Source organism: Mauremys reevesii, linkage group 3 (genome assembly GCF_016161935.1).
Source record: "Mauremys reevesii isolate NIE-2019 linkage group 3, ASM1616193v1, whole genome shotgun sequence".
NCBI lineage: Eukaryota > Metazoa > Chordata > Testudines > Geoemydidae > Mauremys > Mauremys reevesii.
Window position 1 is genome coordinate 42,552,556 of NC_052625.1, and position 72,089 is coordinate 42,624,644.

The 72,089-nt window shown below is 44.1% G+C and overlaps 1 protein-coding gene across 1 annotated transcript; it reads left to right on the forward strand.

The window, feature by feature from the left end:
- Window positions 1-8,027: 8,027 nt before the first annotated feature.
- Window positions 8,028-35,387, forward strand: UTP25 (UTP25 small subunit processor component). Its single transcript, XM_039531423.1, has 12 exons — window positions 8,028-8,726; window positions 13,590-13,629; window positions 15,399-15,654; window positions 16,433-16,639; window positions 18,762-18,850; window positions 21,776-22,186; window positions 23,876-24,095; window positions 25,768-25,970; window positions 27,279-27,461; window positions 29,328-29,440; window positions 29,982-30,227; window positions 33,691-35,387. Exons 1-12 carry the CDS (start codon window positions 8,623-8,625, stop codon window positions 33,935-33,937), a joined length of 2,319 nt encoding a protein of 772 aa, XP_039387357.1. The 5' UTR covers window positions 8,028-8,622; the 3' UTR covers window positions 33,938-35,387.
- The last annotated feature ends 36,702 nt before the right edge of the window (window positions 35,388-72,089 follow it).

A 72,089-nucleotide genomic window follows, 5' to 3' on the forward strand; every position in this document is an offset into this window, starting at 1 on the left:
AACTCCAGACTTCATGCAACTGCTTTTCATTAAGGGTGAAGGACTAGCCTTTCAGACAGGAAGTGCCCCTGCACTTGAAGGGGAATAAAGGAAGTGCCCCCCCAAGAGATGGGGCTATTTTGGCAGTCAGGCCTTTTCCTGTTACACTGAAACAACTCTGTCGATGGTGATGTATTTTTGTGAAACAACCAAATTTCCCCACAGGTATGTTCTTGTCATATCTATATTTAGATTGGCTAAAGCTCTTTGTAGTAGGAATATGTTGTTTGTTTATCATGTAACTTTGACTCCTTCACCTGCACTCTTCCCAACCATCCATCTCTGCTGAACCTACTTTTAGCATATCCCACCTTTTGAGCAGCTTTCAGCAGACACTGTATATGATTGATTTTGCCATTCTGCCAGTAATATGTCCCCTCACTCTCTCTGTAATTAACATGTAATAGACAAGTTTTGGCAACACTTTCCTGTACTGTTTTACTTCCCTGTGTTGCACACTTTAGAACTTCTGAGTTTGTGCAGATTCTCCTTTTAGATTCTCCTGTTGTAACCCCTCCTATTATTTAATCCTGTCCATGCTGGGTGGTGGTATGTTTTGTCAGAAGTGAGCTGCATTCGAGTGTGTTTGTTCAGTAAAGTTCAGAACTGCTACAATCCTGACACTTCAAACTGTTCAAATGTCAGCTTCAATTCTGAGGGAAAAATGATCACACACAATATTCAAACAGTGTGTGTGCAGGTTACAACAAATGCATAGGAGGTCATGACTCTACAGAATAGATGCAGGAGCTCTAGAAGGCCTCAAGAAAAGGAGTTCCTCTACACAACAATTTTTGTTGTACCCCACCAACGGAAACGTTGTTCTTTCTGGATTTTAAATGTAAGCAGAGTCAGGAAGAGATCTACCCTGACATCTGGTGGTACATTATGAGGAGTGGGCAAAGGAATTTTAGGAATGTGCATTTGCATTGGTAAACCCACTCCACTTAGCATAACACACAGCAGCATGGGATAGTTATTTTCACACTGTGGAATCCCCAATTTCTTTGTTATTGGGGCAGGAAGGAAAAAAAAGGGCTGTTACCTTAATTATGTGAATGAGGAACTATGAGACTGCTTTATGACAGAAATGACTCAACCTACATTAAATAGTACTTGCTAGACAAGGGACATGGGTTCCAAAACCCAGTGAAGGAAGAGAGGCTGGGGACTGGTGTGTGTACCTGATGGTATGGGCCCTTTTGAGGGCCTGGAACACCAATTGCACATCCTCTTCTCTCCACTGTTAAAGAGCAGAGCTAATTTTGAATCCTTTAGGAGTCCATCTGGAGGCTGCTGACCTGAATTCATGTTGGCCCAAGGTGGCACTGGGGCTCCTCTACTACAAGCTGAAATCACTAAAAGAGCTAAGCTTACTGAGCTGAGATCACTGAGTGGGGGAGCCTGAAGATTGATCGCTAAGCAGCTGGCAGAGCGGAGCAGTCTGCAGCACGTTGGTGCAGCCCATGGAACAGTGAGCAGTGTGGAGCAGTTCGCGTGGATGGCTGATGCGGTTCACGGGTTGGCTGGAGGAGCGGCACAGCTGATGGAGTGGAGCCAGTCGTGGTGAAGGCTGCAGCAGAACTCCACGGAGAAGTGGGGCAGTCGGCCCTGGCCCACGTAAGGTGTCCCTTAACACCCTGTGTGTGCCCCCCCCATTTCCACCCAGGCTGGGGGGGTTAAAACTCTGCAGATAAACTTTTGAACTCTGGGGTGGCACTGACCAGAGACGGAGACTCTCTTGGATTGTTGGACTTTGGGGTGATTGGACTTAAGACCCTAAGGGGGAGAGGACAGTGCCAAATGTACTTGGAGGTGGGTTTTTTTTGCTTATGGTTTGTGTATAGTCCTGTTTGTGGTGTCTCTCCAACGTGATGCCGCATTGTTTCCCTCCTTTATTAAAAGGATTTTGCTACACTCGGACTCTGTGCTTGCGAGTGGGGAAGTATTGCCTCCTAGAGGCGCCCGGGGGGGTGGTAGGTAATTGTCCCAGGTCACTGGGTGGGGGCTCGAGCCGGTTTTGCATTGTGTTATTGAAACGGAACCCCTGGATACTGAACCCGGCCCTTGTTGCTGCCAACTCAGAGGGGCAGAAGGGTTACATAAAAAGCCTCTCATAAAAATGCCACATCTGGTAGCATTAGCGCTGAGTGCAGAGAAAGTGGGTGCCACGGCACAGCTAGACTCCTTTCTAAGAAAGCAATAGACATCAATCAAGAATGTTACCAGCGATTGCCTCAGGTGGAAAGTGATAGCTAAAAAGTGTATGCAGTTGACAGATTGATATTAATTTCCTAGAGACTGCTTCTCAGGTATCAGATTTGTGGGTACAATACAGTCATTCCTGGAGTGGAGTTTCTTGGGTAATCAAAATAGGTTCTACCTGTTTCACAAAACGTATTGATTTAGGGCCTGATCCAAACCCACTGAAGTCGTTGGAAGGCTCCCACCGATTTAAAATTATGGGCAGTGGATCTGGCCCCATTTGAGCACTTTGTAAGGACTCAGGAAAAGAATCCCATTCAAAATAGTTAGATAACTAAAGAAAGGCATGTGGTACTATTTTCCATATTATTCCTTACTGTCTCAGCACTGTGTGGAAGAAAGTGTTCATGCTCTTTATCCCACAGGGATTGGAAGGAATCCTATGAAATGATTATTTGCCACATGAGAAGAACAGAAAGCATTTGTACAGGCTTAGGGGAGTGGGGAAAAGATGGTGCTGTTTTATGTATGAAATGTTCCACGCGCTAAAGGAAGAGAGCTGGGTCATGTAAATAAGCAGTGACCCCCCAGGCTCTCTGGATTCTCTACTAAAAGGGGACCTGACCCTGCAAACCCTTGCTTTCCTCAGTAGTATTAGAGCCCAATCCTGCAATTGTTTAAGCTAATGAGTCAGTTTACAAAGGTGACAAGTCTGAGTAAAATACTTGCATGAATGAAGTTACTTCCCTGTTTTGTATTGTTTCAGGATTGGGCTCTTAAGGCAAGGAAACGGTACTGTGTGATTTAAGCACAACTTGCAACTGGATTTTTTAGGATTTGGCCCAATGTCTCTTATTACTCAACAACTGTTTTGCTAGGCCACAGTGGTGGCCAGTGAGCTGCAAAGCTCAGACTGAAACAGCAGATGAGATTTACAGTTATACACTGAGTCTTGTAGAGACACAAATGCCCTAGAGAAGACTGGCATGATGGATACTGCTGCAATCAGAGTTCTGGGGAACTCAGCAATGTATCCAGTTGTCCAATTGTATGATGTCACTTTAATAGGGAGAGGCATTAAAATAAGTCAGTTCAGGGACAGTGTTTCTGATTCAAGGAGGATTATGGCCTATGAACTATGGGAGGAATGCCGTACTTCTGCAATTTTAAGGAGACAGTCTTTGGCTTCAAATGTTTGTGACCCAAACCAATTTATTATTCCTGCTTCTTGAATATTTGTATTTGTTCTTTTTTTTGTTTTTTTTGGCCAGGGGAGGAAGGGTCGCAGATGGATGGTACTGTAGCCATACATTTTACCCTGCAGGGGCATCCACCAATTAACCACTTGTGAAAGGGACCCAAGGGTAATGTCACAGGTGACAGATAACCAGGAGACCTCAGATCAGTCTGTGACAAACATAACAATAATCTCGTGCGTCTCAAGGGCTAAAAGCTCAGTGGAAGCGGAGTCTCTCCTTTATAGTGCCGATTTAAAGGGGAAGCAAGCTGAAGCTTGTTCATGGTATGGGAGAGGTACCAAGCGGTGACTCTCTGATCCCAGGTGATAAACTCCTCCCAGCAAAGTACCGACTCGGAGACTACAACGCAGAGCTGCGGAGGAGGAAGAAATAGACGGGGTCCCTGGGATGTGGGAGCTCACTACACTCAAACTTTCCCAAGCCTGGCCTGAGGGCTCTCTGCTCGCTACAGTGATATTTCGTCCCCTTCAAAAGTTTCCTTGGGGAAGCTGTGGGAGGAAGATCCCCTAGGGGCCGTGGCGAAGACCAGGAGCAGGTCTTGTGTCTCGGTGGTGGGGGTGGCTGTTGGCTTTTCCTCCACCCCATTGCACTCCCCCGGGGGCTCCCAAGTCAGCGCCCACCAGTTTGGGATTTATCTTTCCTAGGCGGACCTCTTCCCTTAACCTCCTTCTCCCCGCTTCATCCCTGCAGCATCTGCCTCAGCCTGGTCCTTGCACGGCTGAGCGAAGGGGCCAGGTAGAAATGCCAAGCAGCTCACCGAGATGAGGATGCAGCTGCCCCTGGCACTGGAGCAGGATGGAGGGAGGGGGAGACGCGCCCAGCGGCTGGGGTACACCGGGGGAAAGAGAATGAGGAGAGGAGCGGGTGCCCACACACACAGAGAGAGGCGGAGAGCAAGGACACACACACACACAGTTGCACCCAGAGTCAGGCACCCCATGCCCAGTGCCTGAGACAAAGTGACAGAGCAGGGGGCACAGACACCGTGTGAGAAGCAGGCACCGGGGCTGAGATGCACATGAGAGAAAGACAGAGGGGCCGAGAGAAGACAGGCCCCCGCCCACGCTGACCGAGAGCGGGACGCAGATACACACACACACACAGACCAAAAGAGACAAACACACTGAGATTGTGACAGAGACACTTCAGGGACTGGCAGATACACACACCTGGTGCCTGGGCGAATCACACACACAGCGCGATAACAGACACCCAGTGATCCCACACATGGAGATCTCACGGGGTTACACACACACAGTGATCTCTCACACACACAGACAGAGATCTCACACAGGATGATTATACACAGATGGTGATCTCTCTCTCTCTCTCTCTCTCTCTCTCTCACACACACACACACACACACACACACACACACACTGATCTCACACAGATAGGGTGATCTTACACACGCAGCCAAGGTCATGATCACACACAAGAGACAGGCTGATCGCACACACACAGAGCGATCTCTCTCTTACAGGGTGATCACACACACACGATCGTACACACCTCTCCAGGGACAGGGAGAACACCAGGCTCCGCTCCGCGCGGAATCTGAGCACAGCAGCAGCAAACCCATCCTGGGTCTGGGCCTTTCTTCTCTCTCTTTTTCCATTTAGTCAAACAACACCTCCCCAAGCCCTGAAAAAATGCCTGTCTGTGAAGCGAGGAGAGGGCGCCGGGTCTGTAAATAAGAAGTGAGTACTGGCACAATGGCATGTGTTTCTAGATCGCAGTCTGTCCGAACCCCTCCTGGCCTGACCCCCTTCCCTGAAACCCCTGCCGCACCCTGCAACCCCCTGACGCACCCCTCCTGCATCCCGACCCCCAGCCGCACCTCACACCCTTCCTGGCCCTACCCCCTGCTGCACTCCACACCCTCCTGCACCCCAACCCCTGCCCTGACCCCTGCTGCACCCCGACCTCCTGCCACACCCCGCACCCTCCTGGCCTGATCCCCTGCCCTGAAACCCTGCTGCACCCAGACCCCCTGCCCTGAGACCCGTGCCGCACCCTGCATCCTCTGTCCTGACCCCCTTCCCTGAGCCCCCTGCTTCACCCTGCACCCCGCATCCCTCCTTCACCCCCCACCCTGCCCTGAGCTCCCTGTCACACCCCTCACCCCTCCTGCACCCCTGGGGACAGGGAGGGGCAGAGTTGGGGGATTTGGGGAAGGGGTTGGAATGGGGTGGGGCCAAGGAGGCATGGGGGTGTCAGTAAATGCAGTCCTCAGGACAATGTACTAATCCTCATGGTCATTTGAGTTTGAGACCCCTGATGCAGAACCGTTACTAGGTATTTTTGAGCCCCAGGCAAGAATATAAAATTGCGCCTCCCCAGGGCTGGCTCTTCTGCAGCACCGGCGGCAGGTCCTCAGTCCTCTCGAGGGAAGGGCCTGCCGCCAAGAATGAATGAAGTGGCGGCAGTAAAACCTGTGATTTTGGGGGTCAACTCATGATTTTGACTGCTTGGGCTGGTAATGTTGCTTCCAAGATGGTCTTTGGTTCCAGTCTAGTTCCAATGCAGAGAGGGACTCACAGGTTAAGAGAGGAGGGAGGTGCTGGATATCAGCAGTGGCCACTAGGGATCAGCATGTGTCCTGAGAATGCTGGGAGTTCAGGTTTGCAGCCAGGATCAGGGGTGGCAGGTTTGTAGAAATTTTGGTGGTGCCCAGAACCCGCTCTGCCCAAACTCTGCCCACGGCTCTGGGAGGGAGTTTGGGTGAGGGAGGCGGTCTGGGGTGCAGGCCCTAGGCTGGGGCAGGGGAATGGGGTGCAGGCTCTGGAAGAGAGTTTGGGGTGGGGGTCCGGGGGGGGGGGGTGCAGGTTCTGGGAGGGAGTTTGGGGATGGAAGGGGTGCAGAGGGACGGGGTGCAGGGGTGAGGACTGTGGCTGAAGGTGAGAGGTTTGGAGTGTGGGAGGGGCTCAGGGTGAGGGCTCTGTCTGGGGCTGGGAATGGGAGGTCTGGGGAATGGGAGGGGCTCAGGGCGAGTGTAGGGGGTGAGGGCTCCGTCTGGGGCTGGGAATGGGAGGGGCTCAGGGCTGGGGGAGAGGGGCAGCGTGCAGGGGGATGAGGGCTCTGGTTGGGACTGGAGATGAAGGGTTTGTGGTGGGGGCAGAGGGTGCAGTGGAGGGTGAAAGCTCTGACTGGGGGTGTGGGCTCTGGGGTGGGGCAGGGCTGGGGCTGAGTTTGGGGTGCAGGCAGGCTGCTCCGGGACAGGGGCCAGAGAGGAGGACTTCCCCCAGCCCTTTCCCTGCTGGCAGCAGCAAGCTCTGGGGGAGGAGCCCCCCTTTCCTGCCCCCCCAGCAGCACATTCACCTCCACCACTGTCACTGCATTGGCTCCTAGGGACCCTCTCAGGTCCAGGAATCTCCCTCACTTCCCCTGTGGTGGGTGCCAGGAGGTGCTGCATGCGGCTCTGCCCCTGCTGTTGCCCCTGACTGTAACCTCACTGAGGGCGAGGGATGGGGCTGCCTTCTTGCCCAGCATGGGGCAGGAGCAGTGACTGCGGGCGGAGGGAGAGGGGCTCTGTGCTGCTGGAGGATCTCGTTGGAAAATGAAAAAGTCTGAGGTGGAAGGGCAGGCTCAGGGTCAGTAGTTGGGGGGCGCTAGGACCCTGCGGCAGCAATTGCTGCAGGGAGGCAGCATGGAGCTGCTCTGTCCAGAAGGAGGGGGGTGGGAGGAAGTTGGGGCCGGGGACACTCAGGGAGGCGGGGGCAGCAGGTGGGGCCGGGGACACTCATGGGAGGCGTGGGGGCAGCAGGTGGGGCCAGGAGGGGATCACCTGGGTTATAAATATCTCTGGGCCAGCGGCTTTTTTTTTTCTTTCTCCGCCAGTTTCTGCACCTGAGGCAAGTGCCTCACTCCCCTCGCCCTCGGCCGGGCACTGCCCTGAGGTGAAGTAGGGTGAAGAGCTGGCAGAGCTTTCTGAGCAACTTGTATTGTGGGGATGTTCCCCCCCCCCCCTTGAACTAGGCATTAGAGGAAGGAAAGAAAGGCGTAAGGAAAGGAACAGGCGCAGCTTCTCGCCTGTCTAGCCAAGACCAGCAGGCTTTGTAGGCACCATGCCAGGCAGCTGATCTCTAGGCAAGAGTCCCACTGAGGTAAGTAGGAGCCCAGCTGCAGGGTCAGCCCTGGTGGGGGTGGGGGGGCAGATGTGCACAGTTAGAACAGACGCACCGCTCACTATCCGGCACCAGAACATTTCCACGCTGCCTTTCCCCCGCCCCACAGAACGCAGCCCTGGCTCGCTGAGCGATCTACCTTCCCATTGGCCACACTGGGTGACGTGTTGCTGCCGAACCTCCCTAATAAACAGCCCATTGGTCCATGGTGGCAGCAGGTTCGTCAGTGGCTGCGCTAATGGCCAATCAGCGCTATCCTGGGGTGGGGGTGTGTGTAACTGACCGTGCGGCGCCGGTTGTTCGAACCTGAGCGCTGGGGAAGGGAGCGGGGACCCGGCAGCCCCGGGCGCTCCGGCGAGTGTGGGGCGGGGCGAAGAGCCGGGCACCGCCTCCTGTCGGGGCGGGGGAGGGGTGAAGGAGCGGGCGCTGGTCCCCGCGCAGGCTGGGGGGCGCCTCGGCCCGGTGTACCGACACATTTCAAAACCCTCCCGTTTTGCTACTAGTTGCAGTTTCTGCCGCACAACGTAAGCATCTGGGCTCGGTACACCGGCAGAGCGCCCCCGCCGCTTGCCACCCCAGGCACGCGCTTGGCGTGCTGGGGCCTGGAGCCGCCCCTGGGAAGACAGCACAGGAGCTGCTGTATGGAGCAACTACATTGACTATGTGTTAGCTGCAGGAGAATTACTGAGTCTGAGGAAGAGAGTGTAGAACAGATTAAACATCACGCTGCATGCACCGTGGCTTATACTTAGATACCATGGCGATGGGGCCAGGATGTAAACACCATACAGAGACTCCAGCTGATCTCCAGCTTTCCACGTGCTGCAGCCGAACCTTGCCGGAGGCCCGCCCGGGCAGGGGCCTGAGTCAATCAATCCCCACCCACTTTGGTACCGCCCTTCGGGAGCGATTTGCGCGACAGGGAGGGTTTACGGCTGACCGTAAAGCGCCAGGGAGCGGACCCACGTGGGTGCGGGAAGAACAACATCGCCATGGGGAGAAGGAAGCGCCCCAGGCACCAGCTGGTCGGCAGCTTGAGCAAGAAGCAGAAAAAGCATCTCAAGGAGTTCGGGGAGGCGCATCCGTTCTACGACAAGTGAGCGGGCCCGGGGGCGATGTGAGCTCGTGGCCCCGCTGCCCCCGGGCAGCCCGGCCTGCGCTGGGCTCCTGGCCGCGGGACTCCCCAGAGCCGCCTGTGCGGCTGGGAAACGGCCCCTTCTCCCGTCGGCTTTGCACCCGCTCCGGGAAGAGCCGCGGGCGGGACCTTTAGCCTGATTCTCCCCCGGGCCCGGCGCTGGGCAGCCCATCGCTGGCAGCATAGGGTTTGCCCGGAAAGAGCCGAGGCAGGAATGGGCGGAGGCTGGAAGAGCCGAGCGGCTCCCTCCGCCGAGAAGCGGGAAGTAACGAGGTGTCCGCAGCAGCAGCAGCGATCGCCCCGAGCTTACACTGCACCCGCTGCTCCCGGGAGGGCGGGAGGCGGGCGGAGAGTTGGCAGCCGGGCCCTGGGCTCCCCGGGGACACGGCGGTGCCGGAGGCTGCCGGCCGGCAAGTTGTCGGGGGCGGTGGGGTTGGAAGGGGCCGACTTAAAAAGATCGTGAGTCTCTCTCTGAAAAAAGACTGAAAACCACTGGCCCTGGTTTTTATATGCAGATAAACTGTTGTTGTGGCACAGCTGAGTCGTGGAGTTGTTATAGCACGTGGGGGGTGGGAGGTTCAGAAAGAAAAAGGTTGAGAACCCCTGGTTTAGATCTTCACCTGACAAGTGCCTGTCTATCCAGATGCCATATTATTAAAGCTGCCCCCTCCCCCAGGTAGTACTAAACCTAATTTTTGAGTGTCCTGTGCACAGTAAGAGGCTTGGTGGATTTAATTTAATTTTCTCTTGGGGGGGGACCCCATTCACCCTGGCAGCATCTTAACAAGTGGAAAATTCAAAGTGGGACTTAGCTGCTCAGTGTGAATATTATGAAGTGTCACATGGAGATCAGGAGTCTTAGAAACTTGTGGGGACAGCAGGTTGTGTGGCCAGCTATGCACCTGGGGGATGTGCTGAGGGCTGTTGTTCCCCTAGAACCACCCTTATTCAAGTTAGAGACTGTCCCTTCAAATGTGTGAGACCATGCAAGTCTGACTGGGAGCCCATAATAGATACACCTCTACCCCGATATAACGTGACCTGATATAACACGAATTTGGATATAACGTGGTAAAGCAGCGCTCCGGGGGAGTGGGGCTGCACACTCCGGTGGATCAAAGCAAGTTCGATATAACGCGGTTTCACCTATAACGCAATAAGATTTTTTGGCTCCCAAGGACAGCGTTATATCGGGGTAGAGGTGTATGTTCCTATGATGCTCTACATGCTGTTACTGTCCCATGCAGGGACAGGTATAGTTTGAATGTTTAGTCCAGTTTATGTTGTTACATTGCTGATCAATTAGAAAATGTGCTAGTTTAAAGTTGCGCAATGCTCCCTTATAAGTTTGACAGCTGCCAACTTTGTCCACTGCTTGCAGGAAGAGCAGCCCCTTGGAGCTAGCTGGTAGGGGCTTGGAACCAGGGTGGACTGGCAGCCCCCCTCTCAGCTCCCCTAAGTTTCCAGTGCAGCAGTAGCCCACCAGGCTATCAATTGCTGGGGACTTCAGCTGTCCCTCCCCCCACTGCCCTGTGCTGCTCCTGCCCTCTGCCTTGGAACTGCTCCCAGGAGCCTCCTGCTTGCTGTGCAAAGGGGGAGAAAGAGGGGTGCTAATGTCAGGGTGTCCCTCTCCCGCCGCTCCTGCCCCCCGCTCCTATACCCCCTCTCCACAGAGCAGGGGACACAACAACAGGGCTCAGGACAGACGGAGCTTGCTGGCAGCAGCAGCTGCTGTCTCAACTTGCTGATCTACTTTAAAAGGCAGTGTACTTAGAGTGGGGTCAGTGTACTTAAAGGGGCAATGTAAGTGTCTCTCTGGGCTGGTCTACACTAAGGGGGAAAATCGATATAAGATACTTCGACTTCAGCTACGTTATTCACGTAGCTGAAGTTGCGTATCTTATATCGATCACTTACCCGTCCTCACAGCGCGGGATCGATGTCCGGGGCTCTCCATGTCGACTCCGCCACCGCCGTTCGCGGTGGTGGAGTTCCGGGATCGATAGGAGCGCGTTCGGGGATCGATATATCGCGTCTAGATGAGACGCGATATATCGATCCCTGAAAAATCGATCGCTACCCGCCGATACGGCGGGTAGTGAAGACGTAGCCTCTCTCTCTCAACACAGGGTGTGTGTCTCTGTCTCTCTTGGCCATGCTGTCTCCCCTCCCTCCATTCTTGCTGCCTTGTAGAGTATGAGGTTACATTAACAACGTGTTAACCCTTGAAGGCTCAGCCGAGTGCTAGTTCATCATTTAGCAGCAAGGTGTTCTCTGGGAAATATCCCACCGTCTGACTTCACCACCTCAACCAAGCATCATAGAATATCAGGTTTGGAAGGGACCTCAGGAGGTCAGTTAGTCCAACCCCCTGCTGCTGTGTACAGTATTAAATTGTTTGTTTAAAACTTATACTGTGTATATGTGTGTATATATAATATAGTCTTTTTTGTCTGGCGAAAAAAATTTCCCTGGAACCTCACCCACCCTGTTTACATTAATTCTTATGGGGAAATTGGATTAATAGATTTCATAGAATATCAGGGTTGGAAGGGACCTTAGGAGGTCATCTAGTCCAACCCCCTGCTCAAAGCAGGACCAATCCCCAGACAGATTTTTACCCCAGTTCCCTAAAGGGCCCCTTCAAGGACTGAACTCACAACCCTGGGTTTAGCAGGCCAATGCTCAAACTCTCACCCCAGAGGAGGCTGCATTTAAAAGGTGTTGTGTGTAGTTTGTGGTGGACTTTGAGACTGTGTGGTGAAAAGGGCTCATGCAAATGTAGTATAGTATATTACAGTATTAACTTAGGCTTTGCTTCTTCACAGGTTTGTGAATTGAGCTATCTGGCCAAAGAGTTATGCTTGTGAATTGGAGAAATGAAGCTGCTTTTCCCTTCCTTCCCATATTCATATCCTCCTCCTTCCATTCCCTCTATAATAAGCACTCACTTCTTCCAACTGGCTAGTTAGCATTGAGACAAGAAGGGAAACACTTAACCGCCTCTTAACAGGGCAGGCTGAGGTCGGGCTCAAAGGCTACAGTCCAGAGTCAAATGCATAATGTTGGGGCCTTAGGCTCTTTCAAGTTTTCACAGACTCCTGATGTTAGCTGCACTGTTTTCCTGTCAGCCCATTGTGTTTCCCAGACACTGCTCAGCATTCCATCCCGTTCAAATCCACAAAACCACCTCTTTGAAAGGACTTTACAGATTGGATGGGACATGATTCGCTTAACATCCTTTCACTTAAAGTAGCATTTTTCAGGAACATAACTACAACGTTAAGCGAGGAGTTACTGTACTGTTTGGCTCTCACGTAACCCTACTGATTCATCACATGATTAAATATAAAGATATCCTTCACTGGTATGGAATGGAATTGATAGCCGGTATGTTGTACATTTGGCTTTGTGCTGTACATTAGTTTTTTAAAGAGTAAAAGTGGTTCCCTATTACTTCATTGCTCCTATCTTAGTATTGTAAATGCTAGTTTGCCCCAGTTAACTTTGTTGTATAAACTTGTTTAGCCGAATAATCTTGTAGTAAATTGGTGGCATATTGTTAATGTTTGTTAGGGAATCTGCCTGTCAGAAGCAACAGAGCAGAATGCTTGGTTATTATGGCTTTTATGAGAGACTTAATATAACAGGATCTTACCTCATTCACTGTCAGACTCTGCAACTGCCTCAGATCCTCTCTTTCCCCAGTCAAACCACCACAACAGGTGCTTTGAATTACTTTCCCCTTCTGGGGTCTGGTTCATAAACATCAAATAATAGTTTAACTCCAAGCCAAAATCACCCACATGCATTTTCAAGGCTCAGCAGTCCACTTCAACCCTCCTGGGCTCTTAACTCCCTCAAAGATTTTACTTCTCCCCCTTTTAGATAGATCTAGCCAAATCTTTCTGGCTGGCTGGTATGGAAAGCAGGGTACCCTGTAGATCAGGGATCCCCAGCGTGGTGCCTGCAGGTGGCATGGCGCCCGCCGGGGCATCCAAGTGCGCCTGCGTACTGGCCAGCGGACGAGCATCCGCCGAAATGTCGCCGACAAGCTGCGTCATCCAGAGGTGTCGCCGCTGAAATGCTGCTGATTTTCGGTGGGATTTCGGCGGCGACACCTCTGGATGACGCTACTTATCGATGGCATTTCAGCGGTGACGCCTATTGAGGTTGCCGCTTGTCGGCGGATGCTCATCTGCTTCCACGGTCCTCCATGGCTCGTCGTCTGGTGCCCACCAGACAAAAAAGGTTGGGGACCACTGCTGTAGATGCTTCTCTGCTCCCTTAAAGCATAAATGTGTGTCTTTATCTCTTTTACCCTTGTATCAGGGCACCAGTCCTCAGCTCCCCAGAGCTCTGAGACACTCAGGACTACTCTTAGGTCTTACCTAGCTCCTGGTTGCCCTCCTTCTGAGGGCGGCAGGCTCACTCTTATAGGAAGCCCTACCCCTGGGGTTACCATCAGGGCTTTGGAGCGGAGCGCGGAGCAGTGGAGCTGCAGGTTTTTGCCTGGAGCTAGAGCGGAGCCGGAGCACAGCTCCAAAGCCCTGGTTACCATTATGTGATGTTTGGCACCTGACCCAAACTCATCACCTGGGAGATGGAGTACTAGGCACAGGTGAGGCTGAACCCAGCTCCCCTTAAAGGCTCAGCCCATGCTGTAATATTTAGCTCTTCCTTTAAGTTGGCTTTTAATTACATTAGGACTTATTTTTGGTTCATATTTATTGTTTTCTTTCACTCACCCCACCATTTTGTTATGTTTATGTGGAGAAACTGTCAGATAATTAAGAAAAATAAATGTCAACAATATCTTTTCAGGGTTTCTGGAAGAGAAGAAACAACTGAAATTTGTGAGCTGGTAATACATTATTACTATTTTTATAGCCCTCTTTGTATTGCTGCAGATAGTCATGAAACTAATATGAATTATTAAACAGTATAAAGCTAATTTAGATGCTAAATCTAGATTTTAATTTAAGTAAAAACCTGCTTACAGAATACTGTCAATGAAGTTAAAAAAAATCCATTTGAAAATAGTTTTGTTTGGTTTTAAACATTTCTCTGAAGGGAGAGCCAGGAAGTGAAATTGAATAGAAACTGATGAGTCTCTTTTTGTCACCCGAGCTAAGTGTAGAATTTTTGCATTTCACCTAGCAATAATGGTGAAAAGTAAATTAAACTTTTAAAATGGAGTGTTAATAATAAGTATAATATTAAATCTGAGAGTGTCCCTTGTAACTCTTTATCTTATTAATGCCCATTATGGTGTAGGCAATTTGATTTTCATTCTCCAATTAAACGGTATATTTTCACTGAGTGAAGGAATTTCATTAAAGCTTGTTCCACTTCTCCAGATCTGTCATGCTTTAATGTTGTTTTGGTCTGGAAAAGGGAATCCCCTCCATCATCTCTGTTCAGATGGATGAGGAGGCTTCAAAACTTTAGGGTGGAGATTGGGTTCTTTTGCTAGTTGTTTGTTTCTTCAGTGATGGTTCATATTGTTGTTTACAGTATCTCTGCTGCCCCTCACATAAAGGTGCCAGGAGCTGAAAAGGAAAAATTACTCTCAGCACGAAGCTTGCCAGTGTTCTTGCATAGTAATACTGTGTTTGTAGCGCTGGCTGCAGTGTGAAATTTACTTGCTGTCATAGCTAAACATTGTTGCGCAGAATCATGCTGGGCTGGTATAGCAGACAGCAGCTAGGATGCTGATTGTTGCTTAGAGATTCAGGGTTGGCCTGTCCACCAGGTTCTGTACTCATTATAAGGGACTTTTTGCTGACTTAATCTTTTGGAAACCAAGTTTGCCTTGTTGAAAGACGGATGTTTCTTCAGTGGGAGATGGATCTGAGCGGTGACTTTTTACTGATTACCAAGCGAGCTAAATTGATGCAGATCTCCACTAAGTATCTTCCTATATGGGTTGCTCTCTTGAGTGTCCTGCACCACTTTAATGGAACTCATTGCTTGTGGAGACTACAAACATTCTGACCTCCCTCTGACCATGGTTTGACTGACAGGGTCAAAATCTGTGTTAACTCAATGGGCTTGTCCAGAGTATAGAGTAAGTCAGTACAGAATTAGATGAACTAGATTTCATAGTTAAAAGTCCAGAGATCAAAGTTCTATGTCCTATAAAGCTGAAAACAATATTGCACTGATAAGCTATGCTGTAGATGTCTCTTACTCATAGCAATTTTTGTCTTGAAATTTCTGATGCCAAAACTTTTAACTTCACTTTGAAGTTCTTTTAACCTCAACTGATCACAAGAAGCTGTTCTTGGAGACGGAGGTTTTCAAAACTACCCAGCAGATTTAGCCACACAATTTCTACTGAAATTAACGGGAGTTATGTGGCTAACGCCGCTTTCAGAATCTCAACTGGGAGGCCTAATTTAATTGCGGGCCTTAAGGAGAAGCAATGAAATGATATAGGTCTGTTCAAGAGTAGAATCATGGAATGCAAAACTTAAAATGTGAGACCTTGGGCTGGCCACATGCATTAAATAAAATACTGCTGCTTTATGTATGTATACACACTAATAATTGCTATGCTATTAGGATGAATGCTAATTAACATGCTGAAGGAATAATATGTATGTTCTGGAACGCTATTTTCACATTCAGTCTGAGAATTCTGATCACTCAAGTGCAGAAAGTGATGGAGAGAGTGAAGCAGAACAGGTCTCCGTGTATCACAAGCTACTGGCCACATTCAAGACTGTTCCAGATGCCAACAATGAAGAAGATGACGAAAATGAGTCTGAAGAAGGTGATGAAAGTGATGAGGAAGAAACAGGCAGTGAAGAGTCTCAGGAGGGTGAAGATGGAGATCATACAGCCGGTGGAGAAGATGAGAATGATGTGCAGGACCAGGAAGAAGGTAGTTTTTGTTTGTCAAATGTATGGTAAGAATGGCTGAATCGGCAGGTATAAACAAACTACGACACTCATTAAAGCCTCTGTATCCAAGAGTGGCTGCACTGCGCGCTGGGTTTCTGTTGGCAGGGGTTGAGGGGGGGGCTGCTTTTGTTTTTTGCTGCTCTGGCCCTGAGGCAGTAGGAGCTTCCATGGCTCCTGCAGCTCTATGCTGAAGGGGTAATGGCTAATGGATCTATGTAGCAGGGGATACACCAGCCCTAGGAACCCTCACGCAGCAGGACTCTGCCAAGACAGACAGAGGATGCTCCCCACCTGCACAGCAGGCACAGCTCATTCCCCTCCTCTGCACCTAGTTCTGCTTCTGCCACAGAAGAGAGGGCAGGATTTGCCTCTAGAGGAGAAAATATTTGAAATGGAAGGAAACCTTCTTTACAAGGAGAGAGCCTCGTTTGCAAGGTTGGTTAGCGAAGAATTCTAGTAAAGAGATGGCAGCTTTACAAAATTGTAGCTATTTAAAATAGCATTGTTGTTTGGCAGCTAAAACACCCATCTGCAAAGATATGGTTTATCCCTTGGGCATCAGTGACCATTGTGCAGCAATTGGCATATGAGCCTTTGTTACTGTAAAACACAAACCGGTTCTGGTTTTGGATAGAATATTGGGAAAAATAACCAGTAGCTAAAATAATACCTGGAAGCTAACCAGCAAGAGTCAGGTGTCCATATAGAGTGACTATTTTCGGAGAACGTAATCCATTTCTCTCTTCAATAATTCACAGCTAAAGACACAGCAAAGCAGATGCTTGGCCAGGAGCAGCCCGATGGAGCAGATACCTCTAGTGACCCAAAACATGGAGCAAGTGAAGAGTTCACCGATGTGAAACATGAATCTGAATTTAGCCTGGAAACCAATTTCATGGACGAGGAGAGTGGTGATTACAATGCAGATGAGAGGGAGAGTAGCTCTTCTGTCATGGTTTCAGAAGGTAAAATACACTGTTCGTGTAGTGAGCTCTCTCTAGCGTGGCTTCTGTAGTTTGACAGTTTACACTTGTTTACAATAACCACATGCAGCAAGACTGCAAACTCCTAAAGGCATGCTCTCTAGCCTTTGAATTCTTATGTTACGTTCCCGTTATGAGGACTTGTAAGCCAGTTGTGTCTAGGTAAGCTCACCTGGTAATATGGACAGAGAAATTGTCTTCAGATTCGGGAATCTATTTATTCTCCCATTAACAATGATGTGATTGTGACTCCTGGTAGGAGAGAACAGAGTCTTGAATTTACCCACACGCATACTATGAATGAAAAGCCCATCTCCCAAGCTAACCAAAACAAAACTAGACTGAAGTTTAAGAATATAGACGCTGTCTGTACTCAACTTCTACATTTCAAGAAACGGGCTGAGATTCTTACTCCCGCTGTGGCCCCTCTACACCAAGAAAAAGGGCCAGAATGGTGTAAAGTGCCCTAAAAGCCCTGTATCTAGCTGGAGGAGGATTCACTTGGCACTTGGACTGGCTAAGTTATGACAGGAGCTCTGCAGCCCAGGAATGGTAAGGCACAAAGGTGGCTTCACACCAAAGCCTTCACATCTGTGAGTTCTGTGCTGCGCTTATTAGTGATACAGCTGAGAATCTCTCCCTAAACGTTAAATCAAACTGGGATGTGCCACCCAAACTCCAGTGTTTGAATCACACTGCCGTGCGAAATGCAAATAACGGGGTGCAGTGATGTGTATGGCTTTTCCGTGATAAAGTAACATACTGCACATTGGCATTTGCAGAATTTCTGTTCACGTTTCATGCTATGTGGTTTTGATATTAGATGGCATAATTTAAAAGAGAGAAATTATGTTTGCAGCATCCCTGGTGACACTGGCTTGTCGGCTTACAACAGCAGCTGATATTAAATCTGGGATGCAATTTGGTTATTGTTACATTAGGGTCGATGCATCAAAGGGCTATGCAATGGGAAAAACTGTTCATTCTTGTTACCCTGGGGAATATTGCTTATGTTGTGGGCATTGCATTTTAATAGGAACTACCAGCTTTTCAAATTCATACTTGGCACAGTGGCATTGTTCAGCATATAAACGATGTCTCTTTTCTTTGTGACATTGTGGACTGGAAGCTGCTTTTCAGCCTGTGGTAAAAGAGGCGAACTGGGTCCTCTGGAACGACAGATATGGGTACATCAGTCAGGGAGCAAATTTCTGTCCTTATCCAGCAGTGACTTCCTGAAAATGGTGGTAATCCATTCACTTTCTGTGGGCCAACCAATGCTGGAACCACTATAAAGAGTAACAAATCAGGGAGACTGTCTTACTTTAAAGTAATATTCTCTTCAGTTGCATCACTGGGAAGATATGCACAGCACTGCCACAATTTAGAAAACCCTGTGAGTTTTGAGTGCTGGATAACCTCAAGACATTGGCACTAGGATTCTCTCTACTAGGCATTTTTCCTTATGAAATGAGCAGTCCCATGTGATGCAATTATTATCAGGGCCTGATTTTCAAAAAGCTATGCCTATGATTGTACATGCTGTAGTGTATGGACAGCTACCTGATCTGTTTATGCAATTTCTTGCCTAAATTAATTGAATATCAGGCCTTTAAAGATCTCAGAAGCAGTTTGGGAGCGTGGGAGAGATGAGACTAATCAGAGACTTCACCACCTTTTAGAGAAATAAATAAAAAAATTCTATTTAAAAAAGTTTTTCTCCCATAACTAGAACGGTATTGACATAATTAATCAAAAGCACCCTATCCCAGGCAGAGCTTTCTATGAAAAAGAAAATGGGCTCATTATTTTTCTTGCAAGATGTGAGATACAATGTGATGTGCAACAGTATTGCCCCCTTCACATGTGTCTTGCAGTTGAAGCTTCACGGTTTCCAGCGTGGTGCAATTTTTTAATGTTTTGTTCATATACAGGGTATTTGACATTCTATAGAAGTGAAATGTCTCTTCCCTCCAAGTGCTGTAATATCATTTGCTTTAGCAACTGAGTTACCTGGTTCAAAAATCATGTATGACTCAACTTGCAAATCAGTTCAGAAATTTAATTCCGGTTTTAATAAGAATAGCTTTTGTTTTTTAAATAGATCCATTTAAGCAACATATGAACAAAGAACTGGAAGAAAAAGAAATAGAAAACATTTCAGCACGTTCTAAAAGTACAGTTCAGCTGAAGGTAATGATGTGTTTGTTTCCCTATCATGAGCTTATAAAAGTGCCTGCATTAAATGAAATTGGTGTTTATCTTACATTAGTCCTTTTGTATGCTTTACTATTCCAAAATTCCAGTATCTGCACTGAAATAGATTCTGAATACTTATTACTGTTGGAACTCTTGTCAACATTCAGTCAGACTGCATTGTTGTTTAGATTTTTCTTTTTGCCTAGTTCAAAGCTGGAGTCAAAATTTAAGCTCAGATCTTCAACTGGAGTAATTGGGAGCCACTGAGCATCTGGCCTTTATGATCTAATCTGCACTATTGAAATTAGTAGACATTTTGTTGTTGACGGTTGGTAGGATTAGTCCCGCAAGGCCTGATTCTGAGAGGAGGCAAGCACCTCCTGTGATATGCTGGGCACCTGAACACTTCTTGTTACCACAGGGATCATTCATCCAGTCAGACACCTTGATGTTACTTCATAGATTTAATACCAGAAGGGACCATCTAGTCTGATCTCCTGAAAACTTGGACTTGTTCAGGATTTGAATCTGGGATCTCTTGCATCTAAAGCAAGACTCCTACCCTACACCAACAAGCCACACTTAATAGATCTGCTCTTCAATCTACTTGTTCAAATACAGTCATTTGTCACTAAGGTTCTGTTTTCGGGGGAGGGGGGGGGCGGTGAATTAAAGATGCCCAGCACAAGTAACATCTTGGATAAATTATCCAAGAGGTAACCTGCAGCTGTCAACTCTGTCCTCCCAGTAGTTTTAGAAAACCTGGTAATGAATAGGAATCAAAGCTGGATAGATGGAAAATACTTTTAGAAAATGAATATCATTTTTTATTACTTGGATTGCCATAGCATTCAAAATGTGCTAGATACTTTCCAAACATAGATACAGTCCTTGCCTAGAAGGGTATGCAATCTATTTTAGATTCTAATTTGATGGTCCTTCTCATTTGTCATCTTGCTCAACAATTTACATTAGTTTTGTATTCCTAGTAGTGACTAACTACTAGTCCTAAAATGAACCACATGAGATACGTCTTGATATTCATGTCATAGGACTACTGTATCCTATTACTCATTTCCATGACATGCTACTTCTAGTGGCATGTAGATTACATCACCATGAAAACATATATACACAGAGAGAGAGAGAGCACACAGTTATTCAACACGAGGGTAGATTGATTTTTAAATCACTGATTTTAATCAATAAGCAAGAAATCTTGGTTTGAATAATCAATTTTAATCTTGTTTTGCATTGATTCTCATGAATTGGTATAATTTGATACCTTTTTTTGGTAGTAAAAGAATATACCCTATACACATTTATTTAAGCAATTACATAGCTTAACATATCTGAATAGATTCTTAATTTTTACATTTTTATTATGTTAGAAAGTGGTGAATGATGAATTTCATATTCAGTAGATCAATTTTTTTTATTCATGATTTGTGTCAAGCTGCATTTGAATGGAAATTGGAATTTAGTTTAAAAATCTACAAAACAGTATTTTAAAATTGTTTTTTTAGTTAAGTAATTAAAACTACCTGAAAAGTTCTAGATGCATAAATTAAAAAAACTAAGTTTATCAAAATGTTTTGCATTTTAAAACTACCTGATTTAGTAAACAAAAGAAGTATATCTGTAGTTAATGAATTGAACTGACTATTTCTGGTTACCATATCCTTCACAACTTTAGAATTAATAGATAGCCATTCGCACCTCATTTTTTATTCATATTCTGCTTTTTCTAGTTTAATAAACTGAAATAAAGAAAATATTCTCTCTGCACTTGCAAAAATTGGACTGAGCATTTTGTCAAACTGTCGTTCAGGTGCTTAGACAGGATCACCAGATCAGTGTCTTTTAAACTTTGGCAACAAAAAATATTTGAATATTATTTTTTCTTTAATTTAAATTATTGTAATAGATTATAGTAAATTTAGGTTGTAACATAAATTGTCATAATTTCAAATAGGTTTCTTATACAGAAAAATTACTTAATTTGCATTAAAAATCCAATTTCCTTCTTTGTTTCTTTAAATCGTGTATTTTTATCCACCTAATAACACTGGCTTACCCTCATTTAGGCTGGAGTCTGATGTTTAATTAGAATCTTACAGTAGGCCATGATTTTATTTGTTGAAGGGTGGCCGTAGGTAAAGACAGAGGTGAAATGTAAACTGATGCATGATGTACGTTGGTAAATTGGGTGCACATGAGAACAAAGAAGGGTGTAACTTACATGGTGAGAGGCTAGAAGAAGCTGGTTAACTTGCCCCTGCTAATTGCTTCCTTTATTGCACCCATCACTTCTGGCCTTTCAAAATGTAAATCACACTAGCTTATGCTTCCTGGTTAAACTCTCTAAGACACAGCAACTAACATGTAATTTATATCACCTCTGAATTTGGTCCTTGATCTTAAAAAAGTGCTTACATGAATTATCTTATTTTTCTTATGGTAAAGAAAGTAAATGGTATGTTTACACTATTGAGACTATATCAGCATTGCTGTGTTGGCATAGCCCCATAGTACATGCAGACTACACTGACAGAAGGAGTTTTCTTGCAAATATAGGAACACCACTTCCCCAAGCAAAGTTGGCTGTGTTGATGGAAATCCACTTCCATCAGCATAAGCTACATCTACACAGAGGGTTTTGTTGGCATAGCTACATTGGTCAGAGGTGTGGGTTTTTTCACCCCCAACCCAAGTAGCTTTGCTAATAAAACCTTTTAATGAGACTAAGCCTGAGAGATTGTGCGTGTTGAAGGAAGAATGGTTTTTAATTTGTATCAAGTTTGAGAGGCTAGTGTTTCATATATGTTGTTAAAATAACCGCTATATCAATGTATAATTTTAGCTGTATGGTGCTAAGTAATATCATGTTTGATTTTCTTTTTCTTTCTTTTTTCCCAGTGGCCAACGTTGGGCCAGTTAGTTTTTTCTTCTTCGTTACAGCAGCCGAGAACTTTTAAGCCAGATAAAGAAGCTGATTTGAAACAGCTTCATCTTCACAGGACGTTAGAATCCACCTGGCCAAAAGTGAACAGCCAGTTCTTATCCACACTGACTAAACAGAACAAACACCCGTTTACCCTGTTACAAAAGGAACTCTTTTGTATTATGAATCGGTACAAGGACTTGTTCTACCCGGAAAGAACTGCTTTAGGGAATGGGGAAGAAGTTCGTCATGCTTACTGTCTGCATGCAGTGAATCACGTCCTGAAGGCAAATGCCCAGGTTCTCAGCAATAATGCCAAACGAAGAGATCAGAAGCCAACAGTTGATAATGATGATTTCAGGGACCAAGGACTCACTAGACCTAAGGTGGGAGGACTCCATTAGCATAATCTTTTGCTGGGTAATTGACCCTGCCATGCAATTGTCATAGTAGTTTATCCTGGCATCATCCACTAGCTCTTTATATCTTGTGACACGTTCCCAATTTTTGTCTTTTCACACTGGCTGATCGTGTTGGCTTGAAGCTGTCTGTAAGCAGCAAGGGCAAATAGCCCTTCTCCCAGCCTAACTTCAGTTTGCACGTTTTGCAGGCAGACTAATTCCAGGAGACCTGCTCTGTTGGAAGAGTTTTTCTAGTGCTGTAACAGATTGATGTGTGTCTCCTTCCTTGTTCTTAATCTATTCCTGCTACACTAGCAAATAAAGAGCCTCCATATCTCCTTTTAAAACTTACACTGTTGCTGCAGTTGGAGGTCAACATCTACACAGACTGCCCCAGAAAATCACTTGCTGCCCGTAGGACCAGTGGAGATGGTTCTGTGTAGTCACTACTCTTCAGCCAAAGCCTTGTGAGTTCCCACTCCCTTCCCCCACATTTCTCAAGGGCTGCTGTCATTGTGGGTCACGCTTTGCTTCAGAATTCTTTGTATCTGGTGCAGCATAACTTGGGACCAGAATTCCTCTGCTATTATTACATAACTCTGTTGCTTTGTCAACTAAAAATCAGCTGGGATCTATCTCTATTGGCCCTCGGGGATCCAGTCCCTTCACATTCTGATAAGGCCACTTTTCCCTTTCATTGGTGATGAGGCCCAGATTAGAGCTGTCCTGCAATCAAATTATGTTCTTGATAGGGAACATGTCACTAAGCCACCATAAACTGATTGATGGACAGCTGGATTCAGCTTGCACTGATTTGTCACTAGAAGTGTAAGTGGCCTGGTTTAAAAGTTCCAGTGTTGGATGGTCACGGTACATTGTGGACTGATCACCTTTTAAAAACACCTGGTTTGGGTTTTTTTCTTCTATCAGTTTATTTAGATATTAATATTTAGGTATTTTGAGGGTTTTTTTAACTAGAATCAAACTTAGATCCAAATACAGCACCAAGTCCAAGCTTGTGTAGAGGCTACTCCAGCCATTTGTGTGCGGGGCTTTGCTGGCTTGTGTGGGAAGAATAGAAGGATCTTCAGAGTGGCAAGTCATCTGGTGCCAGTGGCCCTTGTCTTTTCCATGCCCTGCATGCTATTGACCAGAGTGCCCTTTGCAGAGCTGAGCTCCAGGCCACGGTTGGGGGTAAGCACCCGGGCATCCAGCCCCATCCGTTGTACAGCAGAACTTCACAGGTTCCACTTCCAACAGTTCCTCTTTGCCCACAGGAAAGGGGGCTACATTTACTCATTGCATTTCCAGTTCCAGCTGAGTCACTTATAGCTGACTCGCAATAAGGTGTTTGGAAGCCGGCAGCTAAGGCCTGTTTTAGTGGAAGTGCATTTTGAAGCACTTCACTGAGCCAGCTTCAGGACCCAATCATATCTGTTCAGTCAGGCTTTCATCACTCAGGCACAACCCTCTAGCTTGGAATTTGTTTGCAAGGGACCTATATTTCCTTTACTCCAGATGGCACAGTAATGGGTACTATGTGTAATAATAAATAAAATTCAGGCCTCTTTGTATTTTTTGTGCTTCATGGGGTGATGTGCATCCCCTTCTTCTCTAGGGAAGACATTGTTACTGAGCGACGTTATCCTTTTGTAATTGTGTTGGTCCATACAGGTGCTGATAGTGGTGCCCTTCCGTGAATCTGCCTTACGGGTGGTGCAGATTTTCATCAGCCTCCTTGAGTCAGGGAGTAAAAAACAAATAGATGTAAGTAACAAAAAGCGCTTCAAAGGGGAGTTTGGTTCTGATCCAGATGAGAAACCTCCCAACCTGAAAAGACCTGAAGATTATGAAGCTGTGTTTGCAGGCAACATCGATGACCATTTCAGGATAGGTAATAAAATCAATATTTTATCAATATTTTAGTTCTAAAAATTAAAGAGCAAGGATACAGTTTTCCTAAATGACTTAGGAGCCTAATTTCTGTTGACTTCCAATGAAACGTAGGCTTCTAAGTGCCTAAATCACTCTTGAAAATGCAGTTTAGGTACTCTTGAAAATTTCATCCCAGGTCGAGATTCTTTTTTGGTAAAGTAACATTATGAAATCTTTTTCTGCTTCTTGGTTAAGATCAAGTTTAATATAATTTTAAAACCCAGTGTATCTTTTATGAGAGCTGGGGAGAATCCGCATTGCAATTGAGAAAAGATGGACTTGGTTTAATGGCTTCCACCTCGAATGACTGTAGTTTCTCCTGATTATGTTTTTAAAGCAGTTTGTTTGCACTGAAGTTATTAATCAGTAATGGCCTGAGGAAAATTAGAAATTCTGTAATGAGCAAAGCAATTTTTGACTATATTGCATATGTTTTCCAGCAGAGTTTTCATGCATGCAAAGGATGGGCAGTGAGTATGAATACTAGTTGAGCAGAAAATGTCAAGACTGTTTAATAAATTGAAATTTCACACTGGCTTGGTATGCAGAGAATTAGCTTGTAGCTTGATGCCATGAGGAGTAGATGGTTGTTCAAACTTATCTAGACAGAGAAGAAGAGGCTCTTAAAATTATTGTCCCTTGGAAGATAAATTGGCCTTCAAAGATATTTTATAATGTTGTGGGAAATGTAAGCATTTTCCCCCCTTCACCAGTGAATAGCTGTGATTTACTGAGTTACACTGCTTTCTGCAGCAAAATCACTCTCTTCAGCATCCCATCCCATGCAAAAACCTGTCTGATTCACCTACTACTGTGAGGAGAGGAAATCGTCATCTGTCATCTTGCAGCAGCATTATGATGGCATCACCACCATGTTTTCCAGGCACTAAAATGCATTTTAAACTCTACTAGTTCATTATTTTTTCTTTTAATTAAAAAAAAATTGTCAATGTTTTTGTTACATTAAAGTGTAACTCTGTCTGGTGTGTTTATGCCCTCTGGTAGTTTATTTCATTGGCTTGATTTCCAGTGAGGAGTTTTTAAAATTATTTTTATTTAACCAAAACATACAAAAGATGAAACCCTGGCCCTGTTGAACAGTGGGAGTTTTGCCGCTAAGTCAGGAATTCTACCCAAAGTTTCTAACTTGGGCACAGAAAGCTGTGGGCCCAAATGCTGTCAATGATGTAGTCATGACCTGGATAACTAACTCATTTTGTACACAAGAAACATTACCTAGTTCAGCCCAGCGTGCCTGATGTATCCTGCTAGTGTAGAACCAGTGTCCATAAAAGTTACTCCAAACTGGCACTGATGGAATTGAGAGCAGAATGGGTCATCCTGCCTTTATGAAGGAGGGGAGTGTTGCGTTTTAGTAACCTATGGATCTCTGAATGGTATTGATATCTTTTTAAAGGTGCTCCATGCAGTCCTCCTTGGACAGAGTAAGATAATGATTGCAACAAGATTTAAAGGAGAAGGATATAAACTGTGGGGGTAGGGGAGAAGGAGAGGGAATTGTGTGGGTTTTTTTTCATTGCGTGAACCTTTGGGGTGGGGGGAAAGGAAGTACAGTGATCAAAAAGTCAAACATACCAAGAAACTACTGCTGTTTGTTTTTTATTGCACAGGGGTTGCTATTCTTCAAAAGAGTATGCGATTATATGCACCATTTTACTCTTCTGATATCATCATTGCCTCTCCCCTTGGCTTGAGGACCATTATTGGGGCAGAGGGGGAGAAGAAGAGAGATTTTGATTTCCTCTCATCGATAGAAATTCTTATAATTGATCAAGCAGATGTTTACCTGATGCAGAATTGGGAGCATATTCTGGTAGGTTTTTTTCACCCCATATTACTTTATTTGTTTGACATGCTATATTATGTCTAACTGGTGGTATAATTCATCCCTAGCAATAAACTCTGTCAAATTTTCATTCTCTCTCTCTCTGTGCCTTCCACTTAATAATGTTTCATCTCACTAATATTTTCCCATTATAAAAGTAATCTTGTCCTGGAATGACAGATGTATGCTGAAGTGTGTTAGGCCTATGACACTCCTTAGATTTCAGTAATACTCAGCACTTTTACTCTGTAGGTCTCAGTATTTGGCATTTCTTTAGCACATTTTATCTAAAGTTCTGTGAAGACTTTCACAACTGTTGATTAAATCTTGGAACAAGCCTATGAGGAAGATAACAGGGATTGCTTCACTCATTTCTGAGAGGGAACATAGCAGCTGTATGACAGCTTACAATAACATTATACAACATTTCAGGTCAGAAAATGAAGTAGAATACTGTATCTGATTGTAACTATGTGTAGAACTTGGGAAGGAAGTTGCTTTCTGCCTGCCTTGGAGTTTGGCTTAGGTTGGTTAGCATCCTGACAGTTGCCGAATTTAGGTAATTTATAAACACTCTTTGAATTACTACTTAAAATCTAAGCTCTGTATCTTTCAGGAAAAAAAATACATTGTTCAGTGTATTAAACCAAAGCAGATTTCCATGAGACTGCTGGATTGAAACACCCTACTAAGGTGCCCAGGTATAAATTCCTGTTAACGGTGCTTTCAAAAGTGAGCTTGGAGAGTGTCTTTTTTTTTTTATGTAACCTGTCCCACGGGGGAAAAAAGCATAAAACTGAATATTAACAAAAATGCATTCATTGATACCAATCCAGAAGTTTCTCTGAGTGAAATTCACTGATGTGGCACAGAAGCCTGGTGCTGTCTTCTCTCCAGAGGGATGAATTCACCATCTGTGTTCATAACTCTCACTGAGTGCTATGCGGGTTCCACTTTGGCTTTATTGATTAGGTCTAGAGTTTCTGGAACTGGCCCCACATGGGGAAGAAATCAGGAGCTGGGGCCATACCAAGATTGAAATCTACCTCACTTTAAGCTTCTAAAGTCTGAGGAGCTAATGAATTTTAATTAGGTCCTGTAGAAAGAAATGTAGTAAATTACTGTTCATCTGATGAGTGAGCAGGATCCAGAAAGCTGTGTTTTGGGAGCCTGCTAGTCTGTTATGTTGCGGGCTGACTTGTTCATTTCCACTCACTTTCACAGTGCAGTTAACTTACTTGTCAAGTGTGTGTTCGTGGTCTAAGGTTACATACATCTGTTTCTCTCTGTTTAAAGCACCTGATGAACCACCTCAACCTCCTTTCTTTGGCGTCCCATGGTGTAGATTTTTCACGAGTGCGCATGCAGAATCTGAATAACTGGTCAAAGTATTATCGTCAAACGCTACTGTTTAGTGCTCTTCAAGATCCCCAGATTAACTCTATCTTCAATAAAAACTGCTTCAATTACAGAGGGCAGGTGAGTTCACGGACAGGCCGATAACTATCTTAGATTTTGGAGGTAACGGGGTAACAGGATCAGTTGCTGCCTACGTGTCCTCTTGTGGCAGGAGTGGCTTTGCTGCACCCTACCTCAGTTTCCCCTCTTGATTCCTCAATAACTCTAATTCCCCCCCCCCCCCACACACACACACACACACCACCAAGCACCTTTAATGAGTCTTGTGGCAGCCCTTCTTTGGGTTTGGTTTTAGTAACATAAAGTTCAAAATAAACACAAGTTCTTCTACCCCATCTTAAGCTGGGCCCAGCCCCTCATCCCTGATGGTTCTCTGTGCCTCTGGAGAAGACACAAGGTTGATCCTGCCTTCTTTGTCTTCTCTCCAAAAGGAAAACTAAACCTACAGCTGGGAGTTTCTGCTGAACCTCAACTCCCTTCCTTATGGACCACTGCAGGAGACTCTCTCATCTTGCAGCTTCACTCTGCAGACCGTCCCCCAAGCCTCTTTGGCTATCCATGGGCCTTTGTTTTTCTGGCCTCCTTAGAGGCCAGGCCCTGGAGGCCTGGTTTAGTCACGTGTCTGTCGGTCAGGTGACAGTTCAGTTTCTTCATTGTGGAGGCCAATAATCTGCCATCACAGTGGACTGTGACCTGTCTCCCTTTAGAAGGGCCAGCCATCCTCTGACAAGATGCCATGTTAATCTTCAACATGAAGAAACAGCAATAGAAATTCTTATTGTTTGTGCATGTGCCAATAGTTCATATAGCACACATCAGTTTTTAATCTACACGACAATGCAGCCTGCGTTAAGAACTATCTCTAATGGCAAACTGTTACCTTAAGCAACCATTCTTATCCCCAGAGATTCCATTGCAATTTTATTTGATCTATTAGATTTTTTTTTTTATTTAATGAGTTTATTATGGCAGTGCCTACGAGCCAGCCAAGAAAGGACCCTATTGTGTGTGTGTAGGTCAGACTAGAAGATCATAGTGGTCCCTTCTCACCTTAAAGTCTATGAATGCTAGGCACTGTGCAAACAGAGTCATTACACAGATTCCTGATGTGACAAAGTTTCAGGTCAAATTTTAGGGATTGGTTTTGTATTGAATCTTATACACCTTGCTATTAGAGTTTTTGGGTTTTTTGGGGGGGTGTGTGTGTTTCAGTGGAATTTTTGTTTACAAGTTACATTCCCTCTAACTTGCTTGCAAGCCGAACACTGCAGCATTATACTAATCCATGAGAATCAGAAAGTGAAAATGACCAGACAGGTTTCATTGTCCAAGATGAGCAAAAGGCATACAGAAAGCAGTGAGTTAGTTTCCACTCCCATATCCTCCTAGGACAGTGGTTTCCAAACTTGCTCCGCCGCTTGTGCAGGGAAAGCCCCTGGCGGTCCGGGCTGGTTTGTTTACCTGCCGCGTCCACAGGTTCGGCCGATTGTGGCACCCAGCGGCTGCGGTTTGCTGCTCCAGGCCAATGGGAGCCGCTGGAAGCAGTGGCCAGTACGTCCCTCAGCCCGCACCACTTCCAGCAGCTCCCATTGGCCTGGAGCAGTGAACTGCAGCCATTGGGCGCTGCCATTGGCCAAACCTGCGGACACAGCAGGTACACAAACTGGCCCGGCGTGCCAGGGGCTTTCCCTGCACAAGTGGCAGAACACATTTGGGAACCACTGTCATAAAAGCATGGCATGTATAGTTACTCAGATACCGTGTGGAAGTAGTGCTGGCAGTAGTTCTCTGGTGACTTGTTCAAAACAGCCTCGTTTGTTGCCTGAAGGAGTATGTCATTAACTGAAAACTGATTAGAATGTGAAGGCTTTTTAAATGCCATTTATGTTTCACTGCTTCTCTAACTGTTTGACTTATCTCCTGCAGGTAGCCGTAAGGAACGTACCCTTGATTGGCTCCATTAGCCGTGTTGTGGTACAACTTCCTCATGTCTTCCGAAGGCTGGCAGCTGAAAGTTCTGTTTCTGTAATAGATGCAAGGTAATCTGTCACCCAAACCATTCTGCTATGCCCCAGTGCCTGCAGCTTCAAATGTTGTGCTTAGTCCAGTATAGTGCACTCTGTGCCCCACAGGACTGCTGTGCCTAAAAATAATGAGATAGTAAATAGTAATATGTGCTCTTATTGCTCATCAGATGTGGGTTAGACACTGCACAGTCAAATAAATGAACTGGTACTTTCCTCTCCCCTAGTCCTCTCTCCCCCTATTATTATTATTATTATTTTTTTTAAAAAAAGATTACAGTCAACATCATAGAATCCTTGCACTGATGTACCTTTGTGTTTAGCCCTTCTCAAGTCTGGAAACCTTGGTCAGTTTAAAGATTTTCTTGACTGTGACACAGAATAATGATGTTTGGAGGTTATGTGGGGTTTATTGGGGGGAGGGGGTTGATGTGGTTCTTTTTTGTTTGTTTTGTAAGGGTTCTCCCCCCCTTCCCATTCTTAAGAAGGCTCATTTACATGTTGGAAAGATGCATATTGACTCAGGATAATATTTGTGTGCATTTTCTTAACCCAGGTTTCAGTTCTTCATTGACAAAGTTTTGCCTGAGTATCGTGATGCAATCATGTCACATACACTCATTTACATTCCATCATATTTCGACTATGTGCGTCTTCGAAATTACTTCAAGAAGGAAGAGCTGAATTTTACACACATCTGTGAATACACCAAAAAATCTGGTATCTCTAGAGCAAGACAATTCTTCCTCAAAGGAGAGAAGCAGTTCTTAATTTTCACTGAACGCTTCCACTTTTACAAAAGGTAAGCCCTGGGCCAGATTTTGCTTTGAGAGGCACATATGGAAATCTGAAGGCAAAGTCTGGCCCCATGGGAGCATGCTAGCCTCATACTAGCAGTAACAGGTGGGTGGTAGGGGTCTGGTTCATGTAACCCGTTGGGGGAATCCTTCTGAGATTGACGTAGGAGCCTCATGAAATATTAACACAAACAAAAATTGCAAGTATCCCCCTAAATATTTAATAATACATTAAATACCATATAGGGCTCTGTCATAGGTTTTCTCCCCCACTTGGAGCTGTTGGGTTCCAAGATGGGGACCTGCATGGACTTCTCTAAACTAAAATCCTAGTTTAGATCTACTACGCTGCCACCAGCTAGGTTTTTAAGTGTCTAGCACACTCCCTGTTCCCCCTGAACTTTCCCTGGGGAGCACAGATCCAACCACCTTGAATCTCAGCACAAAGGGAAGCAGCCCACTTCCCCCCTCCCTCTCTCCTAGCCACTCTGGAGAGATACACACCGATTCAACTCTGTGAATCAACCTCAGGAGGAACTCACTTTTCCCCCCTCCCCTTCCCTTGAATCTCCACACGAGAAGGAATTAACCAAGTCCAAAGAAAAGAAAAGAATTTATTAAAAGAACAAAAAGAAAGTACACTATTTCTGTAATACCAGGATAGAACAATACACAGAGTCTAAATTATAAACCTGGAGAGAACTCCCCCTCCCTCTTTCTTTCTCAGTAAAAGCAAAGTACAGCAATAGAAATAAAGAGATTCCTTTAGCAAAACACACAATTGCCAATACAGAAATAAAAGTAAAAAAAATACTAGTTCGCCTTTCTAATACTCACTAGACTGAATAGATGAAAAATACTGCAGAAACCTGGGAGGACTTGATTAAGATGTCTGGACTCCCTTAACTCCCAAGAGAGACTCAAACAAAGGACACAGGAAAAAAAACTTCCCTCCACAGGGATTTTAAATTATCTTGTCCCTGATTGGTCCTCTGGTCAGGTGTTCACAGGCAGAAAAAAAAAACCTTAACCCTGAACTAACTGTTTATGACAGGCTCAATGCTGGGAGTTGGTAAACGCACCCAACTCCCACTGACGTCTGCAGGGACTCAACACCATCCAGAATTGGCCTAATAGTACCTTTCATCACAGTCTGCATCTGCGTTGGGATAATTCCTTTCACCTCTGGAAAGGAACTTGGAATTTGTTCCGTGACAGCAGCACCACTAAGAGAATTTTTAGGGGGCCATAATAAGTTTTCTACTTGAAACCGTTTGTGGAATTTAATTAGGCAACCTGAAATTACAAAAGTGGGATTCTGCTAGGAGCCCAGAGGCTGATGAAACTGACCTTGCGTAAAAGTTATAGGATCCTTATTGAGCACATGTCAGGGTCAGGGTCTCTGCTAAGTTACATTCAGAAGAGCACCTACAGCTGCTCAGTGCTCCCCAGCACTGCCTCAGGAAGAATGTTCCCACATTAATCTCCAGTATCTGTACAGCAGGATGTGTAGACTAGCTTGAAAATCTCATCTTAAAAAAAAAAAAAAAAATACAAGCTGTGAAAACATAAGGTTTATGCCCGTAAATTGACCTGGAACACTCACATCCTGTGTCCTTTGAATTTTACAGTATTGCAGAGCCATCTCTTCAGCATCCATCAGCTGAGTATAAGGGTCTTGCTATTTTGAGTAATACAGATCATCCAGCAGACTGTGTTGGGTTTTTTGTTGTTGGTTTGAGCATTCTCTCTCTCTCTCCCCTCCCACCAACTTTAGCCTTCTTGCCCCTTTAGAATATAGTGTTTCTGGTTAAACCCATATTCTAAGTAACTCTTGAAATGGTGATACTTGGCATTTTAGGGGCCAAAGTGAACAGAGGTGGAGTTGACTTACGTCAAGGTCAGAATTTGGTCCTGCATCTTTAAAGTGCTTTGCAACTATTCACTCATTCTCCATAAGTTCCCTGTGTGGCAGAGAGAGAACGATTATTTACATGTTGCGCATTTGGGAAACTGAAGCAGGGAGGTTAAAGGACTTGCCCAAGGCCCCCTGAAGGAAATTGTAGCAGAGGTTTAGAACTCTGGAGTTTCCAGTTCTCAAGTCCTCTGTTGGGTGCAATAAACCATATCGTGACTCTTACAGCATGTAGATTGCTTAGGCTGGCAGTGTGACAGCTTCCCAGAGTGACTCTTTCTGGGTTTTAATATATACACTTGGGTATTTCAGTTGGTTTCTTCTCCCTTCCTCTCCACTGTAGTCTAGGAAAAAGCATTAAAACTAAGTTAATGCTGTATTTTAAAGAAGGGGGGGAAAAAGTCCAGATGTGTAAGTGACAAATCAAGGCCATTCAGAAAACATGCTTTGTCCTGACTACAGCTGATCAGGTTTTTTTTGATGGAATAGTTTTCTGTTGACAAATGCTATTTAGTCTAAACCTTCCTGTGCAACATTTGATATCAATTTTGATGAAATTTTCAATGGAAAAAGTAAAAACGTTTTCCATTAATTTCATTTAACTTTCATTGTATTGAAATATGTAATACATTTATTATTACATATATTTTATTACATACATAACTGCATAATTTTGATCAAAATAAAACATTTTGATGATTCTGAATCAGTTTTAATTTTCTTTTTGCATGACATTTCGGTTATTCGTTCTGATTCAGAAAAAATCTTTTTTTGAAATGTTGGAATTTTCTGTGGAACAGAAATCCCAGTTCTTAACCAGGTTTTGCTCTGACTAGCACACACATAAGATTGTTCCAAGATTTCAACAGTCTTTTGGATGTTGTTACATCCTTGGATGTAGTGAAAGCATTTTAAGCGATCAGACACTTAAACTAGTCTACATTATACTCCTCTGGTAATTCCTAATGTATTGCAAAGTGGGATTTGGATTTTCTTTCAGTGATGCGTGTGTGTGTGTGTATGTGAGGGGAGACAGAGCCAAAAAAATCTATTATCTAAATGTAGGCCCGTAGCCAGAACAGGGATCTATATGAGTGGATTTGTACAACCCCATTGAATTCAATTGCACTGGTTTAATTTGGACACCACTGGTGCATACTGCCCACGTGAATCCTGTTGCAGTACCAGGGCCTTAGTTTGACCAAGTTTTACTGTGTTAGGATTAAATCCAAAGAGTTCGAGTTCAGTGGGAGTTGATGGTGCCCAGCACTCTTCAGGAGGTGCCCAGTACCTAGCAGGATTAAACTCTTCATTCTGCTTCTGTTTAAGTCAATGGCAAGACTCCCAGACATCAGTGGATGTAGCGTCGGACTTGCAGAGCTCAATGATGGAAGAGGCTGACTGCACTTAACTCCAATTGAAGTCAGGGAACTGGGAGAGCTCAGGGACTCAAGGGATATGTAACTTTCATCGGTGGGCAGTGTAAATGGAGAGTTCCTGAAGTCAGATTGCAGAATACAATGTTGTGACCATGGTGTTTTTCTCTAATGCAGATACCTAATAAAGGGCATCAGAAACCTCATTTTCTATGAGTTACCGACCTACCCCCATTTCTACAGTGAGGTTTGTAATATGCTGATGGCCACAGCCAGTGGAGAGGAAGCTACTTGGACTTGTACCGTTCTCTATTCAAAGTATGATGCTCAGAAGTTGGCTGCTGTGGTCGGTGTAGATCGTGCTGCTCAAATGCTGCAGTCTGAAAAAAACGTGCACCTTTTTGTTACTGGAGAAAATGAATGAACAAAGTCATGGACCGAGACTCTTGTTGTATGGACTTGGATCTTTTTGTCTAACATGCACGTTGATGCTGTTTTTTAAATAAGTGTTTGGGGGAGGAGAAGATGTATCAAAAATATTTTGTTGGAATTTGTTTTACAGGGTTAATTTGTATATTTAAATACTCCCACTTATGCCAATGAGGGAAGTAAAAGGTGCCATTTAAGCAAAGCACATGTGCTGCTTCTTTTGTGTAAGTGAACAAGCTTAGAAAAAAATTAGACTTTTCTGGCTACCTTACCCCCCTCCCCCCATGCACTATCTGCATCCTGGAAAATATTTAGTAAATAGTTGTGGGGTGAAAAATGCCTTGTCATTAGACGATGGCACTCCCTCTCCCCCGTTCTCTGTCATCAGAAGTTCCCTATGTTCCTTCATCAAATGCAACTTTCTGCTGACTCGTTCAGGGGGAAATTCTTCCAGATGTTGAGAGTGTGTTCATGCAAGGCATTCTGCATTACTTATACCCACGTTGCCCCTCAGTTGAGGGGAGGGCATAGGCAGAGCCATTAAACGGGGGCCCGTGTAACTCCAGCATGTCATTGAGCGAGTAGCTGAAAACACCGTGTCTTGGCCTTTTGAGAACAATTTGGGGTAGGAGTTAATGTTTCTGCACTCATACCTATTAAATGGCCCAAAGTTCACCACATTCCATCCTTACAATGCTAATTTCAGTCCTGATGCTTGTTTAAGTTTTATTAAGCTATACTTTCAAAGCTAAATGCACACCATTGTGCTTTTCTGCACACTTACCTTATGTGTGCAGCTCCCCAGTGTGCACACCTAGTTACAGGATCAACAAAACAGAGGCGTAGACTGCTGAAAACGAATCCAAACTCTTCATAGACAGTTTGCAAAATTACTTTGGGTATGTCTACACTGCAAAGAAATACCTGCAGCTGGCCCATGCCTGCTGACTCAGGCTGCGGGGCTGTTTCATTGCTGAGTGGACTTCGGTCTTGGGCTGGAGCCTGAGCTCTGTGACCCTCCCAGCCTGAGCCTGGAAGTCTACCCAGCAGTGAAATAGCCCTGCAGCCCAAGCCCATGAGCCGGAGTCAGCTGGAATGGGCCAGCTATGGGTTTTTTGTTGCTGTGTAGACATGTCCTTTATGAGTTTCTGAATACCTTGAAGTCCATGATCTCACTCCAAAGCCCTCATTGTCTGTGGAGAGCTAAGTAGTCATACAGTGCAGCCTCTCCTCTTTGTTTCCAGGAATTGTCATTAAAGTAAGCCAAAAATATAAAATATACTTTCCTAATGTTACTTTTCCATATAAGCAATTGTAGTTGCCAGAGGGATATTATCTGATTGTGGATGGAAGGGCTGGTGGTCTGTGAGATCCAAAGTGGGAAGGGAAATGCCCTCAAGCCATCTAAGGTATGGTCCATGCTGTAATAAAGTTTAAAGAATTTCTCTCCTTTCCCTGATCCTTAATTAAACAGAGTTGCTACAGGCTAATATATAATGTTTTCATAGCCTATGAGGGTTGGAAGGGACCTCAGGAGGTCATCTAGTCCAACTCCCTGCTTGAAGGGGGAACCAATCCCCAGACAGATTTTTGACCTAAATCCATAAATGGCCTCCTCAAGAATTGAGCTCACAACCCTGGGTTTAGCAGGCCAATGTGCAAACCACTGAGCTACCTCCTCTCCCCCCCATTTTTGTTATATGCTCTCAAAATAGTGGTCAGTCTATGGGAAAATTTAACTCCCTGTAAACAAGTACATATTGTGGTAACACGGCATAATTTCAGCCTGTTCCCATATCATAATCATTATTACAATATTGTCAGATGTTTATCTGAGGTTATCATCTGTTACTATAGTAAGTATGCTTGATGTCAGTTTAGCCCTGTAGAAACATAAGTCTATACAGCTGTTTGCCTTCTATTTTAGTTAGGCACTAAGGCCCAGTTGCAATGTTGAGCACTGTGGAGCCTGCCTTTTAGGCACCTAGACAATGACAGGAATAATGCTGCAATCCACAAAGTCTGAGCTGGGTGCCTAGGCTCCATTTACAATGAAGGGAAGAGATGGGTGCCTTAGATTGTGATGTGCAAAGGCAGCACACCACTTAAGCTAGCCAATGGGAGCTGCAGACCAGAGGGGTGTGTGATAAGCCCTGCCCCTCTCACAGAGATAGGCACCTAGCTCTGCTGGAGATCAATGATGCTGAGGGAAGAAAGGCTTTCAATTGCCTGAGTCACATATTGGGCCCAATCGGTAGGTGTGCTCAGAGGCTGCATTGGGCCTCTCAGGCGAGTTCACACAAAACATTTGGGGGCAAAGGCAATCCCTTAGAACCTTTAGCCTAAGAGTCGAACGCTACTAAAGGCTGAGTTCTCTTTCCTTTTGAATGGCTGACACGTGACAAATTTTTGCCCTGTGGCATTGCTCCTTTTTTATATGTTTTCTAGACTTGATGGAGGTGTATCCTGGTCAGGAGCAGCTCCAGGCCCCAGCACGCCAAGCGCGTGCTTGGGGCGGCAAGCCGCGGGGGGCGCTCTGCCAGCGCCGCGAGGGTGGCAGGCAGGCTGCCTTCCATGGCTTGCCTGCGGAGGGTCCGCTGGTCCCGCGGCATCGGTGGACCTCTCGCAGGCAAACCGCCGGAGGCAGCCTGCCTGCCATGCTTGGGGCGGCAAAATCCCTAGAGCCGCCCCTGATCCTGGTTGGGTCATAAAAGCAGACAGATAAATGAGGATTAAGTGTTTTTTCTCTCCACCGGATATACTTATCACAGAGAATAGCTGACCTCTGAGGAAGCTAAAGTAGGATAACTACTTAGGGACATAAAGGGATACAGTACAGCTGCTCTGCTAGCTGCAATTTAAAGGACAGAAAGGTTATTTTGCTAGAATCTTAACTACGAAAGGGCCTGCTCTTACTCCCATTAAAGTCAATGGCAAAGGTCCTATTGACCTCAGTAGGAGCAGAGACCGGCCCTAATTTTGTTTATCCAAAAGTCTGTTTTTTGTTTGTTTGTTTGTTTTTTATTCAAAGGAAAACACTCTTTGGAAAGGCTACTCAGGTCTGCCAATTGTTGCAAATAAGAATAATAGAATATCAGGGTTGGAAGGGACCTCAGAAGGTCATCTAGTCCAACCCCCTGCTCAAAGCAGGACCAATTCCCAACTAAATCATCCCAGCCAGGGCTTTGTCAAGCCTGACCTTAAAACCCTCTAAGGAAGAAGATTCCATCACCTCCCTAGGTAACCCATCCCAGTGCTTCACCACCCTCCTAGTGAAAAAGCTTTTCCTAATATCCAACCTAGACCTCCCCCACTGCAACTTGAGACCATTACTCCTTGTTCTGTCATCTGGTACCACTGAGAACAGTCTAGATCCATCCTCTTCAGAACCCCCTTTCAGGTAGTTGAAAGCAGCTCTCAAATCCTCCCTCCTCATTCTTCTCTTCTACAGACTAAACAATCCCAGTTCCCTCAGCCTCTCCTCATAAGTCATGTGCTCCAGCCCCCTAATCATTTTTGTTGCCCTCCGCTGGACTCTTTCCAATTTTTCCTCATCCTTCTTGTAGTGTGGGGACCAAAACTGGACCCAGTACTCCAGATGAGGCCTCACCAATGTTGAATAGAGGGGAATGATCACGTCCCTTGATCTGCTGGCAATGCCCCTACTTATACAGCCCAAAATGTTGTTAGCCTTCTTGGCAACAAGGGCACACTGTTGACTCATATCCATCTTCTCGTCCACTGTAACCCCTAGGTCCTTTTCTGCAGAACTGCTTCCTAGCCATTCGGTCCCTAGTCTGTAGCAGTGTATGGGATTCTTCCATCCTAAGTGCAGGACTCTGCACTTGTCCTTGTTGAACCTCATCAGGTTTCTTTTGGCCCAATCCTCTAATTTGTCTAGCTCCCTCTGTATCCTATCCCTCCCCTCCAGCGTATCTACCACTCCTCCCAGTTTAGTGTCCTCTGCAAACTTGCTGAGGGTGCAGTCCACGCCATCCTCCACATTATTAATGAAGATATTGAACAAAACCAACCCCAGGACTGACCCTTGGGGCACTCTGCTTGAAACCAGCTGCCAACTAGACATGGAGCCACACAAATGCTGCATCTTCAGAGAGAGTTTTGCTGACTATAAATTCTAATCTATTCTTATTTTTTAAAATGTAATGGATAAACAGGCTGACTCACACCTGACAGCTGCTAAAAGCTTGATTTGGGACTAGACTTGCAAAGCACATGGGTGGGATTTTTCTAAAGCATTCACCATTGACCTAACTGCTCCCTCTGAAGTTGATAGTAAAACTATAACTTCAGTGGGAGCAGAAATAGCCCAATGCTAGTGAGCACTCTGTAAATTCCACCTGTAGGCCTGGTCTACACTACGAGGTTAAGTCGAATTTAGCTGGTTTAGGTCGATTTTATAATGAATGCGTCTACACAACCAACCCCATTCCATCGACATAAAGGGCTCTTACAATCGACTGCTGTACTCCTCCCCAACTAGGGGATTAACGCTAAAATTGACCTTTTTGGGTCGAATTTGGGGTACTGTAAACGCAGTGCTGTGCTATTCGAAGGTATTGGCCTCCGTGAGCTATCCCAGAGTGCTCCTGTGTGACCGCTCTGGACAGCACTTTCAACTCTGATGCACTAGCCAGGTACACAGGAAAAGCACCGCGAACTTTTGAATTTCATTTCCTGTTTGGTCAGCGTGGCAAGCTCAGCAGTACAGGTGACCATGCAGTCCCAGAATCGCAAACAAGCTCCAGCATGGAGCGAATGGGAGACACTGGATCTGATTGCAGTATGGGGGAGAAATATCTGTGCAGGCAGAACTCGGATCCAGCAGAAGAAATGCTAATATATATGCCAAAATCGCACCGGGCATGGTGGACAGAGTCTACACCAGGGACATGCAGCAGTGCTGCGTGACAATTAAGGAGCTCAGGCAAGCCTACCAAAAGACAAAGGAGGCAAACAGTCGCTCCGGGTCAGAGCCCCAGACATGCTGCTTCTATGATCAGCTGCATGCCATTTTAGGAGGGGACCCTACCAGTACTCTACCACTGTTTGTGGACACCTGCAAGGTGGCAGCCTCATGCAACATGGTCGAGGATTTTGTGGATGAGAAAGAGGAGGAGGAGAATGCACAGCAGGCAAGTGGAGAATCCGTTCTTCCTGGCAGCCAGGACCTTTTCCTCACCCTGGAGCAAATACCGTCCCAGGGCCTATTGTTCCCGGACCCTGAAGGTGGAGAAGGCACCTCTGGTGAGTGCACATTTGTAACTACAGTACAGGGGTTAAAAGCAATTGTGTTTAATGTTTGATTTGCCCTGAAGACTTGCGATGCTACTGGAAAAGTCTGTTAACGTGTCTGGGGATTGTTGTGGAAAAATTGACCACACCTTTGAATTTTGGATTAGGCAGCCGGAGGCACTTTTATTATAGTTAAGCAAAGCATGCATGAGAGAGGGTTTTCCCTGCCTGCCTGTTAAACAAATTTTTTTACCAAAATTATAAAACCAAAAAATTAATTATTTTTTAAGTTTTTTTTTTTGTTAGTATTAATGCCATTAGCATTTTTTCAAACCTTGGCTTTATATATAACAGTTGTTTAGACTATATCCTTTGGGGGCCTAATACAATAAATGCTGCAAGCATAATAAAACCTAGGGAGGACAGGTGGGGCATTTTTCCTTCATTTTTTTTTTTTTTGATTTTTTTTTTTTTTTGGCATTAATATTTTATTTGGATTTTTAATTTTTTTTTTTTTTTTAATTTTTTTGTTTTTATTTTTTTTTTAGAGTACATTTTATTAAGGCATGTTTAGGTAATTATAAAATGGGGAGTTAGAGAACAGGGTTTTACATTTAATCTTTTATGGGACAAAGGGCTATTTGATGAGTGGGTTCATCAGCATAAATTTTATTAACAATCATAAACTTTTACTTTTTTTTATACATAAAGCTAACAGGGTTTAGACTAGGCAAAGCAATAATAAATGCATTCATACAAAAGCAACACTAACATAACCCCATAAATGGAACCAGTCAGGCACTAGGGTAATTCAGCTAAAGGCATTTTAGGATTTATTTAGTATTTAAAGGATTAGTTACAAATTACTTTTTTTAGCTAATATATTATATATGATGCCTGCCAGCAGTGCAGATTAAATGTATGTTTCACGGGCCTGGCAGGATTCGGTATGTGGAAGCCACTTCTTTCCTAACTGGTTCATGCTTGGAGAAGGAGCAATGCAACACACACTTTTACCAGAAATTTTTATGGGGCTTATAAACACTTTTTAAGAGGCACACTAACTGCCCTTTTTTTTACAATGTTAGTAGCATTCCTTCTTTTTTTTTGTTAGACGAATTTTTTTACGTTGTAACAAATAGTGGATGGACCCCAATTAAATTATAGGATAAATGGCAAATTGAAAATGAGTTAAAGGCAAAATAAAATAGTCTAATATGTGGCATTAAGTATAGTTCATTTAAATCCTCAAGTTATAAGTTTTTTTTTAATTTATTTTACAACTGGGGTGGGGTTGGACACCTGCTGGGGGATGTGCTTCTTGTAGTATGTGTTATTAACTGGATAAAAGTACATGTAATAAATGGAAATGTACAGTTTTGTAATTTTTTTTACTTTTTTTCATTTTATAGAGTGTAAGAGAAAAAAAAAAAAAAAATTTGGAAATAAAATAGAATAATAAATTAATAATAAGACAATAAGACGGCCATAAAAATTGTTTAAAGGTTTTTTTTTTTTTTTTTTGGGGGGGGGATGGAGGTTAGGAATTTTTTTTTTTTGGGGCTGGGGAAGAAAGGGGTAGATTTGGTTTTGATTTTAGAAATATGGTATGGTTTGATGGTATGGTACTAATTATTATTATTATTAAGGTTTATTTTTTTTATACTAGCACAATTACCTTTGCTGCTTTGGGCTTTTATATATTCTTAGGTGGTGGAGGTTTTTTTTTTTATTTTAATTTTTTTGTTCAGTGTCAGCAGCAGAAGGAGGTAAGGACATTTTTTTTTCTTTTTTTTTTTTTTTTGTTGTTTAGAAGAACAACGCCAGAAGGAGGAAGACCGATTTATTAGTCGAGAGGAGCATCATTAGAAACATAGTTTTTGACACTTTACACGGTGTGTGGGCAACACAGGATTTTGATAGGGTTTTTTTTTATGAGAGAGTTTAGTTTTTTTTGGTGGACCTTCATGTAGATGTTTTTTTTTAAAAAAAAAAAGCAAGGCTAAAGCAGCAATAAAAATATAAAAAAATTTTTAATTAATTTTTTTTTAATTAAACGCTGTTGTTACTTACAGGTATGCCAAAGTTTTACAGCAGTTTTTTTTTTTTTTTTTTTAAAAATACTTTTAAATGGAAAACACAATTCATTTGGCTTTCCTGACAGCGCGTAACCGTTGATTGCATAGAGCCACTAGGCTTAGTAGTGTGGGGCTACTTACTTACTTTTATTTGCTATTTATTAAAAAAAAAAAATTTTTTTTACCAAAATTTTTTTATTACAACATTAAAGTACCTATTAAATATATTGCTTAATTTTTTCATAACTACACAGAGTTTTTTTTTTTTTTTTTTTTTTTCTTAAACTAACTTGCCTGTTGCCTGCTGGGCCCGATTCTTTTTTTTTTTTTTTTTTTTTTTTTTTTTGCACAGGCATTTGTTTAATTTACACCAAAGGTAGCAAGGAGAAGCTGGCCCCCATTTATTTATTTATATTTATTATTTTATATACATTACATTAATAACGTTTTTTTGTGTCCGACTTGATAATTTTTTTTTTTGGCGCGACAACGCCTCAGCACCGTACATTTATAAGAAGAATAATAGCAGGGCTACAGACAATGGAAAGGTAGAAAAACAACAGCATTAACAGCATAGTAAAATTTTTTTTTTTTTTTTGAGAGAGAGAGTTTTTACTTTTTTTTGAAAGTGGGATGCTGGGTTTTAGTAAAATTTTAGCCAGTTGGGCAGCCCAATGTGCCCAACCTGGTTGGTGCTGGCAGCTTACAATGCCCACAGAGGAGGAGACTTAACCAGCTGTGTTGTTTGCTGCAGGAGGAAGGAAGAGGTCTGCTGCTGTCCTGTAAGTATCCCTCTGAAAAACCTGCCCAGACCTGAGCGGTGGCGATCAGACACCAGATGAGCCTACGGATCAGTCCTCCTCAGACCCTCCCAGAGATTTCAGGTCTCTTACCCTTCTAGATGGGGGGGGTCTGTAAGGAACCGCCGCCAGTCCCCCTCCTCCAGGGATGCCATCTGGATCCCGGATGGAGCCCCAAATGTGTTGAAAAAAATTGGAAACACCCTTTGAATTTTGGATCAGATCAGGCAGCAGAGTTTATTATAGTTATAGCATGCATGCAGGGCAGGAGAGGTTAAGCTCCCTGTTTACCAAAATTTTAAAGGTTATAAAGGAAAAAAAAAAACCGCAAATTAGCATTTACTTAAAGTTCCTTATTTTGTAGTTGTAATTGTACCATTAAGCTAAGCTACTTTTATTTTCTTCCATATATTATGTTTTCTGGGCAGTTTTTGGGGTGGTCTTCCAGTCTTGGTTCTTTTTCTTTGTTTTTCTTTGGCTAAACATTATAAAAACAAAAAAAAGCAAAGCAAAACAAAAATTTCTTATTTCCTTTTTTCCTTTCTTTTTCTTTTCTTTTCTGTTTTCCCTGAATGTACAGATAAACAATAAAGATAAACAAATAAAAATAGATATATATTATATATTATATATATAATAGATGTTAGGCCTTATAATAAATGCCTAAAACAAATAATAAAAAATGCTGGAAACCAAGTATAAATTTAGGATGGACTGAATCCTCCAGGGACATCTCCATGAAGCTCTCCTGGAGGTCTCTGAAAGCCTTTGCAGAAGGTTTCTGGGGAGGGCTGCCTTATTTCATCCTCCATGGTAGGACACTTTACCAGGCCAAGCCAGTAGCAAGTGGTCTGGAATCATTGCAGCACAAAGCATGGCAGTGAAAGGTCCTGGGTTTTGGTCACATTCATGCAACATTCGGTCTTTATCTTTCTGTGTCAGCCTCAGGAGAGTGACATCATTCATGGTCACCTGATTGAAATAGGGGACGTTTTGCAAGGGAACAGTAATCCCCTCTGTTTGGTGATCCCTTAGACTCCGGGCATGCTTGGCTGTTTGCGCTTGGCTAAAAGGGGTCATCCCGGAGAAAAGCCACGCGGGGGGAGGGGTGTGCTGCACATCCACCCCAAAACCGCAGTCCCTCTTTTTAAACGGCAACCACAGCCCCGCCTTCTAAATGGAAAACCCAATCGGCATTAGTTGCTATGGGAAAGGAGGGCGCTGCAGTTTGAAACCATTTCCACATGTTATGAACATGGAAGAAGCCAACCCCATGTACCCTTTGGCTTACCATGGCTGCCTGGAAATTGGGGTGGGGGGTCTGGGGTGCAGGTCCTGGGCTGGGGATTAGGGTGCAGGCTCTGTGCTGGGGCAGGGGGTGGGTGTGCAGGAGGGGGAGAGGGGTGCAGGCTTTGGGACAGAGTTTGCTTGCAGGCTCTGGGAGGGAGTTTGGGGATAGGAGGGAGTGCAGGGGTGAGGGCTGTGGCTGGGGATGAGGGGTTCATGATGCAGGAGGGGGCTCAGGGCTGGGGCAGAGGATGCGAGGGGATGAGGGCTCTGGCTGGGGCTGAGGGGTTCATGATGCAGGGGAGCTCAGGGCTGGAGTAGAGTATTAGGGTGCAGGGGGATGAGGGCTCTGGCTGGGGCCGAGGGGTTTGGGGTGTTGGAGAGGCTCAGGGCTAGGACGGAAGGGCAGGGTAAGGGCAGCCTGCCCTGCCATTAGGGGATGGGGGGCGCTAGGACCCTGGGGCAGCAGACAGTCGTTCTGCCGGGAGCCGCTCCACATAGGAATGTGCTACACCGGCAGCACAAGCAGGCACGGAAGAGGCACCCACCGCTTTCTTTCAGGAAGGTACGCGGCGGGGTGTGGGGGAGACCCGCAGAGGCCAGGGCCCGATCCAGGCAGGGCCGGGGGAAAGACCCAGCTCCAAATATTGCTGGAGCACTGCCTCCAGCCCTGAATATTCCTGGTGCTCGGGCACCTCGATCCCATATAACCTGCCGCCTATGGGTGGAGCTGCAGGAAAGGCAACTAGAGTACAGTGTGTGGCAGGCTAATAAGTGTGTGGCAGGCTAATACGCTGTAGATTCACACCCTGGCTTGCCACATACTGTCTGTCTACACACGCTCTCAGACTTGAGGGATATGGGTTCTAGTCCTGGCTTTGATGCAGACTCTCTGTGTGACCATTTAATCTTTTTATGAGTCAACAGTGTGCCCTCGTTGCCAAGAAGGCTAACGACATTTTGGACTGTATATGTAGGGGTATTGCCAGCAGATCGAGGGATGTGATCATTCCCCTCTATTCGACATTGGTGAGGCCTCATCGGGAGTACTGTGTTCAGTTTTGGTCCCCACACTACAAGAAGGATGTGGAAAAATTGGAAAGAGTCCAGCGGAGGGCAACAAAAATGATTAGGGGGCTGGAGCATATGACTTATGAAGAGAGGCTGAGGGAAGTGGGATTGTTTAGTCTGCAGAAGAGAAGAATGAGGGGGGATTTGAGAGATGCTTTCAACTACCTGAAAGGGGGTTACAAAGAGGATGGATCTAGACTGTTCTCAGTGGTACCAGATGACAGAACAAGGAGTAATGGTCTCAAGTTGCAGTGGGGGAGGTTTAGGTTGGATATTAGGAAAACTTTTTCACTAGGAGGGTGGTGAAGCAGTGGAATGGGTTACCTAGGAGGTGGTGGAATCTCCTTCCTTAGAGGTTTTTAAGGTCAGGCTTGACAAAGCCCTGGCTGGGATGATTTAGTTGGGAATTGGTCCTGCTTTGAGCAGGGGGTTGGACTAGATGACCTTCTGAGGTCCCTTCCAACCCTGATATTCTATGATACAGACCTCCGCTGCATCCATTGTGTAACCACCTGCCCTCCTCACCAAGTTCCATATCCCCTTCACCCAGATGGCCAAGAATGTGGGGGGGAGGCTATGGGCACCCTGCTACTCAACTCCAGGGGATGGACGAAGCAACAGAAGTCTGTCATTCAAACAGCTTTGATTTGTAATGTGGCTACAATAAGCAATGTGGCCTTGTTCTTCCCTCCTCCCCAACTCCACCCTATTATCAAACCCTTTGTACACCCGGGCTACCTTTTACTAGTCAGTGCTGTCAATTATCTCAAGTTTTTTTTTAAATAAATAAAGAATGAATGGATTCAGAACACCAGGGACTTTATTTCCTGTGCCAGCTGTGGTCGAAGGTGGGGAGGGGGATTGGCTAACAGGGAAGTACATTCACCAAAGGGGGTGGTTTTGCATCAAGGACAAACACACACAACTGTCACACTGTAGCCTGGTCAGTCATGAAACTGTTTTTCATGAGCACGCCTCGGTGTGCTCTTCTAATTGCCCTGGTGTCTGGCTGTTCAAAATTGGCCGCCAGGCGATCTGCCTCAACCTCCCACCTCACCATAAACGTCTCCCCCTTACTCTCACAGATATGGAGTTCACAGCAAGCAGCAATAACAATGGGAATATTGCTTTCGCTGAGGTCTAACCTACTCAGCAAACGGCACCAGCGCCCTTTTAAACGTCCAAAGGCGCATTCTACCACCATTCTGCACTTGCTCAGCCTATAGTTGAACTGCTCCTTACTGCTGCCAAGCTGCCTGTGTAGGGCTTCATCAGCCATAGGAACAAAGGTTAGGCTGGGTCCCCAAGGATAACTATTGGCATTTCAACATTTCTGGTCTGGGAAGAAAGTCCCTTCTTGCAGCTTTCTGAACAGCCCGCAGTTCCGAAAGATGTGAGCATCATGCACCTTTCCCGATGGCCCTTGTGATTCACCAGTGCTTGCAACACCATTGAGAAGTACACCTTGCGGTTTATGTACTCGTTGGCAAAGTGGTCCAGTGCCAAGATAGGGCTATGCGTTCTGTCTATCGCCCCACCGCAGTTAGGGAACCCCATTGCAGCAAAGCCCTCCACTATGACCTGCAAGTTTCCCAGAATCACTACCCTTCTTGGCACAAGGGTATTGATTGCCCTGGCTGCTTGGATCACAGCAGCCCCCATGGTAGATTTGCCCACTCCAAATTGATTCCCAACTGACCGGTAGCAGTCAGGCGTTGCAAGCTTCCACAGGGCTATTGCCACTCGCTTCTCAACTGTCAGGCCAGGTCTCATCTTGGCATTCCTGTGCTTCAGGGCGGGTGAAAGCAACTCACAAAGTTCCATGAAAGTGGCCTGACGCATGCAAGAGGGGAACGTCACAGTGGTGCAGCGAGCAGGGTGTATGTACTGCTTGTTACTCCAAGTGAAGTTCACACTTCAAGCACTGATATTTGTGATTTTAAATGAGTCTTAAGTGCAGTGGCTAAGGACAGTCAGGAGGAGGTCACAGTTTTGTTATTCTCTGTTTGCTTATTTCGGGAAAGGGAATTAAGAACAGAAAAGCAGGAAAATGAGTGAATGCAGTGAAGCAATTGCGAAGTTGGAGCTTTTTAGGCGGCAGATTGCAGAAAAGGAGAAGGAGCACCAGAGATTACTGCAACTGAAAGAACTGGAGATAAAAGAAAAAGAGTCAGCCAGGGAGGAAGCTGCACACAGAAGGGCTAGGGAAGAAAGAGAGAGAGAGAGAGTGAGAGAGAGCGGGAAGAAAAAGAAAGAGCGAAAACACCAACTGGACCTGCTAGAGAAGCAGAACCAGAACCCCCCCGCCAACCCCAATGACTCCCATCACTCCAAAAATCCACAAGTGGGAACCCTTATGTCCTGCATACAGTGAGGACGATGATATTGCTGAATATCTGACTACTTTCAAAAGGCTGCGTGTAATAACAGAACAAGGAGTAATGGTCTCAAGTTGCAGTGGGGGAGGTTTAGGTTGGATATTAAGAAAAACTATTTCACTAGGAGGGTGGTGAAGCAGTGGAATGGGTTACTAGGGAGGTGGTGGAATCTCCTTCCTTAGAGGTTTTTAAGGCCCGGCTTGACAAAGCCCTGGCTGGGATGATTTAGTTGGGAATTGGTCCTGCTTTGAGCAGGGGGTTGGACTAGGTGACCTCCTGAGGTCCCTTCCAACCCTGATATTCTATGCAAAAGTTTCGCAGCCACTGGAAATCATCCCAGACCTGCAACACTATGCAGTCTCACCAGTCTGTGCTTGTTTGCCAGGCACAGAATTGGCGTTCCGCTGTATCATCATGCCCCAATGCCTTCATGATATCCCAATTGTCACATCCCGTGCTTTCAGGAACATCTGTGTCCATGTCCTCGTGCTGGCGGCTCCTAGCTAGGCTCTGCACATACTGCAGGATAATGCACGAGGTGTTTACCATGCTCACAAAAGCAATGTGCAGCTGAGCAGGCTCCATGCTTGCCGTGCTAACTCAGGAAAAAAGGCACGAAATGATTGCCATTGCTTTCAAGGAGGGAGAGGAGACTGACGACATGTACCCAAAGCCACCTCTGACAATGTTTTTGCCCCATCAGACATTGGAAGCTTAACCCAGAATTCCAATGGGCATCGGGGACTGTGGGATAGCAACCCACAGTGTATCACTCTGTGAATCAATGCTAGCCACCGAATTGAGGACCCACTCCGCCGACCTAATGCGCTTAGTGGGGACATGCATGACTGACTGTATAAAATCGCTTACCAAAGATTGACTTCTACAAAATCAACCTAATTTCGTAGCGTAGACATGCCCTTAGTCTAGAGCTAATGCAGAATAGAGCAGCATTGGTACATAAAGGCTTACATCTGCTAGAATGGATGGCACCCCACCCAGTGCAATCCGCATGATGTCTGTTCCCGAGCATTGCTTCAGTACCAATGTATGTGCTTGAATGGAGGGGCACACTCTGCACTCAGCTACTCCTGTGCAATCCCATTGATTTTCAATGTCACATTGGTGGCTTGTGAATGGAGATGTCAGCGATTTTTCAGTGGGTTTACAGCTACGTGAGTGTTCAGTAGTAGCCCCAAATACAGTGAGTTACCATTGTAGGAGTGAAGCTGAGGAGAGAATTTGGCCCAACATGGATGCACGTACATTAATGTCAACACCCAATATGGGAATTGTTCAGACTACAATAAGCAATTTAAAAATCTATAATGTCATGCAACCTGCTGCACAAGACAGGGAGAGGCGACTTCTGAAACCCAAAGGAAATAAGAATCCATGGGCCAATTTCTGATCTCAGCTTACTGTAACTCTGCTATGACTCAGTTCAGAATCTGGCTATATGTGCACAGCTAGGTTTTCTGTCTTGTATATACACATTGGTTAATGAATTGAAATTCACTAGAGTGCTGACATCAAATAGAATATGAATGTATGCCACTGAGCATGATATTTTAGTTTTCAAAATGGTTTAAAGATTTGATTACACATCATCTTAGCATGGAAAAGCATTCTCCAGTCAAGCCATCTGACAAACACACAGCTGTTTTGACCTCTCTTGTCTTGAGGAGACAAAGATCTCCTTGTCTTGAGGAGACAAAGATCTGTGTTCATTGGTTCCAGAGACACAATCACTCAGATTCATGGCTTTGGTACTGTTTTTTAAAATCCTCTTGGCTCCAGGAGCTGCTCTGAGTAGTAAAAATGAATTCTGCAGGTTTTTTTTTTTTATTCTTAATGAAAAAGAATCCTGACACAACATGAGAGAGTTAATTGTCTGGCACCAGGCATTGGGATTTCCTGACGCCAGCTGTTAATGCAATAGTGCTGATGGTTTGCATTAATGGCTAGCTTTGGGGAATTCTAACTCAAGGGTAGAAATAAACACTGATAAGATGTTAACCATTCATTCCTTTTCAGGGTCTCCTGTCACCCCGTAAGTCCTAAAAATTGTGATAACCAGTAAAATTATGTTTAAATATATCTTTCTTTCTTTATATAGGAATATTGTTCCTCCAATCAATGAGCAGTAATGGATCCTATTTCACTAGTGAAACTTAATCAGGACAATAGGTTCATTATGCTTTACTGTTGCTCCTGTTAAGGACAAACAAAAAATAACAACAATGCAGTTTGTGAAGAAGGTATGTGCAGGATGAGAGGCCAGGCTTATGACGGAGACTGAATAGATGTGGGGGCTGATATAGGCAGAGTCCTTGCACAGAGATGGGGAAACTGACTCCTGAGGATGGACGACTAAAATTTTGTAACGCTGATTAGGAGATTTAGAGCAACCCCTGTGAGATCAAACTAAAGCCTCCTTGTTCATAACAGTGCAGTTAACAATTATTTTACACTTAGTGAAATGCATTGTCAGGCTTTCTAAGCCTTACATTCATTATGCTGTCGTGGTCTCAAACCTAGGGTTGTTTTGTTTGGACCTGGTAGCCAAGCAGGTCTGATAGAACGCTTTAATTTGCAGCAGGGTTATTCAGAAAGCGTCAATGCCTTCATTTTGAAAAGCATATCTTAAGGTGAAAGGGTGAGGGCTGAGACAATTAAAAAGGTGTATAAGCATTTGCAAGGCAGCCTTAGAGACAGAGCGTACAGTGCAGTCTGCTGCAGTGAAAGCTCCCCCCCGCTATGGGTGTGATCCTCACCTCCACTCCAGTCCCCTTTATGCGGGGTTAAAGGACTGGAGTGGTGTAAAGGGACACTAAACTCCATATCTGTCTAGACAAGACTTCCGCCAGCACAGGTATTGTGGAGACAGCCACAGGGCTTTGTTTAGAGAACCTACTCACAGGCCATGGTGGAGTGGGAGTAGTGGGGCTGCTATGGAAGGGGGTTTCGGGGTGGGGTCCCAGATTACAGCACTGTGGAGATTCCAGGCAGCACTGTGATCTATGGGGAGGCCCAAAGAAGCTACTGTAACTCAGGCAGGCTCCCAGGACTGTCTACAGAACAGTCCAGGACTGAGAGGGCACAAGGATGGCTTAAAACCAGCCCAAGCCTTTTAGGGTATGTGTACACTGTAATGTAAGTACAGAGTTAGTGGATCTTTAGTCAGCAAACCTTGGGTTTGAGAACCCAGGGCGTGAGCATCTGCACTGTTTGCTAACCCTAGGGTGAGGATTTTTGAACCCGGGCTTCAGCATCCACACTGCCCTACACAGGTTTCAGTACAACCAACTGTATCCCCATACTTACTAGCACACCCCAAAATGGGGCTGTTCTAGCCCTTTGTTTGCGGCGTAGTGTGAGAAAACTTGACTGTCTGTCTCCCCGCCCCACACACACATCATGGCAAGTTTGATCAGCCCTTCAAAGCATGCCGCCACTGCATGCTCCCAGCAACCAGAGACAACAACATGGAGCAGTTGCCGTTTGAAGAACTTCTCTTGGTTGTGCTTTCAATCCTGTTTCAAGAAATGGGCCGAGTGTCCGCGTTCCGGCAGTGGTTTCTGACTCACCAAAGGCACCTGAGAGAGCTAATGACGGAGGAGGAGGACACAGACAGGGCAGACTTGAACTGGCTGATGCTGCTCATGACACTTGATATAGATGCTGATGCCCCATGCGTAGACTGATGCTTCCGGAGCAGGGCTATAGGCGCAGGCTGGTGCAGCCACATTCTCTTGCTGACCTGAGATGACCAGCAGTGGGTCCAGAACTTTCACATGAGGAAAGCTACATTTCTGAAGCTCGGTGAGCAGCTTGCCCCAACCTCCAGTGTAGAGAGACACACATGAGGGTGGCCATGCTGGTCCATAGTGGGCTGCTATAGCTGTTTGGAAGCTGGCTGTGCCAGACTTCTATGGGTTTGTTGCCAACCAGTTTGGCATTGAAAAGTCGACTGTGGGTAACGTGGTGGTGGAGGTTACTGAGGCAATCAGGCGTGTGGTTTATCCCAGGTGTGGGGTATAAAAGATATTCCTGAAGGAATTGCTGGCTCTGAGAGAATGGGGTTTCCAAACTGTGTGGGGGCCATTGATGGAGCTCATGCACCCATAGCTTTTTCCTCCTCACGGAGCACGAGTACATAAACCGCAAAGGGTTCTGCTCCATTGTTATGCAGGCCCTTGTGGGCCACGGAGGCTGATTTATGAATGTCAACGGGGGCAGCACTGGAAAGTTTCATGCTGCCAGGGTTTTCTGCCAATTGGGCATTATTCCCACCAAATAACAGTCAGGACAGTAACTCCATTTATTACATTGTTATTTTGGGGGGCACTGCTTTACCCCCTTTTGCCTGGGATTATAAAACCATGCCCTGATGTCAGAGGACCGGGCAAAAGAAGGTTTAATTACATTCTCAGAGGGTGTAGAATGGTGGTTGAATGTGCGCTTGGCAGATTGAAATCCACTGGTGTTGTCTATAGACCCATTTGGATGACAGTGTTGTCAGTGCTGTGACTTGGTGTGCTGTTCACAATCTTTGTGACGCCAAAGGTGAGCCATTTTCCCCCCTCAGTGGACCCATGACAGTAATGGATTGCTGAACCAGTACTCTCCGCCAGAAAATGCACCTATCACAGCTGCAGCTGGATGCACCTTGGCAACAGAAATTAGGGTGCTCCTACATCATGGATTTACACGGAAGAGAGAGACCAGTACCTTTTATGAATGTGCTTATGCAATGCTTACAGTACGTTAGGCTGGGAGGCGAGGGTTGGATTGCCATGCATTGTACTTATGGGTGACATGACCACTTATGACATAGGGCAGGAGGGGGAGAACAGGATTTAGATTCTGTATTGACAAGTGATGTTTGGATACAACTTCAAAGCTGTCCCTTGTGATGTGTTAATGTGTATTCCAAATAATAAAGATAATGTGATGCAGTGATAATACAATTTCTTCATTTAAAAAAAACAACAGTTTTTGAACATTTATTAGAAAAGCACACTATTAAACCATAGCCAGACAGGCCATCTGCCATTAGCACACTAAAACCTTTAACAAAACCATGCACAAAGTGCATGAACAAGAGCAAACAGTGAAACAATTTGCAAGACAGAAAACCTCCTACTATGGCAGGTCCCTTAGTGCCCTGTTCTTCTTTTCCCCTCCTTACACATTTGCTGCTCACTGGGTGCCAGGGCAGAGGAGTGGAGGTACCCCCAGGGGAGGGGTTCAGCATGCGGCACTGCGTGGGGTACATTTGGTCTGTCCATATGCTGATAGGGCCTGATTGCCTGGCCCACCCCATCATGGAATTGTCAAACCTGTTCCTAGTCTGCAGCACATTGTACCGGGGCGGGGACTCAAGCCATGGGGTGGGCACTGCAGGAGCCTTCAGTCTTGTGGCCATTAGAAAAAGCAGCTGTTCAAACAGTTCTAGTTTCCTCCCTTAATGGCCATTCCTCTTCCGGGAACTGCTAAGCAAGTGTCTGCTTCTGCACTGAAATCCTGCCCTCAAGCTGTGCAGCCAGCTCGAGCCTTTCCACTTGCTGTAATTGCCCCTCTCTTTGGTATTGGACCAGCTTGTTGGCCCTGTCCAGAATGTCAACCCTAAGTTCATCATGGAAACGCTTCCATTTGGACTGGTCCATGATGGCTCGGTGACCCAGGCTTCTACTGCTGTGTCAGTTATCTGTCGCGGTACTGTGGTCTGTAGAGGTCAATGGGCTTGGAAGAGGACAACACGCAGAAGGTTGCTTGTCTCAGTACATGAGCACAGAACTCCTTTTGGAATTTCAAGGACATAAAATGTTACTTTGTACAACTGTATTTCAGTAGATTGTTAAAGGGAAGCTTCGGATCACAGAAGCTCCCTGGACACAGCTGGGTTAATTGCAATGAGGAACATGGACACGGAATGGTAAGTTACAAATCACAACTGCTTTTTTTTTCTAGAAAACACAGACCGATTTGGGCTTTGGGGGAGGGTGGTTGCGATGGTGTTCAGCATAAGCCTCTGTCATTGCAGGCATTCCACATTTTGGAGGGCATAACAGTTCTTGTGGTTCCCGAGTGGCAAAGAGAGGTTTTATTCCAAGCTGCTGATGGGAAGCCAGCTATATATGGCACAGAAATATTCAAACATATGGTGAGTGAAAAGCACATCTGTGAGTGGAGTGGGCAGGTCAGCCAGTGAGGTGGCCCTGAAAAATACGCCCTTCCCCAAAATGTGCCCACCTATCTGGAGTTTCCGCTACAGGAAAAGTTTGCAACTATCAGCACCCGAGATTGGGTCAAACTTCATGATGGAATCGACAGGATGCTGTGTTATCATCTGCATGGGTTGGTGCCTTGCCACTGCTTCTGATACAGCCTGTTATGTCTGCCTGCAAACACACTAATCTCCACTGGCATCCCCCTTACCTGCCCCACACCACCAGTTTCTGGACCTAATTCAAACTCCCAGATGTATTTCAGACACATGATTTTATCCCCCGTGTATCATGTGAACTACATTTAACTGAAATAGTCTACAGCTGTAAAAGGACTACACGTCAGCCTCCCCCTGCTACAGTTTACTGTTTGCAGAGGATTTGTTACACCACTGGATTGGTACAGAGCAGTGTGCTTACAGGGAAGACAATATAGGGTTCTTATTTCTAACAAAGTGACCTGTCCTAGCAAAAATTTGTGCTTTTCTGTAGAGACTTGTTTCACTGCTTGTGCTTCCCCATCTCCATTTTGAATTCCACGTGGTTGGGGAGATGCCAAGGTGCTGGCGTGCAATCCGCCATTCACGGATACACACTGCTATCCGAGGCCTGTAATAACCTTTGCATTCATTCATAAACCGGAAATCCCTCCCATAGTATATTAATAAACACAGAAATGGAGCCAGAAACTTACTGGTTGTGGGGTGATTTCTGCCTCTTCTGTTCCTGCTGCCAGGTCTGCGGTGTGCTGCATCTCTGGGGGGGACATCGAAAAGCTCCTCCTAGAACAACTCAAAGATATGCTGCAGCTAAACTTGCAACAAAGTCTCCTCGGGGACTGGTTTCATCACCAGAGTCATTTTGGTGGCCACATCGGGCCCCTGCTGCTGGCTCCTATCCATTCCCATGCTAGATTCTGGGGACAGCAGGACACTATCCCACCTGACCAGGTCATTGTGCACATTGTTGGCTCCATGCTAGGCACAGTATTCAGACCCCCAGTCAAAGTCATCATAAAACGGGAAGGATGATGGTAAGTTTGCAGAGGTGCTGTTCTGGCTCCTGGCTTTGTGGTAGCAGTCTTGAGCTGCTTAATCTGCTCCCTGCGCTGGTCATCAGTCCGGTAAATTTCCAACGCTGCCAGCTTCTTTGCTATTTGCTGTTAGGTGTTGGCATCCATAGCACCCCTACTAAGATGGAATGTTTTGCTTGCCTCCTGCCATAAAGTCACCAGAATCTGGCTGTGCTCCTGCAAAAAGAAAGCAGCACTCTTGGCAAAGGACTTCTTCTGGTCAGTGACCATTGCCAATGCAAGAGAAGGGTCATTGCGTTTTCTGCTCAGCGGTCAGGATAAAATAGAAGGGTTAAACGCTGAGCTGCACTTTAATTTAATAAAGGGGGTTGCCTCCATTCCCTTGGAGTAGATTGGCAACTTGTGGGTTAGAGATACCGGCCCATGGTTTTGTTGGAGAGCGTTTGTGGACTCCCAGGCCCTGTCTCTGGTGTGGCTGCATCCACGCAGCAGAACGATAGGGTTTGAAACCTGGGTCTCAGCTGGACATGGGTTTGAACTCTCCACCCCCTTGGGGATCTAGGACCCTGGGTCTGAGCCTGAGTCCTAGAGATCTGTAGCAGAAGCTGGTTTAGGATCCAAGTCAGTCCAGGCTTACATTGCAGTGTAGACATACCCTTAGATCTATAATAAATACTGGAGCACCACAGAATTTATTATTTATATTACCACAGTGTGATTCTCACCCTGTGTCACTAATATGCCTCAGCCCTAAATTAGGTGAGAGCATACTTCAGTCCCCTTGCCCTTTAAATCTTTAGTCCACTGTGTTGAGCCAGAAAGAAAAAGACAATTACTACAGTGATGGGTGTTTTAAAGCCTATATAGAAATGGCCATTAGTTTCAACTGAGTTAGGTATCTGTGATGTGGACAGCTGTCCAGGAATTGGACTGAGACCACCAACTCCTTTTGTAGAAGTGGTTAACAACTGATGGATTTGATTACTGCTGAATCTGAACCAGAAAACTAGAGTGGAAATGTTAAAGTGGTTATAGCTCTAAGAGCGACACGGGGAAATAGTGAAGATTTGATTCACGTAAAAGGGATCCAGGAATCTTCAGTAGAGCAAGTGTGAGGGAATGAGCTAAAGAGTGGGGAAAGAACAACACATGGGACAGAAACAGGACATTAATCTGGGAATAATTGAAGGCATAACCAGGACTCTGTAACAGAGAGTAAAGGTTGGTCCCTAGTCTTTTAGATGTAAAAACACACCAAAGTCTTATCTACTGTACATGGATACTAAGCTTTGGGCCAAATTATTGTCAGTTACACTGATATAAATCTGGAATAACTCCATTGTCTGTTAAAAACAAATATTGTAATGCACGAAAGTTTATGCTCAAATAAATTTGTTAGTCTCTAAGGGTATGTCCATACTACCCACCGAGTCGGCGGGTAGCAATCAACTTCTTGGAGTTCGATATATCGCGTCTCATATATCGAACTCCGAACGCGCTCCCGTCGACTCCGGAACTCCACCACCACGAACGGCGGTGGCGGAGTCGACGGGGGAGCTGCGGACTTCGATCCTGCACCGTGAGGACGGGTAAGTAGTTCGAACTAAGGTAGTTCGACTTCAGCTACGCTATTCACGTAGCTGAAGTTGCGTACCTTAGTTTGACCGCCCCCCCCCACTAGTGTAGACCAGGCCTAAGGTGCCACAAGTACTCCTGTTCTTTTTGTGGATACAGACTAACATCGCTGCTACTCTGAAACCTGTCAGAATTCTGTAACTTCAGTAGTTACTCTACATTTACATCCATATGACAGCAGTCCCATGGGCTAAAATTGAAAGCATGTTGCTGTACCATAATATAACAATGTACTAGGCAGTTCTCTCCATGTTATTTACTTGTACTAGGTGTCGGATATAGAAAGACATTATCTTCATTTAATTAATAGGTTAGCAAAAAACCAAGAACATTTGACTTTAGCTGAACGGACTAAAGATATTTTTAATCAAGAAAGGAACTAAGTCACAGTTTTAAATAGATACTATAGCTATTAATTATGTCAGCCAGATGTAGTAACTCATGTTGAACATTCCAGTAAAGTAGTGGATAAATGAGAACTAGTTGACATAATTCATTTAGTGTTGTTGCAGCCCTGTGGGCCCCAGGATATTAGAGAGACAAGGTGGGTGAGGTGATGTCTTTTGGTCCAATAAAAGATACGTTTTTGACCTACACAGAGCTCTTCTATAGGTGAAGTTGGTCCAATACGTGATACTACCTCACCCACCTTGTCTGTATAATTTATTTAGACTTTCAAAAGGCCTTTGAAAAGATCATTTACAAGAGGCTACCAAAGAAACTCTACAGTCATGGGATGAAATGCAAAGTAGTGTGATATACTGAAAACTGGCTAAGAGAGAGGAACCAAAGTTAGGAATAAATGGTAAGTTTTCGTAATAACAAGGTTAACTGTGCGATGCCTCAAGTTTCAATGCAGATCTTATGTTTAATATATTAGTGATCTGGAAAGGGGACGGGGTAGCAATGAGGTAGCAAAATTTGCAGATGACAAAGCTGTTTAGTCCAGAAAGGATGGTGAGGAATTTCAGAGGAATCTAAATAAGCTACGTGCATAGGTAGTATGACAGTAAATTAAAGTGAATGTTCTATAAATGCAAAGCAATGCACATTGGAGGGGAAAATTTAAACTACTCCTACACCTTACTGCATTCTGAATTAACTCTGTCAGCTCAGAAAAGAGACTTGGGCATCACTGTGGATAGCTCAGTGAAGACCTGCTCTCAATTTGTAGCTGTGGTCAAAAAAGCAAATGTGTTAGAATGCACAAAGAACGGGATACAGAACAGTATGGAAAATATTATAATGCCTTTATATAAGTTATTGGTAGGGCTTCATGTAAAACACTGGGTGCAGTTCTGGTCATCACAGTTCAAAAATAATGTGTTCAGAGAAGATTGAAGATAATGATGAAAGCCCTGGAAAAACTCTTGTATGAAAAGAGATTGAAAAGTTTGGGATTGCTTACCTTTGAAAGCTAATACCAGTCCACCCTGTCAAAAATATTCTGGGTGTGTAATATTACGCACCCAAAATATTAGTGCAACAGTGGATTTACTAACAGTTTTACCTGGCTCTATAATCAGTAATAGTCTAAATAAGAATTTGGATTAATCAATACAATTTCCAATTAGCTCTCTCCCCAGATGCCAGTTGGATGTTTTTGTTTTTACTTTAAGTGGCTATGGCATTTGTCAATGACCTTTAATCTGATTACCAGCATGTTAATATCGTCTGCTATAATTTTGAGTCCAAGCTTTCGAACTGTGGCTACTTACTATCAATTTAGTCACACGTGGCGAGATCTTGGTCCCACTGAAGTCAGCGACAACCACAGACAACCAAAACTGATGTACATTAGGATTTCCAACTTTTTACAGTCCTGGAATATGTCATATCCAACCATTCAAATGCCCAGAATGCTCAAATTAAACACAGGATTAGCTGATGATAATTTTACCATAATAAAGCTAAACAGATTTGTAGTTGGCATCTGTGGAAATGAAGGATGCAGTGGAAAGTTTAACATATGTGGCTGTTACTGCGGTAATTCTAACATTCCTTTCTCTCCTACTCTCTCCCTTTAATTGGCAGCTAGAATTTAGAAACTCTTCTGTCTTCTTTTTTTTCCCCTTTGGGAATGGCATAGAAAATATGGCTCTTCAGAAATCATGAGCCATGTCCAGTGGTCATTTAGAAAATACGCTACAGATGATTTAGAGGGCTTTTTAATCACTGGGTTTAGCTATGTTTAGCTTGTTCTGGTTCGGTGGGTATCGCATATGGTGCGGTTGACTGTGCAATTGCAGTGCTTGAATGAAAACCTCCTAAACAGCAATTATTGCACTAATGTGATTTGCATGGTTATCTCAATGTTCTGCTCCATGGTTCTATCATATTCCATGTGGATTTCAAACTGATAACTATACAGAAAACATAATTATGTGTTCCAGAAAGACATATAACAAAAGGCATCTTCTTGTGTCAACATCAAGTAAATATAGGCTTGGAAAGATTAGATTTTTATCAGTAAATGTCGATTTCACCATAGACACAGACTGATGAAAAAGTATTTCCACTGATGAGAATAGAAATTTACAGATAGGCAAAGTAAGAAAAATGCTGCTTGAGACCTTAGAGTTTGTTTTAAGGACATTTACTTTGTACATTTTGACATGTGATATTGACAATTTGTGTCTGAACAGTTATAAAGCTTTAGCTTTCGAATCGCAACATCTACTGTTATTGAATAATTATTGTCTGATCCTCCTGTCTGGCACCCTGCTATAATTTTCCACAGCTGTGAAAATTTAAATTGATAAAAATAAAAAAATTCTTAAAAATAAACATTTCTGTGTCTAAATGAAAGAGAGTGCACTAATCACTAGGCTAAACGTTATAAGGTGGGCACCACCTGTACCACCACCACTTCCTCCTCCGCCAACTGTTTTGTGTGGTGTGAGGCAGGTGACTAACTTATTCCCACAAGAAATGCCTTAGGTGCCTAAGTCACCTGGCTACAGGAGAGGGATTTCTATTTGTGGATCAGTCAGCAGAGTGAGATGCCTCCCTGTAGCCTGGACTTAGGTGCCTATCTCTGTGAGAGGGGCAGGGCGTAGTACACAGCCCTCTGGTCAGCATCTCCTATTTGCTAGCTTACATGGCTCCTTATCTAGCGTGCTAGGTTTTGTGGATCGCATTCTAAGGCTCCCCATTCATTATATAGGGAGCCCAGGCACCTAGATCAGGCTTTGGGAATCACAATGTTGTTCTTGTGATTTTCTAGGCATCTAAAAATTAGGCACCATGATGCTTAACATTGCAACATCTAAGTCCTTACATGACTCATGCCCCTAATGTCAAAACTACAACCTTGGCCAATTATAAAGCCTCCTTCTTAGAATTCTGTTCTTTTGTGGGGTTATCCCTTTCCTCCCTCCCCACAACAGAGATATTATAATACAAACTTTAACAAAACACTTGTGATAAGCAAAAGTTTGACAACTCTTGTTTACCAGAAATTACAACTGACAATTTCAATTCTCTCAGGACTTTAACAGAACACAGAACTTTGTCTAATGAATAATTCAGTGGGGGCTGTTTATATCTGGGGATATACCTCTTTACACGTAACACATAACCACGCTAACACTACAAAAATATAAAAAGGCTGGTGGGACACTGGGATTCAGCTCAGACCAGTAAAGGATTGTGTCACCGCCTGTCTGGTAACCTTCAATACTATGCTGCTGTGGCTCACAGGCCTGACACCAACAATCTGCATGCAGATCAACCCTGGCTTCCACCACCCAGTTACTTTTTGCAGCGTGACCCCCAACACCCAAATTTTCCCCAAACTGTCTCCCTCTGTAGTGTCCTCTCCTGGAACACTCTTGGACATCATTAAGTTTGTTGCTCCTTTAAAGAGTCTATACGCTGCAGCTCATTAACAGGTGTTTGACATACTCATATTTCAATCACAGTACTGAATGAGTTTATAGTAAAACAAGTTTATTATACAAAAAGTCATAGGTTTAAGTGATACCAAGTACAAGGCTGAAAGATAGAAATGGGTATGAACAAACAAAAGTAAAAGTACGCTTCTAAGACTAAAACTGAACTTTGGCAAGTTATAATTATTGCCTAAGCAGGTTTCTCACTTATTTTCAATTCCTAGAGCCTTCAACTCCATAGCCTTTTATTTTATTTAAAGATAATTTTGTAATGTGGTATTACACCGTTGTGGGTTCAGCTCTGGTGGCTACAGTTTCACACCTAACAAAGTAAAAGTTACCTCTGCTACTTGCTTCAGATTTAGAGTCTCTAGAAACACATAAAGACCAAGGGTCTTTACATTAGCAAGTGCAAAGTCTAGTCTATTTTACAAGTTTTATTAAAGTTACAATTAAAGTTATTATTACCCAAGCATATAGAAATTTTAAACAGACCTATGTATAAGTTACAAATATAATTATATTCACATCCTTAACAATAGTGTTAGGGTCTGATGCGTCTCTCGTGGATGGATCATCAGCAGAGGTTCCTGCAGAGTTTCCCATAGGGAGCTTTATTTTCCCACTCTGGGCACTTTCATTTTATAATGTGATTCTGTCTATACCTACATTCTGTGCATGTCCATAAAAGTGTCAGCCATCTTTTTCCTTATTGGTCTGATGTCCCCTAGAAACTTATGGGACCCTGATTTCTATAGGTTGTATAGGTTCTCTTTATTCTCATAAGCATTGATGCACAACCTGTATCCTGTGGTTAAGACACACGTTAGAAACAGAGGCGCCTTTGCAGCATTTTTATGAATTAAAATTAATCTTCTGGTTAATCTTTCACAATATTACCACTTAGTACCTCTTTTCCCATAATCTTAGGGCATTGGGTTATTCTTCGGTCACTTATTTATGTCAGCATTCCTTATCTCAAAGGCCTAGTATGGCTAAGATAAAATCTTACAGGCCTCAGCCTGTAGGTCTTGTGTTTCAACTCTACTTATTTAGATAACTAATACATGATTATTCCCTCTACATACTGATCAGTCTTATACTTCTATAATCCTACAATTTAACTCTATTTAGCATACAGTGATTATATACAGTAATTATAATATCACACAATAAAGAATAAACTAAAATCATTGGCTACAACTCCCTTTGTTGAATGAGCCACTTTTCTCAAATGTACAAGATCCCTGGCCTCTTTTATCTGCCCAATAAAGGATACCTATGGGGTTTTCTCCCCTTTCTTTTTATAGTCCAGTAAACCGTTGAAATGTATTCTTTGAAAAGTAAGCCCAGACAATGTGTATTTTCCCTGCTGGGTATGGACTCCATGCTATTCTTCTCTCCCTCATGTGCCCTCCCCCGAAGGCCGGATCTAGATTTTTTGCCACCCCAAGCAAAAGAGAGCGCAACTGCTGAAGCAAAAAAACCCAAAAAACCTCTGAGAGCGCAACTGCCACCCCTGGAATTGTGCCGCCCCAAGCATGTTCTTGGTTTACTGGTACCTAGAGCTGGCCCTGCCTCCTCCCCCCCCCCCCCATGCATTCCATTGCCTCTGCTCACTAGAGTAGAGTTCACAGAGTAGTGAACCACCAGTGGGCCTCTGTGACACATTCGGACATCTCCCAGCTAATAAAAATAGAGAGAGGAAAAATAAGCCAGTTAAGACACTAGTGGAGTTGCATACTCTTCAGCTCTAGCAGTCTCATGGACTCTCATATCTGGAGGCATGAGATCACTTTTGAGGAAGCTGGCATGGTTTTATCCAGGTGAAAAAGGTCTTGAGATGACATTGTGTCACCAGTTTCTGAAAGTTCAGTGTAAAAATGGCTGATTGATAAAAGGCAATATCCAGTCACTCAACACTGATCCATCAGCAAAATTAAAAGAAGTTCAAACTTATGTTCAATACAATTACCTCCAGTTGTTTCTTGTGGAAATGAGGCAATTACAGTAATATTTCTATTTTTGAATGTTTGAACAGATGAGCTGTTTGGCTATAAGTCAAACAGCCCATCTTGGAATCGTTATTTTGACAGAGGAATGTTACTTGAAAGCCTATCAAGATGAAACCCACTTGGGTCTATATTCCAAAATAAGTTATTCCTCACACATAAGAGACTGCCCCATTGGCCTGGCTGATTTGTCCTTAATTCATTTCTTAGGAGCCCACTGATGAAATTAAAATAAATGCTGTATTTAAAAAAATAATAATTTTCTGTGTAACTTTTGTGCCTTGTGGAATTGCTGAATTTAGCAATAATACATTTTTATTTCTTTAGTGCTTGAACCCAAAGAATCTCTAAGGCTGACCTGGTATAAAAATACCCCCTATAACCCACAAGCCCAAGAACAGAAATTTGCTACAACCAGCACCACACAAATTAAATATAAAACTGAGCATTACGGTATAAAACTCAATTGTACTGCTGCCATCTTCCCACCTTGGCCCCAATTTTCTATTTGATTAAAGATTTTACTGAAATATTTTATATAGTGGCCACAAAGATGTGAGGTGTTTCAATGTTTGGCTAAACTTACAAGTTAAAGGTCAGATTCTGATACCTCTCTTCTTGTCGAATAGTAATTTATTCCACAAATAGCCCCACTGGAGTATATAATTTATTCCACAAATAGCCCCATTGGAGTATATTGAGAGTATCAGAATTTCGTTCTAAGTAATGAATTGGACAATCAAGGGAGAGCAGAACATACCTGGGTAAGTCGGGGTGTGTGGCAAGACATGGGCTATGGAAATCTGATCAGAGTATATACAGGATATTTAGGAAGTCATGGGTCTCAATTTGGTTTTAGGTTAGATGGGTAATGCTCCGTTCTTGTCCCCGCCGCCACCTCAATATTTCAGTAAATGCATTATTGCATGTTTTTAACATTATTAGAAAAACTAGTTCACAAAGTGGAATTTTGCTGCTAAAACCACTTTAAGGCTCAAGTGTTGAAAGAGCAATTGACTCTACAGAATCTCTTGTCACATGCAGAGTACCCATCACAGACATCATCTTTCCCCCTATGTGCTTTACTCTGTCCCCCTCCCCCCATATGGATGAGTTCCTAACTGATCTGTCAAGTTAGAATAATGATAAGACATCTCAGTGATTCACAGCTGTGGACATGTGGAGGGCTTAGTTCTTTGTTCATACTGTGAGGCAATTAATGCAATTTGTGCTGTGCAGTTTGGCTGAGTGAACAATTTGAAATAAACCATTGAGCCATCTGTTCCTCCAGCTGACATCAAACATGTCAAGAGCAGCAGTTAGCTTTCTCTGGGAAAGAAACGGCGCAGTGATACTAAGGAAAGTTCAGGAATGGCTCTTTGCCTCTCTCTCCTCTAATCTTTAGAACACACACCGTTCCGTCCTCTCCTCTGGCTCAGAGCCTGGGCCAAAGATTTCTGCCCTCTGGCAGTGACTGAGGAGAAGTGAAATTGAGGCTAGGGTTGCTACTCCATATTGAGGCCAAACTTGCAGTGTTCTGAGCACCTTTAACCTCCTACTTGCCTAATGAGTGACATCAGTGGGAGTTGGAGTCATTCAACACCTTCCAGGGTCAGGCCCACTGTATCCAACCTTTGGCTTTCCATTGTCCCATCCATCTCTGTGAACTTCTGTCTTGAACGGACAGACTCAAGACATAATCTCCCTTTAGATTGGAGGTTAGAGATGGCAATGCCCAATTCAGAAATGCTCGGTAGCTCCAGATATGGAATGACGGTGCTTTCCCTGTCCTGCCCCCAATTTTATGGCAGATATTAGCTCAATCTTGAAGTATGATATCATAGGAGTTGCTAATTGTCAAAGCAATTGTGATGGATTTAGAGTCGCCTGTAATAATTCTTGAATGTTTTGTGTTGACTGTGATGTTTACAGTGTGCACCTCTTGAGTTAATTCAATAGCAGAACTATCAGGAAATGCACCCAAGGAGGGCAGATGAGCTTTTAAAATTATGTGTACAACATTTCCAATCTCCCAATCCTGTGGAACAGTATATATTTTTAATTAGCAATTATAATTTTTTGTTAGCAGCTCATCTACTTCATACTTCAACTCTTTCAGAATTCTTGGATGTAAACTCTGGTGAGTTACTGCATTTTAAATAATTATTTTCCCAGCCCATCTTCCTCTGCTATCTCAGTCTGTAAGAATGCCTCATTTTTGTTACCAGGAAAGGTCAAGTCTAGGGTAGGAATCTCCTCAACATCCTCAGTGTAAATAAATTATTTAGCTTCTCAGAAACATTCTTATCTTCCTAATTTCTCCCTTTAGCCCATGGTGACCCAGCAGATCCATTGATTCTTTTTCAGGCTTCCTGCTTCTGAGATACTTAAAGAATCTCTTCTTGTTTGTTTTTACACCTCGAGCTATTTGCTTTTCAAACTTCATTTTGGCCCGCTAGGAGTAGTGTGATGTGTAAACCCCATCCTGCCACAGCTGCCTACAGGTTAAAAGACTGAGTACATAGCACCTCAACTGCAGCTAATTGATGGACCATCAACAGCTGGGATAAGAATCTACATATCCGGCAGAAAGGAGGCTTTCAAGGGGCCTTTGCATCAGCTACAAATTGGCAGGGAGTGATACAAAGCAGTGGAAGGAGGAGTTCTGTGAATGAGACCTGGAGGCAGATGAAGGTAGGAAGTGGCCAGGGGAAACATGAATGAATCTAAGGAAGCAGACTTTACCTGCTTAATACAGGGCTCCTGTGCTAGATCCCAGAATAGAGAGACGATCTGGGTTCTCCCATGTCTTCTCTCTAAAAGGGACGTAAAAGCCATTCTGATGTGAGAGTCAAGGATTCCCGAGACTAGGGTTGGACTGAAGACCTAGTACAGGATAATTGGACTCCTTGTTTATGTGATGAGCCATTCCTTGAGTCTCAGTGTTCTGAGCCTGTTCCTGCTCCAGCTATGCCAAACTGTCCTGACAATTTATTGGCCACTTCCCTGCCCAGGAAGTGATGGGCATTATGTTATAGGATGCATCAAGTAACCTCTCCCAGGCTCCATTCCAGGCTCCATCTCAACAGGTACCCATTGCCAATTTCAGTTCAAACTCTGGATCCCTACTGAACTCTTCGGCTTCGGTACCCAATGACTGGAAGTTAGCTAATGTAACGCCAATATTTAAAAAGGGCTCTAGGGGTGATCCCGGCAATTACAGACCGGTAAGTCTAACGTCGGTACCGGGCAAATTAGTTGAAACAATAGTAAAGAATAAAATTGTCAGACACATAGAAAAACATAAACTCTTGAGCAATAGTCAACATGGTTTCTGTAAAGGGAAATCGTGTCTTACTAATCTATTAGAGTTCTTTGAAGGGGTCAACAAACATGTGGACAAGGGGGATCCAGTGGACATAGTGTACTTAGATTTCCAGAAAGCCTTTGACAAGGTCCCTCACCAAAGGCTCTTACGTAAATTAAGCTGTCATGGGATAAAAGGAAAGGTCCTTTCATGGATTGAGAACTGGTTAAAGGACAGGGAACAAAGGGTAGGAATTAATGGTAAATTCTCAGAATGGAGAGGGGTAACTATTGGTGTTGTCAGTCCTAGGACCAATCCTATTCAATTTATTCATAAATGATCTGGAGAAAGGGGTAAACAGTGAGGTGGCAAAGTTTGCAGATGATACTAAACTACTCAAGATAGTTAAGACCAAAGCAGACTGTGAAGAACTTCAACAAGATCTCACAAAACTAAGTGATTGGGCAACAAAATGGCAAATGAAATTTAATGTGGATAAATGTAAAGTAATGCACATTGGAAAAATAACCCCAACTATACATACAACATGATGGGGGCTAATTTAGCTACAACGAGTCAGGAAAAGATCTTGGAGTTATCGTGGATAGTTCTCTGAAGATGTCCATGCAGTGTGCAGAGGCGGTCAAAAGCAAACAGGATGTTAGGAATCATTAAAAGGGGATAGAGAATAAGACTGAGAATATATTATTGCCCTTATATAAATCCATGGTACGCCCGCATCTCGAATACTGTGTACAGATGTGGTCTCCTCACCTCAAAAAAGATATTCTAGCACTAGAAAAGGTTCAGAAAAGAGCAACTAAAATGATTAGGGGTTTAGAGAAGGTCCCATATGAGGAAAGATTAAAGAGGCTAGGACTCTTCAGTTTGGAAAAGAGAAGACTAAGGGGGGACATGATAGAGGTATATAAAATCATGAGTGATGTTGAGAAAGTGGATAAGGAAAAGTTATTTACTTATTCACATAATACAAGAACTAGGGGTCACCAAATGAAATTAATAGGCAGCAGGTTTAAAACAAATAAAAGGAAGTTCTTCTTCACAGTCAACTTGTGGAACTCCTTACCTGAGGAGGTTGTGAAGGCTAGGACTATAACAATGTTTAAAAGGGGACTGGATAAATTCATGGTGGCTAAGTCCATAAATGGCTATTAGCCAGGATGGGTAAGAATGGTGTCCCTAGCCTCTGTTCGTCAGAGGATGGAGATGGATGGCAGGAGAGAGATCATTTGATCATTGCCTGTTAGGTTCACTCCCTCAGGGGCACCTGGCATTGGCCACTGTCGGTAGACAGATACTGGGCTAGATGGACCTTTGGTCTGACCCGGTACGGCCTTTCTTATGTTCTTATGTTCTTCCTCCACAGCATTCAAGCCCCTTACAAAGACTTGCCTCATCCCTGGTCTCATGCAGTAAAAAGCTAGGTGCCTCTTACATAGTCCTGGGCCCTGGCCTTTGGCCCCAACAGGCCATGCTTACAGCCTGTGGTCACATGATCCCCTATTGAATTACAATTCCCAGAATGCCTGATCTGTTGCAACAACATACTCCTGCATGGACAGTGCCTGTTCCTGCTCCCACTGAAGTCAATGGCAAAAACCTTTAATTGCTTTCCATCAAAAGGAGCAGGGTTGGGCACAAAACTAATCACAAAAAAAATCTCTCTATCAAATGTAATTATTTGGTTGATCATAACCTATTTTCTTCAGATAGAACCACTGTATGAGGAAACTGAGCTGTAAGTTTCAAGGGTCAATAGCAAGCCATTTTTCAGCTAGACAGGGCAAGAAAACATTAGATGAGTCAAAATTTCGAATCAGAGTAATATTTTAATGAGTTTAAGCTAGAACTATTTTATGAGTTTTCTTCAAACTTTACAAAACAGGTTTCCTTTGCCTTCAGAGTAAATGGGATGATTTTAAAATTCAAAGCTATAGGGGAGCTAAAATAGAGGCACATAATGCAAACTGGCTGTGCCCTTGAACTATCATACAGTCTATCCATAATGACTTATATAAAAATGAAATGTATTTTCATGTACCAAATCTGCTGTATAAACTGGGCTTCTGTTTATTAAGGTTTATTAATTCCATTTTTCAGGGTTTGTTTTTTTTTTACTAATTTGAGTTTTTTATAAAGTTTAAAAAATCAGGGTTTTCAGGGCTCTCTGTATAAACTGTAATGATTAATCTATATTATATACTTTACTCATTACAGTTGTGATAAATGAAGGGGAAGGAGAGCTCCCTTTTATGGACCCAGCCAGTCAGTTAGCTATAAAATCCCTCTTAATAGCTGTTCTCTACTTTCTTTACCTGTAAAGGTTTCAAAGTAAAAGGAAGTGAGTGGGCACCTGGCCAAAAAAGCCAATGGGAAGGCTAGAACTTTATAAAATTGAAACAAGACTCTCCTTTTGTCTGTCTGTTGTTGTTCTCAGAGAGAAGCAAAAACAGGGCTGGAACTTTGCTGTAAGAAGCTTGGGCCAGGTATGAAAAATCATCTAACTCATACCTAAAAACTACTCACTTAAAACCCCCAGATATGTAAGTAGATCAGAAAATGTCTAGGAAGACATGATTAGGTTTATTTCATTTTATTTCTTTATGGCTTGTTGACTCCTCTGTGCTAACCCCAAATGCTTTTGTTTTCCTTGTAACCTTTAAGCTGGACCTCAGAAAGGTTATTCTTGATGCTTAATTCTTGTAAATGGGTTTTTTAAATCTAGCAATAGCCTGAGTTTTCAAATGTATTTTCTTTCTTTTTGTCTTAAAAAAGGTAAATTTTATTAAAAAACAGAATTGGATTTTGTGTCCTAAAAAGGTTTGTGCACATGTTGTTTGTTTAGTTGATGGCAACAGCCCATTTCCTTTGTTTTCATTTCTCATCTCTTCCCGGTGGGTGCGTGTGTGTGTGTGTGAGAGAGAGAAAGGACTTGAGGGTACCCCACAGGAAGGAATTCCCAAGTGTGCCTTCCTAGGTTCTCAAAGGGGGTTTTGTCCTTGGGTGGTGGCAGCATCTTAAAAAAAAAATGGAGATATACCTATCTAATAGAACTGAAAGGGACCCTGAAAGGTCATTGAGTCCAGCCCCCTGCCTTCACTAGCAGGACCAAGTACTGATTTTGCCCCAGATCCCTAAGTGGCCCCCTTAAGGATTAAATTTACACCCCTGGGTTTAGTAGGCCTATGTTCAAACCACTGAGCTATCCCTCCCCCAGCTAAGGTCAGAAAAAAGCTGTAACCTTGGAAGTTTAATAGAAGCCTGGTGTGACCGGTACAGTATTAATTTTTAGAATCCTTGTGGGCCCCCACCTTCTGCACTCGAAGTGCCAGAGTGTGGAATCAGGCTTGACAACAGTATAATATGCTGTCATGAATAATCTCTTTCTAATGTCCCCTAGTGTTCTTTAACATAGTACTTTTCAAACAGCACTACATTAAAGCACACTAGAGAACCTTTAGTGTGCACCAGCAGGGTCTACATAGAATACTTAATGCCAACACATTAGTGCGCTTTAGAAATCACACCCCAGTAGTCTACATTGCTGTTCTGTGCAAGGAAGCCTTTAGACACAAGTAACCATTTCCAATGTTTGTTGGATAAATGCCAATTTCATTTTATTTTTGGTATTGGTTTGTTTTAATCTGTGCGTTATCAGTTAAAAATAAAATAAAAAAACAGCAGCTCTATTTATAAGCTCCTGAAATAGGGACAATATAGTTAACATTACACTGAAATAAATTAATCTGGCAAAGTAATTTAGCTGATTGGTCAGTGTTGCCTTATTAGCATGAGATGGTCAAGTTTGAGCCTGACACCTCTGTTAACTATTGATTTGAATGGAGTTACTCCAGAATTACACAAGTGTAAATGAGAGGAGAATAGGCTTGAACAATTTAACAGAGGAAGTTAGAAAAAGTAGTTTGATGTGAACAGATGTCAGTGTTTATTTAGCTGAGACACACCAGTTTTGTTTTAGTCTGTAGGTTTTGACTGCATTTGTCACCTCAGCTTACCAGAAAAACTATGTGAAGTTGCTTCTGCTACCATGTTTTTTAAGACAATACAGCTTAAGTTTTGTTCTTAGTAAAAACCGTTCACAGTTCTATACAAAAAATATCATGGGTAGTTAAAGCTCCAGAAAAAAACATACCAATAGGGGGTGTTGATATACAACTAAAGATTGTTCTACATTAGTGGTTATCAATCTTTCCAGACTACTGTACTCCTTTCAGGAGTCTGATTTGTCTTGTGTACCCCAAGTTTCACCTCACTTCAACTCAGGCTTCATCTTTAGCTCTGCACAACAGGGCTCAGGTTTCGGCTTTCTGCCCTGGGCCCCAGCGAGTCTAACACTGGCCCTGGCGACCTCTAAAATGAACTCACCCACAGTTTAAGGACCACTGATGTTGTATATAGAATAGTATAAATAAGTCACTGTCTGAGTTGAGAACCACTGCTATAAGCAATCTGGCCAAAGGGCTGAGCCATGAGAAGAGGCAAATCACCACAATTTTGGTGGGGCAGTTGACAGGGGGTACTGGAGCCTCAGAGGCTGCTGTACCATTCCAGGCCATAAGGGGGTACACTGGCTGGCATGTGACCCCTCCACAGTTAGGTTTCCAAATTTTGAATTAAAAAAATTGTACAGTGGAGTCACATCTTACGCGGTGGTTAGGTTCTAAAGTCAGTGTGTAAGAGGAAAGTCACGTATAGTCAAAATGACCCTTGAAAATCCCTTAAATTGCCCATAAAGTACAGTATAATGTACATGGTTTTGTGTATATGACCCTGTACAGTAATATGTATAAATGTATAATGTATACAGTAATGTACAGTATATAATAAAGAGTACATATGCAAAATATAATTTTACAGTACTGTATTTTTAATTACAGGGGGTAATTAAAGGTAGTCGTCAGGGCTTGATGTCGATCCAGGAAACGGAGGTGACGGTGAGCTTGGGTGACGGAGAGCGAGTTGTTGTAGATGAAGTGGTTGGCTCTGGTTCAGCTCGAGAAGTTGATTGCGAAGTTTGATCTGCTGCTGGCTGTTTTTCCTTGAAAAACATGGTGATCGGCAACTGTTGCTGTTGTCTCTTGAGCTGCTCAAACGTTTCTTGATATGGTCTCAAATTGTTCGTAATACTACGTGTGATTTTGAGGCTTCGTTCCACAGAGGCATCATATTCAGAAATTAAATTATTCAAGTGTTTCGCTGCTTGGAACACTTCAGCAAATTTATGAAGATTCCAACTTGCTGGCTCTTCTTGTTCGTCATCATCATCTTTGTCTTCTGTAGACGATTTTATCAGTTCCTCTAACTCTTCATTAGTCAATGTTTCTCTATGGCTCTCAATTAATTCTTCAATTTCTTCCTCAAGGATGTCGACGAAGCCATCACCACCCAGTTGCCTGGCCACCTGAACAATGCATTTCACTTCTTTGTCAATAGTCGGGAAACCCTTAAAATCATTCACACATTCTTTCCATAGGTTTCACCGACATGCATTGACTGTTTCAGGCTTGATTGCATCCATTGCCTGTTTAATATAAGTGATGCAATCGGCAATGTTGAAGGACTTCCAACACTTCATCACATTAAGATTGGGATCAGCATCCATAGTGCTACGTATCTGTGAGAATCCGTGTATGTGGCCTTGAAACAGCGAATCATGCCTTGGTCGAGAGGTTGGAGGATGGAGGTGGTATTGGGGGGAGAAAGACGACTTCAACATTCTTATGTGCAAACCAAAGTGCCGCAGGGTGGCCAGGAGCATTGTCTACAATCAGCAACACTTTAATGTCAAGTCCTTTCTCTTCGAGGTAGCGCTTGACCTCCAGAATGAAACACTTGTCGAACCAATCCAGAAATAATGCTGCCGTCACCCAAGCCTTTTTATTTGATTGCCAGAACACAGGCAGATTTTTGTTCTTGACTTTTAGGGCACGGGGATTTGCAGCCCTGTAGAGCAAGCCCCATTGCCACAAAACAACACAGTCGCATGGTCTTTAGCTGCTTTGAAGCCAGGGGCTTGTCTTTCTGATTTCGAAATGTAAGGGCGGTTGGGCATTTTTTTCCAGAAGAGCCCAGTCTCGTCAGCATTAAAAACTTGTTCCAGAAGATAGCCCTTTTCTTCTATGATTTTCTGTAATTGTTTGGGGTAGGCTTTTGCTGCCTCTTCATTGGCAGATGCAGCTTCACCAGTAGTCTGCACGTTTTTGAGGTTGAAGCGGTTCCTAAAACTGTTAAGCCAACCTTGGCTGGCTTTGAATTCCTTCTCATCAGAAGGCTGTCCCTCTTCGGCAGGAGGTTTGAACAGTGCGTACAGGCTAAGAGCCTTTTCTCGCAACGTGTTGCCATCAATAGGCACACGTTTACGATTCATGTCTTCCAGCCATAAGTTTAATGCCTTTTCAGTCTCCACTAAAGTCTTATCACGCACCTGGGTCGTCACCTTAGCAGTTATTGGAGCACTTGATGCCATGGCTTGATGAATTTCTCTCTCTCGAATCTTGATGGCACGGATGCTAGATTCGTTGCGGCCATATTTACGCGCCACGTTGGAGACCGACATATCATCTCTCAGTAAGTCCAACACAGCCAGTTTTTCCTCCAGCATTGGAACAGATCGCTGTTTCTTCTGTTGAGCACCAGATGAAGTAGTTGGCTTGCGTTTAGGGGCCATGTTGTATGAAAAATACGTATCTTTAAACACTAGAATCACACTCAGTGAGATGCTCACACTATGAGAGTCACGCAGGAACTGAGACCGACTGAGGGAACAGCAGATTCACGTCTCCCATCTCATGCTCACTCCGGGGCATATGCTCATGGGGTGGAATCGCCCACACTATTTACAGGTATCTTGTTGTTTTTCTTTTTTTTGCAGAGAACATATAGTTGAATTCACGTAAGTTAAATGCGCGCATGATGCGACTCGCCTGTACTGGCTGTGAGCCTTTTAAAATGCCACCACTAAGCCCAATAGGAGGCAGGAATCTAATCTGTCTGGTCCTTTGTATTGCACTCAGTGTGGCATCAAGTCCCTTACAAGGAACTAAAAGGGATTTGTTTCACTCTCTTTTTTTTATTCCATCCCAAGGGTGTGTGGTGGGGTATATATCCCATCCCATCTTTAAA

Coding starts and splice junctions, on each gene's coding strand:
- UTP25 (XM_039531423.1), top strand. CDS start 8,623: ATGGGGAGAAGGAAGCGCCCCAGGCACCAGCTGGTCGGCAGCTTGAGC. Junction 13,630..15,398: donor CAACTGAAATTTGTGAGCTG/GTAATACATTAT, acceptor TTTCACATTCAG/TCTGAGAATTCTGATCACTC. Junction 18,851..21,775: donor AAAGTACAGTTCAGCTGAAG/GTAATGATGTGT, acceptor CTTTTTTCCCAG/TGGCCAACGTTGGGCCAGTT.